General features: G+C 35.5%; 3 protein-coding genes across 4 annotated transcripts in view; 1 reads left to right on the top strand and 2 right to left on the bottom strand.

Moving 5' to 3' along the window:
• LOC117321708 (cell surface hyaluronidase-like) overlaps positions 1-20,661 on the bottom strand; it is a 20,889-nt gene extending 228 nt beyond the window's left edge. Inside the window, exons 1-23 of the mRNA XM_033876217.1 lie at positions 20,558-20,661; positions 13,870-13,953; positions 13,483-13,702; positions 13,090-13,253; positions 11,933-12,095; positions 11,039-11,212; positions 10,472-10,696; positions 10,272-10,376; positions 9,728-9,900; positions 9,076-9,148; positions 8,752-8,891; positions 8,280-8,410; positions 7,963-8,032; positions 7,118-7,252; positions 6,058-6,187; positions 5,682-5,745; positions 5,043-5,219; positions 4,534-4,717; positions 4,072-4,288; positions 1,563-1,768; positions 966-1,136; positions 500-659; positions 123-185 (exon numbers count right to left, since the gene is read on the bottom strand). Of these exons, the coding sequence (XP_033732108.1) occupies positions 4,082-4,288; positions 4,534-4,717; positions 5,043-5,219; positions 5,682-5,745; positions 6,058-6,187; positions 7,118-7,252; positions 7,963-8,032; positions 8,280-8,410; positions 8,752-8,891; positions 9,076-9,148; positions 9,728-9,900; positions 10,272-10,376; positions 10,472-10,696; positions 11,039-11,212; positions 11,933-12,095; positions 13,090-13,253; positions 13,483-13,702; positions 13,870-13,953; positions 20,558-20,602 (2,664 nt within the window). The 5' untranslated portion in view covers positions 20,603-20,661 and the 3' untranslated portion in view covers positions 123-185; positions 500-659; positions 966-1,136; positions 1,563-1,768; positions 4,072-4,081. The remainder of the gene's footprint in view (positions 1-122; positions 186-499; positions 660-965; positions 1,137-1,562; positions 1,769-4,071; positions 4,289-4,533; positions 4,718-5,042; positions 5,220-5,681; positions 5,746-6,057; positions 6,188-7,117; positions 7,253-7,962; positions 8,033-8,279; positions 8,411-8,751; positions 8,892-9,075; positions 9,149-9,727; positions 9,901-10,271; positions 10,377-10,471; positions 10,697-11,038; positions 11,213-11,932; positions 12,096-13,089; positions 13,254-13,482; positions 13,703-13,869; positions 13,954-20,557) is intronic.
• A 5,889-nt stretch (positions 20,662-26,550) lies between these two features.
• LOC117321709 (ankyrin repeat domain-containing protein 45-like) lies at positions 26,551-36,096 on the top strand. 2 transcript variants are annotated; one of them, XM_033876218.1, is made up of 6 exons: positions 26,551-26,921; positions 28,171-28,338; positions 29,035-29,129; positions 29,462-29,600; positions 29,978-29,985; positions 35,207-36,096. In XM_033876218.1, exons 1-6 carry the CDS (start codon positions 26,618-26,620, stop codon positions 35,234-35,236), a joined length of 744 nt encoding a protein of 247 aa, XP_033732109.1. In that variant the 5' UTR covers positions 26,551-26,617; the 3' UTR covers positions 35,237-36,096. The 2 variants fall into 2 exon arrangements, with proteins under 2 accessions (XP_033732109.1, XP_033732110.1); XM_033876219.1 differs by lacking the exon at positions 29,978-29,985.
• Positions 36,097-39,608: 3,512 nt separating this feature from the next.
• Positions 39,609-59,079, bottom strand: LOC117321710 (FAD-dependent oxidoreductase domain-containing protein 1-like). Its single transcript, XM_033876220.1, is given in 11 exon segments — positions 39,609-40,346; positions 43,491-43,595; positions 44,415-44,550; positions 48,947-49,092; positions 49,952-50,091; positions 51,495-51,589; positions 52,611-52,710; positions 55,216-55,317; positions 55,320-55,344; positions 56,008-56,397; positions 58,976-59,079. Coding segments are annotated over 10 exon segments (1,485 nt in total). The 5' UTR covers positions 58,976-59,079; the 3' UTR covers positions 39,609-40,100.
• Positions 59,080-60,948: the final 1,869 nt, after the last annotated feature.

The following is a 60,948-nucleotide window of genomic DNA, read 5'->3' on the forward strand; positions in this document are numbered from 1 at the left end:
TTATTCAGAGAGGAACATAGGTATTGCTCAGGTCAACAAATAACAATAATTAATTTTAATTTTACGGGATCATAAGCACTTTATCAAAAAGAACGGACGTTCAGCATACTTCTAGAACTTACTATCGGTGGCTTCAACTGTTTTCCTTCCAGAATCTTTTCGAATGTACCTTTCTGTTTTTCTGTCTATTAGAAAAGATTCAGATAGCATAAAGACAAACATTATATGTATGATGAATTTACAGTTGCTACTCGTCTAGTAGGAAGACGATAAGATTTAAGAAGCAAAAAATGTTGATTGGGGGATCTTTTTCCATATGCATTATGGTATAAACCACACATTAAATGATAAAGTTGTACACGTCTTACAAGATAACAGCAGACATGTCATCGATTGCGTTGGACTTTTCCATTGTTTCCGATCAAAATTGAACTACAAGAACCATACTCATTTATATTTTGTTTACGAGAACGTGTTATTCCATCATTATACATTTTACCATTATTTTACGATATTTTGGGTAGGCCCTCGTTCTGCAATCGGAATCGGTGAGGTCGCCTGACTTGATTGTAATCTGTATAACCGGACACAACCCGCTGCAGTCTTTCACTACGGTCTCCGTGCGCTTACTGGTACTTTGTAACTGTATGAACAGCAATCTGCAAATGCATAAGGAAATGAGCGAAGCCAGACGAGACAATGATAAGCCGTTTGCATATATTCTTGTAACTCTCAGTAAGCTCAAATTTGTTTGTATGTATTCGTTTAGATATAAATATCACGAAACTTAAGTCTGTGGCACACATTAATCCGTAGGGGACAAAAACGCCAAAAAATACCAACATTAAATCAAATTTGTAACTGTAACTCGAAATCATTAAGACGAAATACAAAAAAAACCTAATATTTGTATGTGAGCGTTAAATGGATTGTGAAACATCACGTTGAAACCTCGAGCTTCCTACCCGACATCTGTATCCCAGTAATATTGGCCGCCGTCTGTTTCATTTGATAAGACACTGGAACTATTAACCTGTGTCCAGTGTGATAAATCCGCTCGCCACACTGGTGACCACGATTTCAGGTCAAACGTCGCATCCCTGGGTAAACATACCGCGATTCGGAGAGGATAATCCCTATAACATTGTATATATTACAGATATGATTAACACATTGAAATGTGCAAACCTATTGTTACATCATCAATAACAACGTCTCATAATCAGGTAGAGGCCTCATCGAATGCTATACTGGCATTGTACACAAAGTGTAATGCAATGTATATAATTGTGTATATGAAATGGAATAGAGTATCGTGGACATAAGGTGTAATATTATATTGTCGATACCACGTGTAATGTATTAGGATGGTATTTATCACGTGTCAAGCATCAGGGTGCATATTTTGTGTAAGATATCATTTATTGTATCGGATATAATACAGCATCATGGATATCACTTGTAGTACATTATTGAATAGTATTTATCATGTGATAATATTCTTTCTGTAATTTTATCCATTATTTTACATTACATATAAAATAAAATCCTACATAATTTACTTTTCTACTCCTAGTCCCTCCAACACAAACTTGCGTGGTACCCTTGAACTCCAATGTAGGGTGTAGCTATAATTTTCTCCAAGAACCACTAGATACTGGGGATGGTATGCATATTCGCTAATCGTCTCACTCACATCTGGCAAGTCGTCACGAACCATGATGGGATGGATGTCCTTGTCATCAGCATGCGAAACGTGAATCATGAGCTGTGGTAGTATATATATATAACTATTTTGAAATGTCTGCAGTTTATTATCATTATGAAAATAATGTAACATTGATTATTAATTACAAAATACCTATAAATATACAACAGGCAAATGCTATCCAAAATAAGGGTCCCCTGTGCGACGTTATACAGATATCTTTCCATAAGGTATAGACAGGAGTGCTTCGGTCAAAATATATTTATTGAAATCAGAGAAAGGGGTATAACTTCAAAAGCATCGAAATCATGTGATCACGTATTAGACTTCATAGTACACACAGATACTGTTTCGTTGGTGACCCAGGAAAATATACTTTACTCTTTCGGGGAAATTGTGTGAATCATTATATTTATTGAAAGTTTTGAAAGTTAGGACCTTAGCATCAATAGCAAGTCTAAAAAATTATCTTTTATTTTTATTTATTTATTCTTTTTTTTTTTCTTTTTTTTTTTTTGAAAGTTGCTAATACAGCGTGTCTTCTGTACAATCCTGAACAAGATCCCGTGGTCATGCAGACAGCGAGATGGAGGGACAGATGGACAATCATACAACTGGTTAAAGTATACCACCTCCCATTTCTAACTTTTAGCGGCACCCAATGCGATATGTTTCTTACTTGGAGTTGCGTCATCTATTCAAGCTGACATTTCAACCACCAATAATCTATAAATATTCATGATAAACAGAAAATCGAGAAATTCCTACATTGAGACACACCTTAGTCAGAAGTTATCAATCATTCCCTGGCATATAGGAAGTCGACAGTTTCCTACACCCAAACATCCCTTGCCAGATAGGAAGTCGATAGTACCTATGCCAAGACATTACATTCACTAAGTGACATTATACTGAAAGCGTGTTAACTAGTCATTATAACCAATTAAACCTAAATAGAGAAGAGCTGATTGTCTTGGCCATGGTTCATAATAGCGAGGCACAAAATTTATTGCCAAAAAAGTCACAAGAAAACGACACGACAAGAAGCGAAGGTTCGCAAAAGTTGCTGAATATAGTTAATGCGTCACTGATTAATGAGATCGCAGAAAATACTTATTCGGGTCATCTTTGAAAGCTATTATAACATATCTTATTGTCTACCGATTTGTTGTGACAATAATACACGATATCGTTTATTTAATACAATAGAATAGCATGGGACGCTATAGCTGCCACATATGGCAAACAAATACTAAAAGGATTTATATTTAGTTGATGATTCCATCAAGATATATAAAGGATCTGTCATAAGTTTTCCTTCATGAACAAAGTTTTAAATTTTTCATTTTTGCTAGCCTTTGGTGAGCTTTTTGAGAGCAAATATCATTAAGTAATATTTTAATGATATTATGTTTTAATCATCTACTTCGGAATCATCATTTCATTACACGCTGCTGTTGTAATATGTTTTGGTTTTACTGTACGTTTTATTGTTCAGATTTAACATTATTTCATTTCGCCATTATAGGATTTACACCATTACAATATTCGATCAGATATCTTTATAGCATTCCGCCATCGTGTTATTAACAAACGTCATGATATAGTTGCACAACTTAATCATATGATGAAAATTATTCTGACGGGCGTCCCTGCGGATCCGAAGTAGACGTAACTTTTTCACATGAGCATTTTATCAGTAAATAGATGTCGAAAATGACGTTATCCAAACATATCGTGACGTGTGTGAGCAATATGATGACGTGAAATGATCGAATAATTTCACGATTGTGCTAAATATAGCTTAATGAGAAAAGCATATAATAAAATGTGGACGCTAGATAGTATAACAATAGAATAAGATATAATATGATGATCACATATAATAAAGTGATAAAATCAAATTACAAAAAGGTGAAGTCAAGACACGGAAGGATGATATTTCATGATATAATGCATACCCCAAGCATAATCATGTAATATAATGAAAATGTCAATTCATATGATGTTTTTGTATCATATGTGAAAGCTTTGATGTTCAATGTACATGTAAAAACAAAGATATGCCGATGAAAATAAAATCCTAGGATTGCGTGTTGGCTTCCTACCGTCTTTAGCCATTTAGTATGTATACCGTATATGTATGACGGTCGTCTATCACCCTGACAGGTACGGTATTAAGGCGATTTGCGTACCTGTTGACAGGATAGCAATGATTTCGATGTAAATATACACATACACTGTTTATTATGTCGTGTTATGTGTAGAATAAATTATACTAAAGCTTATTGCTAACACATACTGCCATCTTCTCCTTCACCCTGCTTACTCGGTCATATAGACGCTTTACTTCGGACATTTACCTTACCATACCTATGGGGACAAATTGCCATATTCCAGTTGCCACGGTAAAGGCAGGACGCGGTTGTATAAAATGGGATCTGGCTTCACCACCTGTGAGCCTGGTATGGAGGTTAGAGACCCGTCCGTGTCTCTACAAGTCGCCCCCTGGTCGCCGGCAAACTTAGCATAACCTGCTTTCTGGGCATTACCGTCATATATACGTTTACCCACCAGAACCTGTAACAATTATATAAAATAGATATGGTGTGGATGTTGTTCGGTAAATAATATCAATCTAGAATTGTTTGCAGACAAACATCAGTAAATAAAGCATTTTTATTTATTGATTTGAAATTGTTTTGTTTGCTTTGATTGAAACATTTGCACATGCTTATTTTATCTAACCCATTTTTACAGTTATACATTTTAACGTCAACTTCTAAAGGAATTATAATAGACCAAATTTACGGTATCATTGCTACCTCATCGTCGAAGCCGAACATTAGCCGGGAGACTGACGTAACAGGGGAGCTTGGAAACTTGTTTTGGAGCTGGAAACCTATAGCGCTCAGAGTGTAATTAGGATTGATCCCAAAGCCACCGAACCATATGTTGTTAAGATGAATAGGGCCGTCATAGACAGTGAATCCCATGACAGGGTGATGTCTAAATAAACACAAGTAGAACATCAAAAGTTGCATGACTCAGCACTCAAGAACAGATATAGTGTACAATGCTTGAATTACATTTCAGTATGATCAGGAAGTGTCGGTTGCTATTCGTGACGCTATTTCCTTATATTCAGCCATTTCATTTCAGCATATATAATTTGTTGTAAAAAGCTTTTCTGTATATTTGAGGAAACCAAGATATTTCGTACAGAATACTTACTGTTGGAACACAATTTTTACTTATGTATTACATAACGCAGGTCGTTCGAGATAAAACATGCTTTATAGACAATGTATTTATTTCTCATTAAAAAACTTACATATCCCAAGGTATAGACATTGACCGTGGAACAGAGAACCACTGCTTGCTTGACATGTTGTACAACTTCGTATCATCACCGACATTAGCACTCTCTCCAATGATTACCGAGTCAGTTAGAAATTGAACTTGTTCCCCATTCCGTGCGAATGTTAACGCCTTAGCGCTATCTGCAAACCTTGAAATTGTTTCAATAATTACCGCAACGCCTTACGAATAAGATCATACGTCGAAGTGCAGCAGAGTATATTATTATATTGTTTAGCTGGTAATACTCGCAGAGGATTTAATTTCGCTATATACTACAGAATATTTACAAGGCGCGGTTGAGGGAAATTTAATACCTGCATATCAGTCCCAAATGAGAAACACGCTTTAAATTAGACCCGTTAAATATAACCACTACACAATACTAACAATAACGGGGGGAAATTCTTCATATTTTTGTTTAAGTCTTCTTTTTAATGATTAACTGCCCGATAAGATTTAGACTTTTCAAATACAAATCATTGATTGGTTATTCCTTGGTATTTCTTTTTAAAGATAATTGGACTGATATTAATGCTTATTTATATGAATTCAATCAGAATGTTTAAACTTAGAGATTTCGAGGGATATTGATATCTATGTTTTTACTTACGATGATCGTGTTATGTGTATTTGACCTCCACGTATCCAGGCATTGTGCATGTTGTTCTTGAAACCTGAAAGAAATTATGAAACAACTATGTAAAAAGAAGAGCGCCGTATAAGATTTCCCTAGTGTATTTAAGAAATACAAATACGATGGATTTCATTAAAAAAAATACCACATACATTTAATACTAAGGGGCATTCTAATGTAAGTTCCCTATCACGGAGTGATGTTTTGTTCAGTTAATTATCAATGATATAATTATTTTTGCAAAATTTAATGCATCATTTTTCAACTTGCTATCAATGAAATTGCTTCATGTAGAAATTACAAACATAGTCTTTATATTAATGAAATTATATTTCCGTCGTTACCAGCTTACATGTAAGTCTGTCTATTAATACTTCTTTATCCGGTGACATCTCATTCAGCGGATCCTCTTTTGGCTCGTAAGCATTGGTGGAACCGATAGAAAAATTAGCAAGCAACTTTTGGTCAATGTTTACCCCGTGCTGTTGCGATAAAATGAAAATATGTAACAAAATGTTAATAGCTGGGTTATTTGTTATATCTACTGGGTAATCTATTAAAGGTACTGGGTTATCTCTTATATCTACTGGGTTATTGTTATATCTTCTGGGTTACCTTATATCTACTGGATTATTGTTACATCTACTGGGTTATTTGTTATATCTACTGGGTTATTTGTTATATCTACTGGGCTATTTGTTATATCTACTGGGTTATTTGTTATATCTACTGGGCTATTTGTTATATTTATGGGCTATGTGTTACATCTACCGGGCTATTTGTTATATTTATGGGCTATTTGTTATATCTACTGGGTTATTTGTTATATCTACTGGGCTAGTTGTTATATCTACTGGGTTATTTGTTATATCTACTGGGCTATTTGTTATATCTTCTGGGCTATTTGTTATATTTACTGGGTTATTTGTTATATCTACTGGGCTATATAGTATATCTAAGTATTCGTTATGTCTGTTGGGTTGATATATCTGGAGTGTTGTATATATTTATTTTTTTATTTTTAATTGTATCTATAGGACTTGTTCTATACATCTAATATTCGCGCTTCTAGTGATATTTTAATGTAAACATATTTGAGTCTAGTTTAATCATTGTTAATTAATGAATAATCGTATCATAGTCAAATGAAATGCCATAAGATATATGACTATACAACTGAAAACTGTTTATAGTTGGTGACTATTTTAGGACAGGTGCTTTTTTGTGACCTGAAGTAGTTTAATGACACACCGTAAAAGTACTGATTTTAGCACACTCAAATTATAGCATATAACCGACTTCCACAGGTTAGCGTATAGTGCAATAAAGAGGAACTGTGATTAGCGTAGAGCGAGTAGCCACTAAAGTTAATTAGCGGCATGTTAAAGGTGATCATAACACAAGGAACCTACCACGTAGTTAGAGTGAGCCACATTATTACTAAACTCTGATATAGCCGTCCTCCTTGCCTCGTCTTTCGCCATGAAACCAAGGCCCTTTGAGAGTCCAATCGGCGAGTCAGGGAAAACAAACCAAAATCCGGTGTTCTGTAAAACGATATCGACTTGATTGTAACCTCACATAACGTATTGACATGCTTAAATTATTCAAAGCGCAGTAAAACACTGCTATTTTCTAACACCTAGCATCTATCTTAATGAACTTTACTTTTTATGTAACTTACATTTCGTTGGAGTTATAGATAACTTACTTTAAAATTTCTAATATTCTGGTAACCTATTTACCTGTCGTGTACATTGTTCAATACTTACTCTGTTATTTGATTAAATATACACATTAAACTTCAACTTATATCCTCATCAATTAACTTTTAGTTATAAACTTCTCATAGTGATTTACTTAGATTCTGCATGTATGTAACTGATTTGATACAATGTACGTTTCTGCTGGAGTTAATTGCAAATACGTGTTAGCATGCATTTCTTCTGTTTATTACATGTCGGATGTGGTCTTCTTACTTGTCTCTCATAACTTGATTATATTTTTGTCAATTAATCATTTGACCATCTCTCGTGTAACTTTCATTGCCAGCTTTATATGACACGTCTGTCATTCAAATGAACATTTTTTTTATAAACGATAATATATACATTAGAAGACATATATTTCCATGTGAACCAATTTGATATAAATACTAGTACATAGATATTGTAAATACTCGTTAATTATTCAAGAACACCGTAAAAGCAGTGAACGTGTTAGTAGTTGGAAGTATGCTGTATAATATTATACTCACTTCACTTCCGGCGGCAACATTGTTACGCACGAAAGTCAGAGGGTTAGTGATCCAGAAGGTCGACGGAGTTCTAACAAAGAAAAATAAGAGGATTAGTGTTGAAGAATGTCGACGGAGTTCTAATAAAGAAAAATAAGAGAGTTAGTGATCCGGAATGTCAACGCGGTTCTAACAGAGATAAGTCAGACAGATTGGGATTCAAAATGTCGATGAGGTTCTAACAAAGAAAAGTCAGATGGATTAGTGATCAAGAATGTCGACGGAGTTCTGACAAAGCTTGACTTGAAGGTTGAAGTTTGCATTATCTTTAGACTTACGTGTCTGCGGGGATTAGCGATCCTTTCCTTGTGCTGGCTCCAAGGTTACCATCTAAAACCGTTCTCTTCTCTCCTCCGTCCTCGATATAAAACGCATGCCCAAGACAATCATAGCATACATTATCTTTTACCTGTATTGAATAAATATTTTCAACGCATTCATTTATGTCATATCGTTGGCGTAATATAACTCAACTTTCATTGTGAAGTCAGTATTGGAAAATGTGTTGTAGTCAACACGTCAAAGCTGAAATTATAATCATTGTAAGTAAATTGTTTCTAAAAATATTTGAATATAACGTGTTTCCATATCCTATGTTATCCATGAAACAAATTTGTATTATATATGTTTTCGCTTTTCTGCATTTTCATTTTGATTTAAAACAAATATGTTTTCAGTCAATCGTCGAACCTTTAATATAACAGTTTAATAAATATGTCTCTTTTTAAATATTGCTGAACCCATTGTTACCTGTAATCCGTGTGTAGCGTGGACGACCAAACACCTGGCGAAGGTGTGGTGTATAGAGTTGTTGACCACGTAAGGCGGGTTTGGATATCTCACTTGATCATCCACGTCTCCGGACATGTGGAAATGGATAGGATATCTTCCTTACAGAGAAATAGTCATAGAATTATTTTAAAACATTTTGAGGACTGTTTAATTATCAGCCGAGCTTATGTTTATAAAGTTGGCATTAAAAGCATGAAATACAATCATCATTTGAAATACATGTACATATATATGAAGGAAATATTGAATTTCACATACAAGCAATGTTAGTAATCTACTTACTCAATTCCGTTTGCGATCCAAAATGTTTTATTTCCACACCTTGTACATGGACACTCCAGAAATTAGGCTGAATCTTAAACAGAATAGACGAACAAAATGAAGTGTGGTTATACCGTAATACATACCTCTTTATAAGTCTAACAAATTACAGAACAACTTATTTCTATATAACATTCTGTATATTTGTCAATTTTATTTGACCTGACCTATCAAACCTATTGTATTTTTCCCAAGAACAACATACAAACTGTTGGTGAAGCATTATCAGATTAGTTAGCATTGTAAAGATAGATATGTCGTGTAAATAATGCCGAACTCTTGACTACATGTGTTGTGTTACCCGTGTTTTGTTAACACCATGAAGGTAGATATTCATCATCGCTTAATGCAATATTTTGGTTACATGTATTTTGATGTCTATATTGTAAAATATAATATGTAACTTACTCATTAAATGTATATATGTATGTCGATATGGATATATCCATTAATTTTCCTTAAAATCCTGATAAATAAAGATAAATAATGCAAACTATGTAATAACGTACCAGTTAACCTAATCTCATGTTTTTATTCGTGGATTTTTATTACCTTTTTACACTGACTTTCAAATTTGACTCCAAGTCATACTAATTCGTTATATATAGCTTACCCTCATATGTGCCCCAAACGTATCGTAGGGGTAGGCGTCACAGTTCCCGTTCTCTGGGGGACATGCATCCTCTACCTGTCCCTGTAGGACTATATTTCGAGATAACATTGCCACTTCCCCACGACAGTCTACATTGTTTATCATTTCTCCCCAGTGGGTGTACTTCGTCTCTACTACAAAGACAATGGAATATCACCTTTAATGTCGCTATACTCACGGTCAACAATTATACAAATACATTAAAGCATTTCTGCAGAATATATACAAGACGTGGCTGCGCGAAATTTAATATCCGCGAAATAGTTCAGACTGGGACGACCAGGAAATATTAGCAGCATAGAATTCAAATACTATGCAGTAATACAATATACAATGGTAGCAGATATAATATATTTCACCTGATACTAAATACTGTTGGAACAAAATACTCTGTTCATTCATGAATGAAATTCCTCTTTTAAAACATGCATTTCATTATTTATCAATATTTATTCTATACAGTTACAAGTGCAGAACTGTACTGAAATATTTGTCAATAACATACAGTCAATTCTCAGCTGGTGAGATTTACACTCCAAACACGGTACCACCGTCGCCTCTTCTGCTTGTTCCCATTTAAAATCAGTCGAAGTCAACACCACTGAATCTCCTGTCAAAGATACAGTATTTAGTATTAGGATAATGACGTTAAAGAAATTCATCGCTACTAAATTTCATCAACTTTGCAGCATGATTTCTACTTACCAACATCCCATGATGTGACGTCATCAATAACGTCGAGTTTGGGGTAAGCGTAATCAGTATCCAGGATACGAAGGTCAATATGCGACTTCCATTTCTCCAACTTGTCGATGTAACTCTCAACAATGTACTTCCGTCTCTTGTTCCAATTGGTACACTTCGCTGATATTGAAGATATTTTGCTCAATGAACCGTTGTGTTTACGTTCAATAGTAAACGATGGATCCCCTGAAATAGCAACTAAGTGTCAGACACGGGCGGCTTTTGTATTTTTAGTACTAGAAGGTCAGTACCACATTTGTACATGTATTTTGGGAAATAAAACTTCGGCTTGTTATATTTAACTAAATAGTCCCTATGAAATACAAGCAATATTGCAAGCAAGATTGCAATGTTCATTTTGTTCTAAGTATCGAATCCGTTTCACTGATTCATGACTTACAATTTAATTTTCTACGAAATGTTTTCGCTAACGGAAAAAGATAGATTTTGTATTGCAATAAAATAATTTATTATGATAAAATGTTATCTTACCTTTCATTCTAATTATCCTTTGTAATAGCATCTTACCTGCCTTCGCTATCATGACGTAGGCGTCACCATCCTGTACCTTTCGGAATAACCCTTGTCCGGAAACAGAACCAAACGCAAACGCCTCTAGCTCGTCGAATACCCAAGATAGATCTGACGAGTTTACGAGGGAGTGTTGTACCGAAAGGAACAGGAGTTTTCCAGGAAGAATAGCTAACAGGAGAAATATATACAAATAATGTTTTCCTCTTCGTGATAACAAGTACTACATCCCAGACTAACTACAATCGACTTAGAACGGGAAGTTGTATATCTTAATAAATTACCCATCGTCGGTGCCGACAGTTGACTTCACTTCACTGCGCTACACTTAGCGTATAGCGTAGTGTAAGCAACTGTGGGTATCCGACGATGTACGTCGCTGTTGCATCTCGAAACGAATCTACTTTACTCCACCTTTTCATTTGGTATGTCATTTCGATCTTATTGGCGACCATCATTTAGGACGCTGCTATAACTTCGCCATCTGCTTATGTTTCAATAAAATTATTTATGTTTCTATACCGTGGGTACCATCTAATGCGTTTTTGTGACGGGCAGCGTGTACGCTGTTGATGCTGTAGTATTTTGTGACGGTTAGTGTACGCTGTTGATGCTGTAGTATTTTGTGAGAGGGAGTGTGTTCGCTGTTAATGATGTAGTATTTTGTGACGGGGAGTGTATACGCTGTTGGTGCTGTAGCATTTTTTGTGACATGTAGAGTATAAGTTGTTGGTGTTGTAGCATTTTGTGACGGGTAGTGTGTACGCTGTTGGTGCTATAGCACTTTTTGTGACACGTAGAGTATAAGTTGTTGGTGCTGTAGCATTTTTTCACATGTATGTCTCGTTTAGTATATTCACCAATACTCATCGAAACATGAGCAAAATATACCTTTCAAGAATGGTCGTACATCTCGAATGTGATATTTCGTCATCTGTTCATTCCTGCCACTCAGATAGAACATCCGAAATGTTTCTACCTCATCCGTCATTGGATCGATCACATAGGCTCCGACGCCTTCCATCCAATCATCCTTCTTCCACAAATGACTTTCCTAGAAACGTAAAAAAAAATATATTATTATAAAATCCTTCATCAATGTTGGCACTCGAATGCAATGTTGCCCTCTCCTCCTGTTGAATCGGATATATATAGTTCTGTAAATCATTTGATTTTTTGAATTTTCATCATATTATATTTTTGGGTTTGAAATACTCAAATTGTCATAAAGACGGTATCTACAGATGATGTGCTATCACAGTGCATCAAATTAAAATGCAATATATGGACACGGTAGGATGGCAGTCAACGCTTTAACGTTCTCGGCCCTCGTCGGCTGCCAGGCTAAGTATGGGGAATAACTCTGATACATCAGCATTAAAAAACCAGACTTCAAATTGTCGCTTTCAGGGGAGAGAACCCTTGGAAGCACGCTCAGCACTAATTAAGGCCGGCAAAAACAGGGTATTATCAATTTAGGCATTAGCAAAGAAAAATGTAGACAGTTAAGAAAAATGCTTCATTAGCAAACTTTAAAAAACGTGTAGAAAATAAATGGACACATGTCGCGAAATAAACAGTGAAAATAAACGAATGCACCATAACGTCTTGACAGCCTAGAGAGTTATATTGCGCGCCACTAATTATGTTGGTTTTTTTTTTTTTTTTGTCTTCACAGGTAATGTATTGTAATCTCTTTTTTTATTTTAAATCTATGGTCACATTATTTAAGTCTGATATAATATGTCGGAAATACAATATCTTATTCACCTTAAGTGATTTAAAAATCAGTGATTGGGGATCAAAATCGATTCATCTAGAACTTATATTTTGTGTTTCCAACAAAAACAGCTACATAAGGCAATCCCTGCTACATAAGGCAATCCCTTGATAATATCTTTCTTCGAAATTTAAGTACAGTGCGTACACTATTATCACAGGAGTTGTACAATTGTCTGTCTTCCAGTTATCTATTTTTATTGTAGTTGTCTGTCTCCTAGTTATCTATTATCAATTCAATTGCAGTCCTGACCTTCAGCAATAGTTACCTTATGGCTGTACACATATCCATGCCCCTGAGTTAGTTTGGGCACAGTCCTGTTTAGCTTTGTCCATGACACCTTTTCTCGTCCGTGAAGCTCAAGTATACCTCCACTGTCCACGCCGATAAACTTCTCTCCAAAGCCAATTACATCATATTCACCACGTTTACCTGTTAATGTGTCATTTTCATTAATCTACTTCTATTTATCTTTTTTCTTTCCTGCGTAATCAAACATTGGGTATATATCTACAATCCATTGTTCAGGTTTTATATGTCATATAATTTTAGTATCTAGTATTAGTGTGTGTGAATATACCGGAAAGTGTAATTCACAATATACTAAATTATTTCTTTGATAACAGTTTCAGAAATTAGAAATGTATCAATGGCAAAATACCTGTAAAAGTGATAATGGTCCTTCCTCCATACTTGCAGTCATCCGACCCAATATCCATCCGTCCTTGTATGAGAAGAAACCCCACTGTCAGGTTGACTCTCCCTGTGGGTTTCCATACCAGCCGGCCACCATGCGATATTGTCAAGCTTTTTAATGCTGGCGGGGTGATGTCCAATAAAATAGCAGTATGAATCTTCACCTCTTCCATGAAGCCTGGAATCTATATAAAGATGTGTTTCTGATGTGTAACTTAAACAATAGTGTGGATACTATCTACCTGGAGTATTGTGTTATAAGCAATAATTGGCGGCAGAAAGGAAAACTGAAACAGAACAACAACATACCAAATACTAAGTGCCTTGACTTGAAAAGACGTGAATTGCTTACCATTCCGCTCGGCCAGCTGCCAGGGTTCGACCATGGCCGGAGTGCTGGATCTTCGTGTGGACAGGAAGCATGCACAACGCCGATCTGTGGTAGATACGATTTATATATGACACGTATTATATAATAACAATACAATCCATATCACGAGGTGTACTCCAGTCCTTAACTTATTAATATTTACTCCTTGATTGAATAAATAACTACATGAGTGATTTACGTCAGCTATATCCAAAATCATGCAAATTACATTATTTGAATAAAAAATAAATAAGTCAAATATTCCAATTGTATTTGTCAAGCGTATGATGGAGTTTTGTCAGGAATACAGACATAGTTATACTGCTAATAAATGCATATATTGTATGCGGGTCATGGTATAGTAAGGTTTTGTGTGGCTGTCGTGAGGACGCAAACATCCAAACAAAAATTTATATGTATCGATTAGTCTGGTAGATAAACAGCAAACGAAAAAAGACACGTTCGTCAAACAATAAAATCACACGTGAATGTACAAAGATGCATCTGATACTGACGCCTTACAATACAGAATAATAGTTAGATACAGGAGAGCCAAAACATTATTCAAACTGCACCATAAATATGTTTCCTCCTTCTAGGACTCATTAGTGATGCTGTCTTAAATTGTCGATACCTACGAAGCGACGACAGATCGAAATCAATGTCAAATTCTGGATGGGAGATCAAATAAGCCCATAATTTAACAAGAGGCCCATAGGCCTAAATTGTCTTCTGACAAACACTTAAAGCAGGGACACTTCCCTTCATCCTAAGGAGACAAACCAGTCTCACTTACATAAATTATGACTACCCTCCTCCAATGATGTTTCAGACTAAATTTAGATGTAATCCGTTAAGGCATTAAGGAGGAGTCACGTTTTAAAGCAAAATTTCAGCTAAGTTCCCCTTTTGGGGCCCCACCCTCTTTGTCTCTAGGGGTTAAACCAGCCTCATTCACATAGATTATGATTGCCCTCTCACAATGATGTATCTGACCAAATCCACTTTGGCGTTAGGGAGAAGATGTGATTTGAAAGTAAAAACATACGCACATAGGACGACGACAGACGAAACACGATGTATATAGGTTATCCTGACCCTTCATATCAAATGACATATTAAAATAGGATTTCAAAGTAATTTCAATCGCATATCCTGAACCTATTCAACTGAATTATACGTGGCTACCAACTACAAAAGAAATCTTTGATACGTTTTTTATGAGATATGTAGATTAGACATTATCAAAATGCGTATGCCAATTGCCTATCAGGTCATAGCATTACTATCAATGTTACGTTCAACCTTATCATTTTTCCTTTCTTTATGTGATACATCCCCAAAATTGTGCCCTACCTTATATGTATTTGTACCACCTTACCTCATACATGTGTTAGTGTACAGATTGTAAAGTCATTTAAGTAAAGGGTGGTCAGTACTTCATGATAAAACAGATCTTCCAATCCAGAAATATTTTTCAATTTCTATTTCTTAGACATTGATTTTACCTTAAAACCTTTGTGGGTTTCAAAGACAGGGTGTGTCTCACACATATCGCAATCGATCAAAGAGGTCGATATGTTGCAATTTTCAAACCTACTGCATTATGCAAGTTCAATCGCGGATCTCATCCAAAAAATCTTGTATCCCCTGCAGCCTCTTGTCGAGTTCTTAATATGTAAATATCTAAATTAGCATGTCTATAAACATGTATGGATGTCGCTCACAGGACTTCAAGCTGTCGACCCTTGGGCAAAATGCATGTAAAAGTAACATGTGAATATGCATGTGCATGTCGAAAAACAAATCAATGCTTCCAAGCCATGTATTTCCAAAAGCACACACCAAATGGAAATCTTGTATCCCCTGCAGCCTCTTGTCGAGTTCTTAATATGTAAATATCTAAATTAGCATGTCTATAAACATGTATGGATGTCGCTCACAGGACTTCAAGCTGTCGACCCTTGGGCGAAATGCATGTAAAAGTAACATGTGAATATGTATGACTGGGCATGTCGAAAAACAAATCAATGCTTCCAAGCCATGTATTTCCAAAAGCACACACCAAATGGATAGTGTTTCAGTCATTAATATTTGTACTGAGACATTTAAAAATAAAAGCATTGTTTACTGCAAGTGTATATTACGTTTTCGACTTTCCAAACTCGTGGCCGTAACTTGAATTAAAACACTTAAATCATTCTATTCCAGTTATATAACAAGATCCTAAATGTCCAAAGGCGGCAGTTTCATCTTGTACCTAATATGCATTTTATAATCGATGGAATGAATGTGACCTTTATAGTCGGATATGATTGATGATGATGCCAATATGTGATATATTTAATACCAAGTGTTACAATAAATCAAATCTATTTCAAAGTCCGTTACCTGTCTGCACATATTGTAATAGCTGACATGGTTTATTCGAGGCTTACTTGCTCCTCTAGTTATGGTAATGGCGGTGTCATTGTGTTCACGGTATCGACAAATATCTTTGCCAGTGATGCACTTTTAGTTTCAAGCCTAAACACCCACGGTCAACTCGACCCATACCAGTATAGGGAATTATTGTGTTTTTTAGTATCATTTTATATTTTTGTTTTACTGTACCTGTTAGGTGTTACCAGAGAGGATATAATAGCAGAATGATCAAAATCAAATTCACACCAATGTTTATGTAACGTCATTGATTTTGTAACTCTTTATGAAAACCTACAGATCTAACAAACATCTGTTTGTTCGGATCCAGTGTTCATATTGGACCAAACTGTGTAACCGCTATAAATTATACTCACATATTCTGCTATTTGATATCATATCCCGTATTCCTAATGTCGGGATTTAATTGCAAGATAAGTAGAGATACGTTGATGCTACGCTATTACATATTCAATGCTAATACTATTACCCTAAGTCCCAAATATATACAACATTTTAAGTAATCTTACATTAGTGGAAATGGAAGACAGGAGAAAATTAACTTGCAATATAAAATGCTGCAAAGAGCAGCAGAAATATATAAATCAAACATGTTTAAAGGATTGTGATTGGGTAAAACAAAGCTCTCACACATACTCCTGCTACAACGGGCGGGATGTTATGGCACGACAAATTCCATATTACTGTGATCATTATAAGGATCACGCCTCTAAAACACATTTCTGACCCAAATATACATTTGCATAATCTCACGTCAATGTTATATAAATCATGTTTAGGTCTGATTTATTTGTACATATATGTAGAGTTCATACATGTACGTATGTCAGGAGAAAAGGGAAAATCGCTAATTATAATTACATATATGAGACTTTTCTTTGATAAATGAGACGCTCTCGGATGCATGAATTTTATTAACATGACCCCTTTTGGCGACGCACGCACGAAATGAAATATCGTGTGATAAACAAAGCAAACGGAAGCTTCTGTGTAAATGAAATCGTATTTCAAACTTAACAAACAATCTCTTTAAGGTTGAAAAAATAGATAAAGCGTTGATGATACCAACAGCTTATAAGAGAGAAATCAGCCGTCATCATGGACACTGACATTTAAGATATCAAAAGCTGATAAGAGAAATCAAACGGCCTCATGGACACTGGCGATTTAGTGGATAAAATCGTAGCCAAGGTTCAAGAAACCTTCTTAACAGCTTTCAACCAACCAAAATCAAAAGGTTGATAGCCACCCAATCCCCACCATGTACTAATCAAACCGAGAAAATACGATACTGAACCAAATATCGATACAACGAAGTAAGAACGTCTTTAGATCACACAGTACCTCCGATATCCGAGATCTACAGACCGGTTGAGACCTTTATTAGAACATACAATGGTTGGCTTGGTTAGAGTGACCCCAAGTCTCTAACCAGGAGACAATGACATCTCTACACGTCTTAATGAAAATACTTCTATAGTCCAAACTCAAAATTATTAGGGTAATTTTTCATACAATATGGCGTCGTCGAATTAAAACAACGCCAAGACGTCATAGATTTCAGGGAATGTATGTTTATAATTGTATATTTTGTTTCGTAGTTACCATCTAACAGCAACGCTTTGACAGCTCCTCTCCAATACTGGTCAATTTATTAATGAGTCTTATAGCCACTGCACCCTCACAAAGCAACACTGTCTTGTGGTAGGTATATACATATATATATATCATCATAATTATGTACATATATAGAGAATAAATTATCAGTGTCTTAAAATATAAGCTGTATTTAGGCGAGGGTAAAGAAAGACAAAAGTGGCGAGCCTTGGCGAGCCACTTTTGTCTTTCTGTCCCGAGCCAAAAATACAGCTTATATTTTAAGACACTGACCATGTATTCTTTTTATCCTGCAACAATAAAAAAATAATCATCAAATATAATCATTTTGAAGTGAAACGGTGTCAAAAATGACAGAAATATGTTCGCCTTTTAAAAGTTGTTTCACTTTTAAGTAGGTCAGTCGAATTGACGCACGTGCTAAGATTCCAAAATACAGCTGTTTTCCGTCACTGCCGTATACAGTAAAAATATATACGGTGGGTGTATTCCGACAATGCGGTGGCAGTTGCAGGATAAATAATTATATGTGCTATATGTTACAGAATGGTTACCGAAGGATTTTAATTAAAACATAGCAACATCGCAGATACCATTCAAATGTCCATGCAAAGCCAAAAAAAATCATTAGACCCTTCATCGATAATCTTGATGTAAAAACAAGAAGTGAAGGTATTGGTCTTTTATTCAATTTAGGATCAATTGCATTATCTTTCTAATTGAAGAGTAAATCGTTACTACCGTATAGAGTAGAACGAAAACGAAAATGTTATCTTCACAATCTACGTGTATAAACAACTATATATAACTTTTTATTACATTTTTACCAGTGAAATATCAAAAATTATTCATTTTATAAAAGTGATATTTTTCACTAGTGATATTTTTCACTAGTGAAAAATATCACTTTTGCTGATTCGACCAATCAAATTAATGATTAGAAAATACCAAAATAATTGACCAATCAGAAAGCCCGACATATATGTCAGCACCTAGACAGGGGGAACTACATTTTTTGTATGCAAACTTTCGCTGTAGGCCTAGTTAGCACACGGGGTAGGTTTTTGTTGATAAAAAATGTAATAAACAGAATATCTAACAGTGTCTTCAGTAATACCAAATATATTTCACTCGTGTGGCTAATATTTTGATATTTTAAAAATATCAAAATATTAGCCCCACTCGTGAAATATACATGTATTTGGTATTACTGAAGGCACTGTTAGATATCCTCTATATATTTTATAAGGTTAACAAACATGTCTTAGATATGGTCTACGTTAACATAGGAATACTGCTTATTCTAAGATATAGATACCAATGATGGTGTAGGTACCTGAAGATCAATAGTATTGTTATAAGATATTGTCTTCAGAAAGAAATTATTCTAGAGATGCAGGTTGATTTCGATTTTTTATGTCGTTTGATACTAAAGATGTGAAAATTACCTGAGTTTATGTCATCCAGATGATATTTTATTTTTAAACATTTCCTCATTTTATCGTTTGGGAAATCCAAGCATTTATGGACATCCTGCTATTGTAACGATACATATTATAGGACAAACCCACGCACACTTTTAATGTATGAATAACGAGGCAAATGACCGGTAGTCACGCAGGTCGTTACGGAATCGTAATAATTATTAATTAATTAAATTTGGTTTATGATTTTTATGGATCGTGTCTTAAATGACTAATTCCACGTACATGATTGTGTCACTCGAACATTTGTTCAGCTGATTGTAAGAATAGTTTACATGTGATTTACGTCGACGCTCGGACTTGTCTGCTACAAAAATACAGTTAACATCTGTTTTATACATCGCTATTGTTGGGTTAAACTGTAAATCAAATATTAGGAATGGATAAAAGGCACACAAGGCTTGTATACAGAAGAGAGGGATTGGCATAAGCTCCTATTCTATTTGTAAAACGTATATAATGTTAATGATGGAAACTAAAAACAAACATTTCCGTCGGAGTTGTTAAAAGACGTAGCGTTGATGAAGTTAAAGTCTCTAGTCATTTGCATTCCCTTCATAATAACTAGTAACTTGACACGCTGTCTTAATGTGACATGTCATCACGTCCGATTGTGATTGTTCTCTGACGATTAAAGTCACCCTCGTGTAACTCCAATTGTTTTGTTTATATATAGGTATCCAGGTTTACAACGGTACACATTAAGGTCAAAACGGGGTCAAATCGTTAGATATTGTAAAGGTTGACTAGCGTCTATCATTCTGTTGAGAATAATTGCTCATTGTCTATTGTTTTAATTTACTTGTAGTTTGTACTTGAACACTTCATGTGTACATTACATCAGTATTAAGATGTATGTACGAATGTATATGAACTACATTATTATAACGGTTATCATTTTTACTCGTTGTCTTTTTCAAACATTTGACTCAAATAGTTGGCTACAAAGAGAATCTTATAATTCTGTTAACAGCGAACTGCGTAAGGACAATTTACCACCTTTTAGTGAGACAGTGCATGCAAAGTTTACTGTGTATAGTGTTAGTAACAAAAGAGATGTGATGGCGGTATCTTCGTAACGTGTATTACCTGGAATGTATTTCACAGGTGTACAATAGCAAACTTACCGTCAGTAGGAACACCTTTATCCACTTCATAACGGTAACATTCATCCGTTCGTGTTATTATCAACCTATATAGCTACACATGTTACTGGCCGAGTGATGCTGTAAAGGGGGCGGAGTTTACAGAAGCTAGGCTGTCATCATGTATTGTTGTGTCCCAACATTACGGGCTTGAATACAAATGAACCAGAGCTAACCACAGTCAATCAAAATCGAATATACAATAATGTTTTTGCAGTCATGCAAAACAAGGACGCTATGACCTGATGTAAAATTACGTCATCGTACAAGATTTCACAGATGAGTGTTGAATTGATTGACACCTATAGCCTGTGTACAACTGTGTAAATGCGAACTGTGTAGTACGGTGTGTAACGTTTTGGTGATTACCTTTCACGACAATTAATTTTGTAATTTACTCAAGTAACGACCGTATTTCTCACTTGAATATATGGTCATTTATCTTTGCTAACTTTGTTGGGCGTCATCCCAGACCCTACCACCTCAACGTCTTAGTTCAAGGTCTTTCAGTTAATCAGGGAAAAAAACATTAATTTGTGACCTTCAATAGGAATGAAGATCATTTCTTCTTGCAAACTTTATTGGGCGTAACCCCGTATGCCCACCAGACAAATATTTTGATTCAAGGTCTTTCAGATAATCAGAAGACGTGCCTTTAGTGTTTTGATAAATTTGGCCTCTGTCAAGGTCATTTCTTTTCATAAAATCACCATTCAAGGGACCTGCCAGCCTACCGTCTTGATTCTAGGCCTATCAATTAATCAGAAGAAACCATACCCGTGTTTTAACAATGACGACCTCTGTAATGTTAAAATAGATCAAGGACATTTATTTTCGCAAAATTTGTTGGATGCTACCCAAGAAACCATCCAGAATGTTCAAGGAACCTACAAATATACCTGCTAAATATCTTGATTCTAGTCCTTTTATTTAATCAAAGACATTTGGTTTTCATTAATTTGGACTCCTATGACATTGAACATGGGTCAAAGTTTACGGAAAGAAATGATCTTTACAGAGGCCAAATTTATCAAAACACTCAAGGGACGTCTTCTGATTATCTGAAAGACATAAATTCAAGATTTCTTTGCAAACATTGTCGCATGTCTTCCAAGGAACCTAACAGCAAAACATCATCAAGGCCTCGGGGGATTATTACATAAGCCGTCGTGTGTTACTTAATACATCAAACACTGTATGTATTCCTCTCGGAAGAGTATTTAATTTCTTTACGAACATTGTGTTTACCCTAATACATGGGAACTTATCGATAGTTATCATCATATATGTAGACTTGAAGAGAGAAAAATATATGTGTAGTATTTTTATGATATTTCCAAAGCTTTTCGTTTTGGATTTGGCATGGTGTTGATAAAAAAAGTCACAATTGAAAAACAAAACATCCAATATCAGATAACATACGTGATTAAAATTAATCTTATTTCAGTGCGAAAAGAAAGGAAGAATTCAAGGAGTTCCAAGACTTTACCGACCCTGATTCAATGAAGATTGTCTGGCATTGTGGAACAAGACGGCTTAGCCTGGGAAAATGTGTTGGGAGAATGTTGCAACAGTGGCCTGCCTTCACAGTTACTTTGAAAGTAACACATAGCCGGACTCTCCTGGCAGGATTTAGAAATGTGCCGATGCACTGCAGTCACACACAGTATATATTCACTGCCTATTTCTGGATTAATTTCTGTCATTGCTGAATGAATCCAATACACTTTTCCATGTCTGCTTTAAAACCACATTCTATATAGTCTTTTCATAACAGTTGATTTAATCAAATTAAAGGTAATGTCAAAATGTTTAACTAAATTGAAGGTAATGTAGAAATACCAACAAAATGATGAGTTAAACATTTTTATTCTTTTAGGCTAGTGTATCCCTGGTAAGCCACCTCTATACCCAGATACAAGAGACTGCTGAGAAGGCTCCTGGGTAAGCTTGTACATCTCAAGGAAATCACAGCCCACACAGACTTAGAAATGTGTAGTGCCTTGATCAGGAAAAACAGCCAGCCAACAACTTCCTTGCAATTAGATTTGAAACCAGAACATTCCTTTCCAATCACTCAGATGACCTCCTACCTAAAGATGTTGAAACAGTATTTAGGTTTGTTATTCATTCATTCAGTTTGTTTAAAGAATCAATTGTTTGATTTTAACTTCATTGAACTACACTGTACACACAATCAAATGTATATACCTATATCATAAACACCGTTATTAGTTGGATTTTTTTTCTATCTTGCAGCTCTATCAGGACTATTTATGAAAGGGTGAAATAAAAGATGAAGAAATTTGCATTTGATGACGAAGCTCTGCAGCAGATGAGATTTTTTAACCTTGCAGGGAGGAAATATATTACACAGAGCGAAGGTAGGTGTCCAATACATTCACCCTACAGTGTTATTTTCAGTACCAGCTACACCATATCATGGGCTAGCTATCAACGTATCAGAATTAAAGCTTTACAATCCAATAGTAATTTTCCTTTATAGTTGGAGACCTTGCAGAGAGGTTTTTACCCAATATTCCTCGACAACTCATTAATAATGAGGTGCTAGACTTCATATTGTCACCATTATCATCATTGCCTTCCAATGACCCTCAGAATCCTAAACGTTCCTGGGTAGAAATGGACCACCAAAAAGACCTAGCTGGAAAGCCGTTCTATGAGAATCTTGCTCAGCTTGTCCTTGCCTTATGTAGCATGGCCCACTAAAATGCTGCATCTGAGAGGAGTTTTTTCAATTCTTAAAAAAATCACACTGACTGAATATGAAACTTGTCAAACAAGACAATACATTCGTTGATGTCTGTGAAATTTAACATACAGTCAGACTGTTTCCGTTATACTCCAACAGATGTTGTACTTCAGAAAACTAAGAAAGCATGTGCCATGTGAAAAGTGATACAAAATGAAGCAACAGTGTTAATGAACATGAAATTATGTGTTCCCTTACAATCCATAGGAAAATATGGCATGTATGGGTTTGTTGGTTAAATTAAAGTCGTGTCGTATTTCGGGTATATTGGTATTCTTGGCTAGAAATTATAGACGACAAAGGGTATTTTTAAATGGCTCTTATTCTACTGTAAGTCAAATCGAAGCAGGTGTTCCTCAAGGCTCAATTATTGACCCACTTGTGTTTTATATTTATATTTGTCAAATTGCTGACATCTGCCTCTCGCCTATTTGCAAATGATATTTCACTGTAAATGTCGTCATCTCATTGCCTGTTTGGATAAACTTTGAATAGTGATCTAGATATGTTAAATGCATAAGGCTAAAACAATAGCTATGCTCTGCGAAACAAAAATTACTATAGAATTCCTCAATTGTTATACCTTCTAAGATGAATATTTTGCACACAAGGCTTAGACACGAGTGTACACGTAGTTCCCTTAATCATGATGTCTTTAGAGCACGCATTGCAAATAATGCAGCATGTACTTGTGGAAGAAATAAAAATGAAATATCTGTAGATATGTGCAACCGTTTATCAAATTCAGCACGCATTGCATTATTGCAGAAATATGCATGTTTTCATTGCATTACTAGTCTTCTGTTGATGTTTATTGGGAGAAGACGTAGATCTAATTGTTAATAACTTGTGCATATTCCTTTGTCATAAGATTAACAATAAATACGTTTAAATCAGATTCCTCGACAAAACAAATATGGTCAAGAGTCATTAATGATGTCAGTAGAGACACGTCGGAGTCAATATGGCTTGACAATCTTGATAGTCTATACGTGTTTAAATTGGACCTACATTTTACCTTAGAGTGTGCATCTTTTCAACATGTTGGGGCTAGATCAAAATTCGGTCAAATAATATATCTCGGTCTTTTTATACTGGTACCGTGGGTCTAAATACAGAATGTACATATAAAATCATAAATTGTATCCACAGGCGTCTGCTTCTGGTTATTATCAATATGAAAAAATATTTGACCCTAAGCATACTATATCGGCAGTAAGAATAGGGATAATACACCAACCCCAACCCCTTATTAATACTAACCAGTCCCCCTTTTCCCAGTTTTAGACCCATGCAGAGAGGTTTTTACCCAATATTCTTCGACAACTCATTGAGGATGAGGTGGAAGACTTCATCTTGTCACCATCATCATTCATTGCCTTCCAATGACCCTCAGTAGCCTGAAAGTTTCTGGGTAGAAATTGGCCACCGAAAGGACCACTCTGGAAATTCATTCTATGAGAATCTTACTTACTTGTCCTTGCCTTATGTAACATGGCCCACTCAAATGCTGCATCTGAGAGGAGTTAGAAAATTAGAAAAATTCAAACTGATTTGAGAGGAAACTTGTCAAACAAGACAATCCATTCGTTGATGTCTGTGAAATTTAACACTTCAGACTGTTTCAGTTATACTCCAACAGATATTGTACTTCATAAAACTAAGAAAGCATGTACCATGTGAAAAATAATACAAAATGAAGCAATAGTATTAGTGAACATGAAATTATGTGTTCGTTTTTTATTTTGTATAACATTATGTCACAAAATGTGCCTATATTTGTGCTGCGCGTATACCTCCTTTATTTCAGACCAAAATCCCTTTAAATGGTTGTCAATCTCCCTTACCATCCCTAGGAAAATATGGCATGTAAAAGGTTTGTTGGTTAAATCAAAGTTGTGTCTTATTTCGGGTGAATGGTATTCTTGGCTAGAAATTATAGACGCAAAGGGTATTTCTAAATGGCTCTTATTCTACTGTAAGTCTAATGGGAAGCAGGTATTCCTCAAGGCTCAATTATTGAACCACTTTTGATTGTAATTTATATTTGCCTCTCGCCTATTTGAAAATGATATTTCGCTATGAATGCCATCTCCTTGCCTTGATTCGACAAACTTTGAATAGTGATCTAGATAGGGCTAAAACATGATTGGTTACTCTAATCCCGATGTACAGACGTATTATCACTAATTCTGTGTCCATTGATGAAGATTTAAATTCAATATTAGATTGGAAAACCCTGAACTGTACTGGTCATCTTAAACATTTAGGTGTAGCTTTTAATTATGATGCAAAATGGGGAGATTGTGTTTATGAAATGTGTACCTCTGTTATGTGGAAAATTAATGTCTTAGGAAAACTAAGCACATTCTTATCTCTACATTCATTTCACCATTCCAGTAATCGCTTGCGAATTATGGGATGGGTGTGCTCGATTCGAATCGGGAAAAGTTATAGAAAGCGCAAAGATAATGTGTCCGTATTTTTAAGGGCCTTTCATCGTATGCCCATATTGATGATTTGTATTTTGAAATAGACTTGGAAACTTACCTTAAAAAAAACAAAAACAAAAAACAATCATAATCATCTGTCGTAAGTTTACAATGTATACGCTTAAACAAATTCCTCGACAAAACAAATATGGTCAAGAGTCATTAATGATGTCAGTAGAGACACGTCGGAGTCAATATGGCTTGACAATCTTGATAGTCTATACGTGTTTAAATTGGACCTACATTTTACCTTAGAGTGTGCATACATGTATTTTCAACATGTTGGGGCAAGATCAATATTTGGTTAAATAATATATCTCATTTTGTCATTTTATACTGGTACCGTAGGTCCAAATACATATAAAATCATAAATTGTAACCAACAAACCCTCAAGTCGCTGTGATATGATTAGATCAAAATTACATGAAACAGATCCCTGGTATCCAATCGGTTTACTGTAGTTGGTATATCCGCTGAACCCATAAACCCAAATCAATTGTTGTGTACACAATGTCCTAATTAAATGATATGTAGGAAAAAATACTATTTCATACAAAACACTATTTTATACAACGCCGTGCAATATTCTAATTGGAATCCGGAACGTTGAACCCGTTAAAAAATCTTGAAGTTTAAATTTAGTAGATCTCGTAAGTTTTCATCTAGACGCTTTGATCTCAGATCGCGTCTTGCTTTCTTTTCAAACGCCACAGAGACCATGATATAAACGTCATTTGTTTGGATGGAAACAAGCACAGAGTGATTTTTTTAAGAAAATGACGAACGAAACGCCGACAACTGAGGGTCAACCAGGAGAAGAAGAACCTGTAGAAGAAGTAGAGGTTTTGCTTCCGAATACTACTATTGTAACCCACTGTGTATTGAAAAACGATGTTGAGAGACTTGTGAAATGTTTTGAAAGCGATGAGGACCCATATAAAGAGACAGTAGCCGAACTAATAAACCAGCGTGATGAGGATGGGAAGACACCTCTCGACGTAGCAGCCACATTAGGTCGTGTAGATATTGCTAAGGAACTTATTACAAGAGGAGCCGATGTGAATTCTGTAACAACAAAGGGTATGGCAATTGTAAACACTTTTCATAAGATATATACATTGTATGTACTACTCCAACAATGTTAGGGGTTTTACACGGCGAGATACTTTTGACAGGCGCCGTGTAACGTCGCAGTCGGCAAAATAATATCCGATAGAAAAAAAGCCGACCAGCGGCCTCTTATGTTATAGGAGTATGTATGTACATGCAGTACATATACCATGTAAGCTTACATGTACATTGTACATATAATATATTCTGTACAGTACGTGTACACATAAGATGAACATGTATACATTACACATGCGGCAAATTTTGATTGACTTATACATTGTATATTGCATATAGTGATACAGACCTGGTGTCAGGGTCAGAGAAAACTTACATTCCTGATAAATTTGGTGCCATATTCATTGACCAATCCAAGTTCAAGCTATAGAATATTCCGAGTCCTTGTTTGAGTTAGAACCTAGATTGTACGATCACATTTGAAATTGGGAGTGTATTTAGTGTACATAGTGATGCAGTCATCTTAGCGTAAGAGACTTCTTTTTAGCTTGCAAATTGATTGGTAGAGTTTCAGACTGGAAAGCCGAGGGTCACAGTCGCACAGATTTGATCCCTAGTGGCAGCACACTTACCTGCTTTCTTGTAATACATCAGGACATACAGTCCTGATATGAAAATGCAAATCTTTATAGTGGGACTGGACTGAACACCAGTAGCCAGATAACTCAAATGGTTAGAGTATGTCCTGGTCTCAGACCGTGTGGTCGTTGTATTTTTTCTCTCCTGTTACACCTTTCTCACATGTGCAGAATTGTTATTATTGGAGACAAAAAGTTGTATAAGAGAACTGATATATAGGCCTACACTGTAACTTCACTAACTTGGTGTTTAAAATTTACTATCTTGGAACAAAATTTGTTGATGGTGAACTAATAACTGATGATCAATAAGAATACCCAGTCCAGATCTACATGTAGTACAATTAACATAGATATTAGAATGAGATAAACAAGTGGTTATGGTAAACATCTTTACTTTTCATATTGATCCAGCAATACACCCATGTGCCTGGTAACAAGCCGTTCATATAGTATGTTTGTTGTTCAGTAGAATTGCTTACAACTATGTGATTTTGTTGTGATAAGCCACACCCATGTGAATCCAAGATTGCCAAAGATTGTGTTTGTCCCCCACCCCTTTGTCTTATTGCAGAAAAAAATATGGTAATAGTATCAATGAAACTGCTTTTTATTGACTACAGGATATTGTTCCCTTCATCATGCCAGTGCCTGGGGACGTATTGGTGTACTTAAAGTTCTCATTGAAGCTCAGGCTGGACTACAACAGAGAAACACAAATAATGAACGACCAAGAGAGACAGCACTTCGATACAACCAAACAGAATGTGTAGATTACTTAGATTGGGCAGGTAATTATACATTTTTCATTTAACATTACCTTTGAAGGTCCCACTAACAATTTGAGATAATTTACTTGATGTAAGACATCACTTCTTTCCTAATAAGTAAAGTCTTTATTTTGAGATTGTGTTTAAGTTAGGTATGATTTTTCAGTTGTCAAAATCAGTGCTGGATGCTACTTTAAAAACTGAACAGGTAAAATATTACATGTATATAATAGACTATACTCACAGATCTAAAAGGATAAACAGAGATAACACCTGATTTTTAAATCTTTTTCCCTATGAAATATGAATACCAGGTACATGTAAGATTCAAAGTTTACAAACCAAATATGGAGTAATGCTAAACATCCTTGTGATAGTATTAGACTTTTCAAATGTACAATATGTAGTATTAAAAAAGTGATTAATTTTTTTTTTATTTTAGGTCCCTAAAAAAATGTTTTGCTTATTTTGATAGACATTTGTTATTAGTGCAATCACAGGGGAATCCACTGTATTGAACCAGCCTTTAAGTAAGTGCCCTGCATATATTTTGTGTGAAAACATTTCCATTGAGTTGGCAAATCAAAGGATGAAATGTTGGATTAGCAAAAGAATAGAGGGATGTTCTAAGTTATGTGGTATATAATTATATAACCATTCATATTTTATTACAAACACTGTCCTGTTTAACTACATTGATTATGCTATATGTTTTAGAAGCTAGAGTGGCTCTACAGGATGCTATCCGCAATGCCCAGGAGACAATCGCAGATCCAGAGAAGGTCCAAGGCAGACTCACTAAAGATGACAAGGTAAAATGAGGACGTACTTGTAGCATGGTGAATAAAAAAATAAACATTAATTCCCACAAATTAAGGCAGAGAAAATACTATCAGTTAATCAATGTTTTCCCTGTGGGAACTTATTTCATGGTATATAAATATTCTTCACTAGTAAACATTTAACATCTACCAAACCGATAGTCAGTCTGTTTTATGTGTAAGTTATGTCTGTCAGATCAGTCACTGTAAAGTTATTAATGCCAATGGTTCCAGGTTTCAGTTTGTATACAAACAAAAAATAAACAACCAAATAAAATCCCTTAAAAACACCCATCTCTACAGTAATGTTGTTGATGTTGTAGAACCTGACCCTGAACACGTGTAAGGAGAAGACAGAATGGATTGACAGTACTACAGATGCTACCACACAGGACTTCCTCATACAGAAACAGGCTTTTGATGAAATCCTTGCCCCTATCTACCAGAAACTTTCAGAACCAGGCAAGTTAAATCACCTACACTTGATACCATTGATTGCAATTTGGTATCATATAAACAGAAATTAGATTATTCTATCGGGAGGGGGGAGAATGGTTCACATTCAAGGAAAATCTACTTTAAATCGTATTGCATAAATAATTTCCAGATATTTATGTTAAAAAGAGTATATTTGTTTTAATGTTTTATCATTATTTTTTAACGTCTTTGTATTTTAACGACTTCCAACACCTTTATTACCGATAGTTTAAAAAATCAAAACAGAAAAATTTGTTACATACATACTTATGCATATACATGTATATTCATCTAATATTTGAATGACAAAATAAGATATAAAACATTAACAGAACTTTAATATAACATTTCTTTCCCAACAGTGGAAACAGTAAGTAGCTGCTGAATGTGCTCATTTGTGACATGTAATGTACATCTAGTGTGGCTCATAAACTCTGTGTCTTGTTTGGTGTCTGCAACCACAACACAGCGTAACATGTATTGTTTTTATTGTGTGTCCGTATAGTCATAACCAAATGTGTCTATAGTTTTCTATAAAACATCATATAATGATCTACATGTACAATGTATATGTTTGATTGATAACAAGTCAGTTTTAAAAATTTATCAATAAGTAAATAATTAATCACTATAATGTCAAAATCATAAAAAAAAATTGTTATCTAATGTTAAATGAAAAAGACAGATTTTTAAAACCCAACTTGACTTTAAACATTTTAAAAGATGAATTGCCAAAAATCTGGATCTAACAGGACATTTGAAAGGATATGGAAATGAATTTCAGGGTTTTGAAGTATAGTTCAAAGATGTAATGGGGCATTATGAATGTTTAAAATTCTGAACATTACTTATATATTTGTTCTGCAAGATTGTAATGATGCTTATATGTTGAAGCTGGTTCACAGATTTTTTTATAACTATAACTATTTTTTTATTTGATACAGGCTGACAAAGAATGATTATTAATAAACGTGTTTCATAATTGTTGTAATAGAAGAAAGTTTAATATCTATTTTTACCTGGTCCATTACCTGTATAAAACATATTTGGAGTGATTGAGTGTTGTACTAGGCTTGCCTTGCAGCATGCATGCATCGGCTGATAATGGGTGATTTGGTTTTGAATGCCTACAACAAGCACAAATAGTGTTCCTAAAAACCTTAATGACTTTATCTGTGTTATTGTGATGATAAAACCATGGGTGAAAGTGTCAGATTCTTGAAATACTGAAATATCTGTAGTATTTGCCATAATTTAACATCCATATCAATCATATCAGGGAAAATATTTCTAGAATATAAATACTGAACTTACCAAGGGTAGTATTAATACTGAACACTTTCGCACATGTAAAAGCTTTAGATCTAATTTGAACAGAGTCAAAGAAGATTAACCAAGTACATATTTATCCAATTCTGAGTTTTAGATCTAGTCTGAAGAAAGAATCATTTAGACTATATATAAAATCATACTAAAATCAATTGTTTTATATTACAGCAAACCTATTAGATCTACAAAAGACATAATTGTTATTCTTTTATTGTAAATATGTTTTGATTAACCATATAGATGCCTAACTCAGTGTGTCCAATCACAAAATAATTTAAAACTACCAAAAATGTTAGAATTTCTACTATCCGAAAGTCTCTACAAAAAGTTGGAATTTCTACGATCAGAAAGTCTCTAGAATAATGAACCACCAATTAAGTGACATGGTCAAATGGCAGAGTGATCAATTTTATCTTGCACAGTTACTGTAAACATAAATTTGAAGGTTTCAAAAGCAAGTGAAGAGAAATGCACAGGTGTTATAAGAATTAATGTAGGAGAGTAATGTAACCACACAAATATATCGGATCAGTCTGTCACAATCAATGTCCATATTTTTGTGAGGATTTTGTCAACAAGATATCACTTTTAAAGTTTTATAGCAATATCAAGGCTAGTATGACAAGTCTATCATTGAGGACTGCTTAGTGCTAGATAAACCATAACTCGTTTGTTTACATGATCTTTAGAAGTAATGAGATGTTCAATGTTTCTGTTCGCTATATTAGTGTTTTGGACAGATCAGTCGTAATCAGTAAATGACACATACTCGTTTCATGAGTGACACACAGGTTGTGATGGTGTTGCATGCATCCCTTTATATATATGTGCCACATCTTCCCCACTTCCCTCGACCTGTGGTGATTATCTATCTGTGCCTGCAATCTTCCACTCTACTCACTCTATACTGTCACCATACTGTCAAATAAGGTCTTTGTCTTGGTTCGCGTTTATCAACCAAACTTTTACCTTTTTGCATATGGATATTAATTATTATCAAACAATTGCTATTCTTAGTGCAATCATGATGAATATTTATATCAAACAACAAATTGTTGGATGCACACAATACAGCTATGAGATCAATACTGCATTTTGATTTAGCACATTTAGAATTTATTTTTTTACTGCTGCTGCAAGTTGAAGATCATAAGCATATGCTATGTTTATCAATACTGGATAGTATATTTTAAAATAAGCAAATATATGGACTAGATTACTTTTCCATTCAATTAAAAGGTAAAAGCCCTAAATCAGATATCTAAATATTTGTCGGTTAATGCATGTATGTAATGCGCTGTATATGGGCCGGCATACAATAATTGTGTGATGCTCTTTAAAAAAAAATTTCTAGCATCCTCATGACCCAACGGAATCGGGTAATATTTTCATAACCTTCCTTCTTTTGTGTTTAAACAGTCAGCTTTTTGACTGCAAAAAACTGTATCCAAATTTGCTGAATTGATCTACTTTGTAGCTTCCCAGGGGTGAGTGGGAAAATGCAAGAACAGGAAGAATATTATGTACAGGATGTGATTAGACTTAGAATATTTGCTTTAATTTCTAAGGTGACCAACAAAGCCCATAGACTTCTTGTTTTCTGCCCCTGGCCATCAGATAGTTGGTTGCAGAAATATTGTCCTTCATCTGTCATCCTTCCATCCTTAAAAAATCTTATCTCCATTTCTTGAGAAGTACTGAAGGATCTTTCTCAAACTATGTATATGTTAGTTTCCCTTGGACCCCAAATGTTCAGGTTTGATTTTGAGACTGATTAGAAAAACAAAATGGCCAACATAATGTCATTATTGAGTTTGATATTAAAAGTTTGGTTGGTGTCACTATGTGCGTTTCTGTGACAATATGGCCATCTTGAATTTTGATATTTACAATTTGTTATTCAAATATACATACAATTATTAATAATTTGATTTTCAAGCCATTTTGTGAGAAAGACAACTAAAATCAAAATACAAATAATGGTCACATTGGTAGATCTGTTTGCAGATTTTTATAAGTAGGTTACTTTTGGTGAATATGTAACTACATGACTTATCCATGCAATAGGCAGTACTGTCATATGATACAATAAATAAGAAAACAAAAACAAGATAAATTATCATATTACATAGAAACAATATTGATCATATAACAGTGATCTCCCAGACCCTGTGCATGTCGTATTACGGTGATCTCCCAGACCCTCTAGGATGTCGTATTACGGTGAACTCCCAGACCCTCTAGGATGTCGTATTATGGTGATCTCCCAGACCCTCTGGGATGTCCTATTACGGTGATCTCCCAGACACTCTAGGTTGTATTACTGTGATCTCCCAGACCCTCTGGGACGTCGTATTACAGTGATCTCCCAGACCCTCTGGGACGTCGTATTACGATGATCTCCCAGACCCTCTGGGATGTCATAGTACGGTGATCTCCCAGACCCTCTGGGACGTCGTATTACGATGATCTCCCAGACCCTCTAGGATGTCGTATTACAGTGATCTCCCAGACCCCTCTGGGATGTCATATTACGGTGATCTCCCACACCCTCTAGGATGTCCTATTACGGTGATCTCCCAGACCCTCTGGGATGTCGTATTACTGTGATCTCCCAGACCCTCTAGGATGTCATATTACGTTGATCTCCCAGGTGACTGTGGGATGTCCTATTACGTTGATCTCCCAGACCCTCTGGGACGTCCTATTACGGTGATCTCCCAGACCCTCTAGGATGTCATATTACGGTGATCTCCCAGACCCTCTGGGATGTCGTATTACAGTGATCTCCCAGACCCTCTGGGATGTCATATTACGGTGAACTCCCAGACCCTGTGGGATGTCATATTACTGTGATCTCCCAGACCCTCTAGGATGTCGTATTACGGTGATCTCCCAGACCCTCTGGGATGTAGTATTACGGTGATCTCCCAGACCCTCTGGGACGTCGTATTACGATGATCTGCCAGACCCTCTGGGATGACGTATTATGGTGATCTCCCAGACCCTCTGGGACGTCGTATTACGATAATCTGCCAGACCCTCTGGGATGACGTATTATGGTGATCTCCCAGACCCTCTGGGACGTCGTATTACGATGATCTGCCAGACCCTCTAGGATGTCGTATTATGGTGATCTCCCAGACACTCTAGGATGTCGTATTACTGTGATCTCCCAGACCCTCTGGGACGTCCTATTACGGTGATTTCCCAGACCCTCTAAGATGTCCTATTACGGTGATCTCCCAGACCCTCTGGGATGTCGTATTATGGTGATCTCCCAGACCCTCTGGGATGACGTATTATGGTGATCTCCCAGACCCTCTGGGATGACGTATTATGGTGATCTCCCAGACCCTCTGGGATGTCATATTACTGTGATCTCCCAGACCCTCTGGGATGTCGTATTATGGTGATCTCCCAGACCCTCTGGGATGTCGTATTACAGTGATCTCCCAGACCCTTCTGGGATGTTGTATTACGGTGATCTCCCAAACGCTCTGGGGATGTCATATTACGGTCATTATTACGGTGATCTCCAGACCCTGTGGGACGTCGTATTATGGTGATCTCCCAGACCCTGTGGGAGGTCGTATTATGGTGATCTCCCAGACCCTCTAGGAGGTCATATTACGGTGATCTACCAGACCCTGTGGGATGTCATATTAGGGTGATCTCCGAGACCCTCTGGGATGTCATATTACTGTGATCTCCCAGACCCTCTGGGATGTCCTATTACGGTGATCTCCCAGACACTCTAGGATGTCGTATTACTGTGATCTCCCAGACCCTCTGGGACGTCGTATTATGGTGATCTCCCAGACCCTCTGGGATGTCCTATTACGGTGATCTCCCAGACACTCTAGGGATGTCGTATTACTGTGATCTCCCAGACCCTCTGGGATGGGGTCCGCTGGGATGTCCTATTACAGTGATTTCCCAGACCCTCTGGGATGTCATATTACAGTGATCTCCCAGACCCTCTTGGATCACCACTTTTAGTTCTTGTTGGGATGCCCTAATGCAAGCAAGATAATCAATTCCAGTTCATTTTTTAATCAATTCCATCTTATATTCCAATTCCAGATCATTTTGTTTATATTTGTGTACACTTGAGTTGTTCAAATCATTGATATTGGTCTTCATTTTTAATGATGATAAAATGACTGTAGCTATCATATAATGAACAAAATGAATCACTACAAATTCTAAGTAAATATTTAAAGATATATATTGAAATGTTTATTTTCTTTATTCTTTAGCCACAGAGAGGCCAGAAAAAAAGTAGATAAGACTTGTATGTTGGACATGGAAGTTGGCATCCAGTGATTTGTCATGCTACAATAGAAGAGCTACATTGACACAAACATACAGTCCAGATGTCGGCATGCTTGGAAAAGACACACAATAACAATTACACTGTGAAAGTGAATATGATATATAACCTGATAGACTGAAGTCTGAACAAACTATACCGTCCATTTTTTATTTATTTTCAGTTCTTCATGTTTTAAAACAATGTAACTCAATTTGTCACATATTCTACAAAATGTTTTATCTTTATCAAATAAAATGTCTTTAAGAAATGAAATATCTTTGGTATCAAGCATTTTATCTTCCTACTAATGCAAGTTATCAGTGAAATAATCTTCCTTCTTCTATTTTTTTTTGTGACATAGAGGATATACACATATGTACTGAATCAATGAGGATGACTCGATCACAAGCACAAGTTACAATGTATCAATGGTCTTATTGGAAGGACAAACATGTGATATAATATAATCAAGTAAAGCCTCTACCATGTGTAAAAGTTTTAGTATTAAAGTCTCTGGAAGGCTTATTTGTGTAACTATTTAGCTTTTTTATAATTAATGAAGGTGGCTTCTTTGAAGGCGGGGGTTTACTTGCGGATAAATACCCAGTTTCTCTCTATATACACTTAATGGTTACCCTTCTCACATATACTCAATAAGACCATAGATACATTGTACCGTGTGTCTGTGTCTCACTGATTGACAGTCTATATATACAGCTGAGATGGCATAGACTAAATATGCACATATAATTAATAATATATGTACAATTATTAATAATTTGTTTTTCAAGCGATTGTGTGAGAAAGACAACTAAAATACAAATACAGTTTACATATTGAGGATTATGTTGTTTATATAACCGGTATACTGATATTGACTGGGCTGGACTGAAAAATAGCTTCACATCCAGGAAAGAATGTGGACAATTCCAGAATTCTAGAGTATTGATAGCAAATATGGTCTGGAATATACCACAACAAACACTGAAATGTAATAACAAGTTCAATGTTTTCTATTTACATCACAATCATCAACATTGTATTAACTGATTAAAATATGTGACTATTTACTGCCATGCAAAAATATAAAATAATATATAAAAAGTAAACAATACCCATATCAATGTACCAACATACAAAAAGTATCAATATAAAAAAAAAAACAATAATGTATGTACATTTGTATATACCAAACTGGCATGTTTTCAAGATCTAGGCAAAGGTGTGAATTCAGCCCATTGTAAATGCATAATTATTTGGATGGATATATAATGTTTCTTAAAAATGTTACACAAACTATTGTGGTAAAACAGTACAATGTATATTCATTTTAAACCCATTATTAGTTAATGAAATTTTTACATGTATGTATATAAACTGCAATTCACACAACCTAAAAATATCAAACTACATACACAGATTCACTCCAAATTTGGACTATATTTCTTTGCCCATTTAAAACAAGGCGATTACTGTATCGACTGGTGCTTTTAAAAGCAATATCCAACACCTGTATCAGTAATAATCACTAATTTTGACATCTCAAATTAACATTGCAGTGTTCACTGACATTACTAATATAGACTAGAAAAAAATTATTTACAATATATTTTGACATTTGATCATATTGGAAATATAGGATAACACAATCCATCTGTAGGAATGAGGTTTAGATATAGTCCTTTAAAACAAAAGGTTGTAATAACAAAGAAAGTATCAAGTGAATCTCAGATTTTTCATCTCTCCAGGACCCAGTTGTTCAAATGGTGATTAGCTTAATCGCTTGATTAGTGAAAATCTCATTTCTCCTTTACTTCAAATCTGATGTGTTCATATTCTTCAAAATAAGCAGGTAGGAAGAGACTGACAAAGTGTTATAGTTTCATGAATTTGGTCAAGTGTGTTTTACCAGAAATGATTTTATCATGATTGTAATGTTGTTAAACTGTAATTAGCCTAATCACCTTTTGAACAACTGGGCCCAGTACGATTATCTAAACCTCAACCAAGCAAAGACAAATTGGTAACAAACAGTCATTTACGTAAATATTGACTACTTTAATGTACTCGTATTCAAAATATAAACAATATTTAAGTATAGACTTAAAATAGTCAATAAATCTTACAAGCTAATAAAACTTTAATCTCCATAAATAGACAAACACCAACAACTTGATATTAATGACTGCTTAATTTCAATTGAGATCCATAAAAAAGTAAAACACTCCTGAGGCCCGGGTTAAAAATCATAAGCAGACTGCAACACCCCAGGCCACTGCTTCAATATAATCAAATATTAACTCTGGAGTATAAAGGATTACAGACTGTAATACACACGGAAACTAGTCTGTTACAAATTCTGCTGAGTATGTTGAAAAGCTTATGTCACTTCAAAACTTACAAGTTGTTGCTAAATAAATGGAAATCTGCCAAACAACCAAAGTAAATTTCCATCTGGAATCCTTTTAAAAATAACCTACATGTACGATAAAGTAATGACTTTCAAAAGGTTTAAATTTTTAATAGCTGACTTGCGGTTCCTCCCCAACACATTAAGATTTAAAAATTCAAATCATGTCGTTCCGTCATACTGGTTGTTACTTCACCTTGCCATGATACTAATATTTTCAAACTTCTCAGAAAATCTCACCCATATCATGATAGCAATTCCTTGGAAAACTATGTCAATTTTCACAGTGGAGGGAAGCATTGCCCAACGATCAAAAGAAATTACATGTATTGTGATTTTTCCAGACAGCGATATAGGAATGATAAAAGTACCAGTAATTCAACCTTTGCTAATTCCATTCTGAGAGCATTTAATTTTTCCCTCACAACTATCTGGTAAGTAAAACATGTAACCATCAAACATGTTTAAAAAATCATTTTTGAAGAAAAATATAAGATTCATGTTTTAAAAAGCAATTAAAAAATAAACATTTGTATATCTGGTACACTCATAGTTTTATCTAACGAGATCCCCAGTCATATAAATATACACACATAATGTAAGTCACGAATGTTGACATCATACCATTAGTCTGAGAATACTATTGAACTGTCCCTTAAAAGAAAAATTGTTTTCCTTAATTAATTGGTACTGAAGCTCATTGTTTTCTTGATTTAAAAAAATTAACGTTTGAATCAATAGAAATGTAGAATTTTGAATCTAGGATATTGACCTTTAACCTATATCCTATGGCCTCAAAATGTAGTTATGTAGATTATTTTTGTTTACTACATGTATTAAGATTGGCACCTTTAAATACCCCAACAGACAACGTAGTAAGAATCCTTCATAGAGTTTGTTTGTTTGTTTTTATTTAACGTCCTATTAACAGCCAGGGTCATTTAAGGACATGCCAGGTTTTGGAGGTGGAGGAAAGCCGGAGTACCCGGAGAAAAACCACCGGCCTACGGTCAGTACCTGGCAACTGCCCCACGTAGGATTCGAACTCGCAACCCAGTGGTGGAGGGCTAGTGTTAAAGTGTCGGTACACCTTAACCACTCGGCCACCGCGGCCCCTCCTTCATAGAGACATTCATACATACCATTGTAATCTTCACCAATGGTCTTTATCTTGCATAAATTTTAAGTAACACCTGATTCATATGTAAATGTCTGCAATACTGATTTAAAGATTTTGTTACAGAACAAACTATATTTTTACCACATGGCCTTCAATAACATCAAAGAGAATACACTGTCAATACCAGTTTAATCTTTCTTCAACAATATTTTTCCAGTACACCCATTTTACAGCTATGTACATTGTATATGCATTTCCATTGTTTCCTGCTAGCTACAGCCACATCATTTTTATAAGGTATGTTGATTAAATGTCTATTTACATCAAATTCAATGACTACTATACTGCCTAGATAATAATGCCGATGTGATATAATATTTTTCGAGAAATAGACAAACATTCATTTAAGCATTGGACGGCTTTCATAAAGCCGTTCAATGCTTATATTTACCATCTGCGATTTTTCATTTGTTGTGCGATTTTTTTTTGAAATTTTCAAATTCAAATTTCAGTTGGCAGTTCATAAGCTGGTGAACTCGCATCTGAATTGGTAGGGTTATATAGTGGCAGTGCCATACAATGGTAAATATTTAAGCATTGAACGGCTTTCAGTTGGCATTCATAGTCAATATGAATGCCAACTGGACAGAGGCAAATTCAACATGAAGCGCACTAGCGCTTCATGTTGAATTTGCCTCTGTCCAGTTGGCATTCATATTGACTATGAATGCCAACTGAAAGCCGTCCAATGCTTATATTTACCATCTGCGATTTTTTATTTGTCGTGCGATTTTTTTTGAAATTTTCAAATTCAAATTTCAGTTGGCAGTTCATAAGCTGGTGAACTCGCAACTGAATTGGTAGGGTTATATAGTGGCAGTGCCATACAATGGTAAATATAAAGATATAAATACGGTTTGTATACGGGGCCTTGTAAACAGTCATACATTATAAGACTGGAACATATAAATCCATATCCCAATCTCAAAAAAGTTTATATCTGGCATTGTTGGACTTTATTCATGATATTGAACACACATTCATGATATTGAACACACATGTACAACTACATGTAACTGCATGACGGAGTATTTTTAATCATATATCTTCCATGTAAATTGATAAAATATTTATGTTTGTTAGGGTTGATAAGAGTGGTATTTTTAAAAACTATACTAGTCTCTGATATTAGTTCCTCTTCACACAATTTACTTAGCAAATGCCCCCTAAACTCTATACATGTATATAAAATATCATGCAGCAAATTCCAGTACAATAGCTAAGTTCAACTTAGATCTCTGCAACCTCTCACACTATTCCCAATTCTAGCAGTGGTTCAGGCCTATCAAACCTGAACAGGTCTAAGTTAATAGCATGGAATTTGTCGTACAAAATGAGCTCCATCAAGGCATGCCCTATACATAATGCCTGCTGTACCCCATGTCCACTCATCCCATTGGCAAAGAAAAAGTTCTTGTGAAAAGGATGGGGGCCTATAATCAGATTCTGGTCAAAGGTGTTGTAGTCGTAGTAACCGGCCCATGCACTTTTCACCTGAAACAAATGATAATAAAGACATGCGAGTATATTATTATATGTGTACATATTTAACAAATATTGCATGGCACTGAGAGCAATATGGGAGTTTATGGACTGGTCAGTCACCGAAAAATATGTATATGGACCGAAGCAAAACTAAGGTCCATATACATATATTTGGATGACAGACCAGCTAGTACATAAACTCCCATTCTGACCTGAAGAAACATGCAATATTTGACATTATACCGAATCTACCCAACATAAGGTTGGTTTCATCCATGGACACAAATCTTTCAGACAACTACGAACTGAATGAAGGGTATACAAAGGAAGATTACATCGTCTGGTATTATGACATCATAATATAAAATTATAGTGCCAGACTGTTGTCCTTGACTCCAGGCCTACAGACAAAAATACAGATCCAGGCAACAATAAGCATCGTATAGACACCAAAATGAATGAGGTATCTTATATACAAATATTGTAATCGAAAATTTTAGATGGACGGACAGAAGGGTTAATGTGCTAATTTCTTAAAATCAATAATGAACAGGGTTTGGGGAGTTTGAGTTATCAAATAACCTTTGAAACTGTTCAGCAGTTAGATTACATAAAAGTACAAATAGGACGTTTATGAAGACTTTTTAAAGGGCAAATACACCTATATACACTGCTGTGGTATCCAGAGACTCTCTAGTTGCAGTATCAGTTTTTACCTATAAATGACTTTCCAATAACCTGGAGGCCAAAAGTCTTGTGATATGAGGTTAGTAGCATATTGGAATGAAGAACCATAAAGTTTGTTCAAATGAATAATCTTGACACATTTTCAAAGTCACAAGGGTCAAATGTGTTATAATCTTCTTCTCAATAAACAGTAAGGGCGATGAGAAATTAATTGTAATGTACGTGTCAACTGAGGAGTTCTTAAATCTTTTAAAATGAAGGACCTTGACCAATTTTCAAAGTAACAGGCAAAATCTGGAAAAATTTTAACTAGAACTGTTGCCAGGATGGCTGACTAATACCCCCGCAATCTGCACGAGACATTTGTGAATTGGAACTGTTGATTAGAGGCTAACTAAGATAACCCAGTAATATAGTGACCAGTTGCCATAGCAAACATAATTTTGAGGAAAAGAAAGTGGCATGCACATCTACACATGGTCCTCTATATTTGTGTGAAGTTTCATTGAAATCGGCCCTTCAGTTTAGGAGGAGTTGTCCAGACAAACTTAAAGTTATGGTTCTTATCAGAAAACCTGTTTATAATGACCAGTTGCCATATCAACCATGATTTTGAGAAAAAGAAAGTGAGATGCACATCTACACATGGTCCTCTATATTTGTGTGAAGTTTCATTGAAATCGGTCCTTCGGTTTAAGAGGAATTGTCTGGACAAACTTAAAATGGTTCTGATCGGAAAACCTGTTTATAGTGACCAGTTGCCATAGCAACCATAATTTTAAGGAAAAGAAAGTGAGATGCCCATCTACACATGTTCCTCTATATATTTGTGTGAAGTTTCATTGAAATCGGCTCTTCGGTTTAGGAGAATTTGTCCGGACAATCTTAAAGTTATGGTTTTTATTGGAAAACCTGTTTAAAGTGACCAGTTGCCATAGAAACCATAATTTTGAGGAAAAGAAATTCAGATGCACATCTACACATGGTCCTCTATATTTGTGTGAGGTTTCATTGAAATCTGCTCTTCGGTTTAGGAGAATTTGTCCGGACAAACTTAAAGTTATTGTTCTTATCGGAAAACCTGTTTAAAGTGACCAGTTGCCATAGCAACCTTAATTTTGAGAAAAAGAAGTGGCATGCACATGATCATTAATATTTGTGTGAAGTTTCATCGAATCGGCCCATCGGTTTAGGAGGAGTTGTCCGGACAAAAGGTGTCTACAGACAGACGGGCTGACGGACGGACGGACGGACGAAGAAACACAGGCGGAGGGACGGTCGGACAACCTGATTCCAGTATACCCCCCTAACTTCGTTGCGGGGGTATATTCCCCCCTAACTTCGTTGCGGGGGTATAAATACAATGTACCTTGATAAGTGAAAGGTCCGAGATAATATCTGACCAGAACAATGATGAAATGCTATGATGAAGCTTGTGAAAATGAGAAATGCTATGATGAAGCTTGTGAAAATGAGTGAACTTAACCTAACTTTAAGGTCACAGCAGTGAAATCTGCTAAATTATTCAACAATTTCTGATTTTCCAAGAATCCAAGCACCATTTGGTCAGATATATAATGGAATGAAGGTACAAAAAGTATTGGATTCTAAAGAATGATCCATGAAATAAAATAGCTTAAAACTTTCATAAAGTGTATAATTATGAATTATTTATAAGAAAGACTCTCTTTTACCTTACCCACATTGAAAGTTGCAAGTCGCAGAGTCTGATAAAGATTTCAGCAATTCAGGCCCATTGGGCCTCTTGCTTATTACATGTGATGGCAAATACACATAGCATAATTATATCACACAGTGTAATTACAAGTAATGGCAAAATTATGAGACTATATCAATATGGATTTTATTGGTTCAGTCCGAGTCAATGATAGACAAAATATTCTTGGTACAGTAAGCAGTATTAAAGTGAATGCAAGCATATGGCACATTTTTCTTTTCTCTTTTTTTATTTCATGAAGTGAAAAGATATACATGCGTAGTTGCAATATTGAAATCCCTTTTACACCACACTGATACACTAATTACATAATGAAATACCTGAATAAGATGATTGACCTTAGAGCTCACTCCACTGATCATTTCTTTTAATTGCAGTATCTTGTGATGTAAAGTGTTATCACAGTACAAACAACATTAGATAGTACATGTATATCAAGGGAGATAATCAATACAGCAGAATACCACATAAAAGGGTATCATTAATTAGTTCAGTTTTACAGATGTTTGAATATGTGATTTCAAAACAACAGATAACATCGGGAACATAACAGAAGACTGAATGATTGGGATACAGAATCAGTAAGTGATCAGTGAAACTTTTCACAAAAGCTTCCATGAGCAGTTGTGAAATGCTGCATAGGCTAGCTTCTGCATAACTAACAAAGTGCAGTACATGAAAAGTATGTTATTACATCTAAATCTATATGATTATTTTATACTACATACCTTAAGCTTTTCAAAGGAAGGCACTCTATGAGCTAAGTTTGGCCACACCTCCTCATCAAAGAAACTGTAGTCCACTTCTAAGTTACTAACATCAGGTTCCTGATCCTGGAAATCAAAGAAAAGTTTTTTTTTAGTAAAAATTAGTTTTCGACATCACAAAATATTCCCTATATATCTCCTCTACATCTTAGCCTAGAGCTATAAGCAGTGTTGATACACACACCTTCATAACAAGAGATCCCAGAGGGATCATCAAACCACCATTGGATGATGTTTATTTGTTCTTTGTTCTCTCTACTTTTCACTTCTTTCTTCTTTTCCTCTTAATTATTTGATGACAAGGACAAGTGGAACCTACATGCGAAGTTTAAGAAACATCCTTCCAGTACTTTTCAAGAAATAGTGATAACAATATTCAATTCTCAAAAAACAAGATGGCCACTTGTCAACCTCTTTGTTTTTCTGACCAAAAATCTAAATTGAAATGGCACAATTAAGATTCAAGGGGAACATACTCATAACATTTGAGAAATATCCCTCTAGTTCCTTCACTGAAATAGCGATAACAAACTTCAAAATCCAAGATGGCCGACTGTTGGTCATTTTCTTTTCCAGACAAAAAATGTAAGTTAAATTGGCACAACTAGGTACCAAAGGGAACGTAAACAAGAAGTTTGAGGAATATTCCTGCATTATTTTTCAAGATGTACGACTGGCAGTTGACAATCAGACATTAGACAGACAACAGAAAGACGATGTACAACAGACGCTGGGCAATTTGAATAGCAAAGACTCGAAGAAGATTATCATTTGACACACTGCAATCTGCCATATGGAAATCAGCTGAGGACTCGCCTCTGTGCTTAAACTAGACTAATGATAAGAAAACATGCACTCAATAGTTGATATTAAGAGTAGGCAAACCTCATATGGACTACCTCCTAGAAGGTAGTGTCCTCCTAAACCTTCTGGTCGAAAGTACATTCCTGTGGTATCCACTACCATTGGGCATTCTAGTCCTGGACCCTCTGGACAATGGGTAACATACACAAACCTCTTCCTGTCAAAAACATATCACTAAACAATAAGATCAGTCTGGGGCAGTAATAGCCTATCAGTAGATACCAAAAGATCAGGGATCAATGATCTCCAGATTGATCACTTATTTAACAAACATGGTAAGGCGTGAAACAAATGCGTGTAGAGCATGTAAAAGTTAACCAACATTCCTTTTTTTGCAAAATACATAAATACGTACATAACTAGAATTATGTTGAAGCATCATAAATGCTGCTGTTCCCTGCTTTATTTGACCCCCACAAATCACCTAAAAAAACGTGCTAAAAAAATTAACCCATATTTTGTATCAGCAGATTGACAGATGGACAGATGGAATCAAAAGTAATGCCCCCATTCACGTTGTTTGGAGGGCATAAAATATATTTTTTAAGAAAGTAAAGTAAAACAATCATCATGATAATAAAGTCTGCCCTTCTTTGATACCGATTCGCTGTTCTGAACCATTTTCTTTCTATGTGTATGATAATGGGTAATTCGTACATGTGTCACAGAATAGCGATCGGTATCTTTTATTCAAAGGTCTACGGTAAATGCATGAGGAAGTATTTCGTGTGTATATCTTTTAGTCTAAAGATGCTTATATGGTTGCTAGACCGAAGTCGTTTTTATATTTCATGGTTAATTAATCAATTAAATGTGCTTATTTCTTCATGCTTTCAAAATGTTGAATTTTCAGTAGTTTTACTACTACTTTTATTACAAGATATGGATATAGAGTCCAATCCCGGCCCGAGGCCCGACGAGCTTTCAATATTTCACCTCAATGTACGAAGTGTTAGGAATAAATTAGATTGTGTAAAAGACATAGCCGATGAATATGATATTATTTGTTTAACAGAAACTCATCTAGATGATCAAGTATCTACAGATGAATTACTTATTGATGGTTTTCATGAACCTTTTCGTCTTGACAGAAATTTTGCTGGTGGAGGTATATTAGTTTACACTAACAGTCTTTTAAAAGTAAACCGATTAACGGAACTTGAATTTCCCGGCCATGAAGTAATTTGGATTAATGTCCAGTTAACGAATTCTTCTTTCATTATTGGCACTGCTTATAGACCTGAATATTCTGGTTTACCTTTCTGGGAAAATTTTCGTACATCTATTAATAGTGCCTTAGACATTTCACCAAATATTATAATAACTGGTGATTTGAATGTCGATTTTTTAACTGTATCTACTAATCATATTATTTTTGATATAATGAGATCTTTTAGTATTACTAATGTCATAAATGAACCAACTCGTATTGGGCCGACTAGATCCAGTCTACTTGATCCTATTCTCTTATCCCAGTCTCTTTCCTGTATCGATTCGTCTGTAATACCTGTTGATAAGTCTATCAGTGACCATGATAGTTGCACTGCTAGTATTAATATTCCTTGTACTTTTAGACCCACTTTTAATCGTAAAGTTTGGCTTTATAAGAGAGCCGACTTTGAAAAGTTTAATAATCTTATTACTAATTATAACTGGAACGCTCTTTTCTCAAATTGTAATTCGGTTGATATTGCTTGTGATCGTTTTACTGATATATTTTTAAATTTTGCAAATTTGTGTATTCCATCTAAATTAGTCACTTTTAGGCCTAATGATAAACCTTGGATGACCTCAGAATTAAGAACTAATTTGAGAACTCGTGATAGATTACACAAAATTGCTAGGTCAACCAAGCTTCTTTCGGACGTTAATAAATTTAAGCAACAACGTAATAAGGTAAACAACATGAAAAAAATATGCACGATTATTTTTTTATGAAAACGTAAACGGCATTATTGATGCATTTTCAACCACTGATCCAAAATCTTATTGGAGACTTATTAAACGATTACTAAAATCAACCGGATCTTCACAATCTATACCTACTCTGGTAGATTCTCTTAACAATTCTATTGTCACCAATGATGAAGATAAGGCTAATCTATTAAACAATTACTTTTGTAATATTACAACAGTTGACGATACTAACACTGCTATTCCTTTGGTAGAACAAAGAACTGATAAAACTTTTAGCTCTATAAGAGTGAACATTAACGAAATTAAAGATATCTTACAAATATTGAAACTCGGAAAGGCCTCTGGTGAAGATGGAATTAGCCATCATATGTTACGAAATACTTCACATACTGTATGTATTCCTCTTGAAATTATTTTTAATATGTCTTTATCGACCAGTAATTTTCCATCTAGTTGGAAAATTGCCAAAGTTATGCCACTATTTAAAAAGGGTGATCGACATTCTCCTTCTAATTATAGGCCAATTTCTCTTTTATCTACCGTTGGTAAAGTATTTGAACGTGTAATTTTTAAACATATATATAACTACTTCATGGAAAACTCTTTGTTTTATAAATATCAATCGGGTTTTATGCGTGGTCATTCTACTGTGTATCAACTTCTTGAAATTTATCACAATATCTGTATCTCACTTGAAGAAAAGAAACATGTATGTATGGTATTCTGTGATATTTCAAAGGCGTTTGATAGGGTGTGGCATAAGGGTCTTCTGGTCAAACTTCAATCATACGGAATTTGTGGAGAGTTACATTCTTGGTTACAAAATTATCTATGTCACAGACGACAAAAAGTCTTTTTAAACAATTCATATTCTCAATTGGGTTTAAATTTAGCAGGGGTTCCCCAAGGTTCAATCCTAGGTCCACTTTTGTTTTTAATATATATAAATGATATTGCCAATGTTCTTGAGTCAGCTGCTCGTCTTTTTGCAGATGATACCTCTATGCTAATGTCTGCGTCATCCTGTCTTGAAATTGAAACTGTTTTAAATAGGGATCTAAATTCTTTAAATCTTTGGTCTAAAACTTGGCTAGTTACATTTAATCCAGACAAAACTGATGTAATATTTATTTCTAATTCTAATGACTTAGACGAAGACCTAGAATTGAACTTTGATGGGAAAAATTTGATTTTTACTGACAACCATAAACATCTCGGAGTATATTTTAATTCGAATGCCAAATGGGGAGATCACATTAACGCAATATACAGTTCTGTTATGAAGAAAATTAACGTTTTAAGAAAATTGAAGTTTTTACTAAGCCGTGAATGTCTTTTAAGAATTTACAAATCATTCATCTTACCAGTTTTAGAATATGCATGTGAGGTATGGGATGGTTGCACCAAAGCCGAATCAGAATTGTTGGAGAAAGCCCAAAGGGAGGCCATTCGTATCATAACAGGCCTTCCGTCTTATGCAAATATCGAATATTTATATTTTGAATCAGGTTTAGATACTCTATCAAATCGTAGAAATCGAAGAAAACTCCAACTTTTATATAAAATGCAAAATAACTTAACACCAATTTATTTGAATGATCTCCTACCATCTACAGTAGCAGAAAATAACCGATATCCTCTTAGAAATAATAATAATTACAGAGTTCCTCCATTTCGGCTTTCTCTTACAAATAGTTCTTTTATACCATCTACTATTCGTAGTTGGAATTCATTAGATTTATCCGGACGATCATTACCTTCTTTACCTTTATTTGTAAATTCTTTGGCTTTAAACGTGCAACCATCCCCACCTATCTATTTCGGTTTGGGTGAAAGAAAATTCAATATTATGCACACCAGACTAAGACACCAGTGTAGTCCACTTAAGTACGATTTGTATCGTGTAAATCTTGTTGATGATCCAGCTTGCTCATGTGGATATCCATGTGAGAATGCCTTTCACTTTTTATTTGAATGTCGCCTTTATGCTCAGGAAAGACGTATTATGCTACAACATATAAATGCCTTTGGAACAGAACCTAGTTTAAAACTTCTATTGTATGGTAATACTCAATTTTCCGTAGATCTAAATTGTCGTATTTTTAGACTTGTGCATTTATTCATAAAATCCAGCAACAGATTTTAAAATATTTATAAAGTTCTTGTGAACTATTGTGTTTGTATTAAATTTTCATAGTCATTCAAACTTTATGCCTATTTCTATATGTAATATACATGTGTTTATATGTGTAATGGGAGAAGGCCTTAGTAAGTTGCAATAACTTGTGCCTAATCCCTTTTCCTTAATTGAAATAAAATATGTTTAAAGTAATAAAGTCTGCCAAGTGTTGATGAGATTGGTACAAATACGTGAGGAGATCCAGGACAAAAATCTTAGTACTGCAAAATAAATAAATGACTGACATCAGAACAGGTAAATTACCTGTTTTTACCTTTCACCCTTTACAATAATTATACAGTGATTCTAATGAGTTAGTTGAGACTATAAGCATTTTATGCTACAAACTTTATTCCCATATAAATGACATTCATATATTTACACCTGTAGTTTCTAAATACATAGACTATACATGTAAATATAAGTGACCTGGCTATGCCTTTCTTTAGTGACATACCGTGGTTCTACAGGTAGGCCAAGAGATAGGGGTCCATCACCTGTCCCTATACCTGCCAGTCTGGCCACATCCGCGGCCCAAGCACCAGCACAGTTGATACATGTCAAAAATTCCATGCAATCTGACGTTCCATCAGCACATTTTAGCTGAAAAAAAGCAAATCATAAATAAAAGTAATCATAAATGCAAATAAGAGATCATATAGACAAGTCTATCACAATTCAGCAGCTAGGTTTTAAGGTCAAAGAGAGGTTTAACAAGGCAACTGCAAGAGGTTTTAATTGTTAATCTCCAACATGACTGCACTGCAGCCGCTATCAAACTTAATTTTTAGATTATAGTTCAAAACATTGAATATTACAATGAATATAATTTATAAATCATGACTGAACTAATTTGATTTGATTTGGTTTCTATGGCAATTATTGTTGGTGTGCTTATTCATGAGATTAGTTAACCTAAGGGTACTATGTAAGCAACTCCTTACAATGGTTAGTGATATACCTGGAGTCCAGTTAACCTAAGGGTACTATGTAAGTAACTCCTTACAATGGTTAGTGATATACCTGGAGTCCAGTTAACCTAAGGGTACTATGTAAGTAACTCCTTACAATGGTTAGTGATATACCTGGAGTCCAGTTAACCTAAGGGTACTATGTAAGTAACTCCTTACACATGGTTAGCGATATACCTGGAGTCCAGTTAACCTAAGGGTACTAGTTAAGTAACTCATCACACATGGTTATTGATATACCTTGAGTCCAGTTAACCTAAGGGTACTATGTAAGTAACACCTCACACATGGTTAGTGATATACCTGGAGTCCAGTTAACGTAAGGGTACTATGTAAGTAACTCATCACACATGGTTATTGATATACCTGGAGTCCAGTTAACCTAAGGGTACTATGTAAGTAACTCCTTACAATGGTTAGTGATATACCTGGAGTCCAGTTAACGTAAGGGTACTATGTAAGTAACTCATCACACATGGTTATTGATATACCTGGAGTCCAGTTAACCTGTCCTCACTCAGGAAAAACCCGTCCACTTCTGCGTTCACATAATTCACACCCATACTGATGTTTTTGTTTTTCAGTGCAGAAAGGAGCAACCAGGGGTCAAACCAACCCTCTCCCTGAATTCCTGTCCAACAAAAAGTACAACAAGAATAATGTAGAGCAGAATAACTTAAGCCCATCCCCTGTCAATGAGAAATTATTGTATCTAAATGAATATGATCTAAGTGATGAGACATTAACTGTCTAATCAAAATGTCAGTGGTAAAGTACAATTTCATATCATAGCAAACTAAATAGAGTTTGAAGGAAATCGGTTAAAGACTGAAGGAGAGGATCTACAAAAAAATAATATTCAAATACATGTACTGAAATAAACAAAAGGCAATAACTTTTGCAAAAACAGTTGATACAAAATGCTCTTAGGTAAACTTATTTACATATCATGAATATAAAGCAACATAATGTAGGAAAAGTTCAAATGAGATCAGAATATTGAGGTTGGAGATTTCTGGACAAACAAACATTGAAGCCAGTCAGACGTACATACAAAAGGAATGCTATATCACCTCGAGCTCCACAACTTTGTCGGGAAGGGATACTGACTGTGTTTTAACAATAGTGAGTATAGTTCACTTTATCCGAGAATGATCCTAGTTAAATTTACATCTTCCATAAAGAAGAAAGAGATACACCCTCCAATTACACAATGCCGAATCCCCTTCATTAAACAATGTCCCATGCCTTCTTTGGTCAAAATCCATTCTGCTGATGTTGAGAATAGTCTAATCAAATTATAATTTCATTCCACTTTGGTATCATATGTTGCATGTAACAAAATACTGTAACAGAAAGTGGACTGAAAGATTTGATTTCACTAAAGTCAGTACTAGTTAGAACTGTCATCAGGATGGCCGACTAATCTAATTACCGTATTCAACCTTGTAAGGTGCACAGTGTGCTTAATAAAGCTAGGTACTGAAGAGTTTCTACACGGAATCTGGGTGGAAAAATAACAACCTTTCTTCTTTATGTAGCAAAAACAATCCAGAGTTGTTAGACTGAATATTATAAGGCAAGAGTAAGGAAGATTTTAAATGTTTCAATTATGTGCACACATCTTCTTTTCCTGAAAAAAAAAGATGGGGGTGCACTTGGTTCCCTCCCCCATTCTTTCGTTAATGCTGAGTCTTTTTTCTCCTTCCAGTACATTGTTAAATATGTGATGGAATAGAAAGCACAGAATCAAACTCTTACTAACTAGACATTAGTGAGCATATTACAAGGAGCCACGTTTTGGTTGGATACAAAAATATTTGCTAAATTGCAACGAAGGGACATAACTTTTGGAAAAAGCGTCAACATTGAAAACCATGTCAAAGGGCACAACTTCATAAGGTCATGGTATAACTAACAGGGTTTGAAGAATATTGGCTGAAAATAACTGAATGCATAGCATGACTCTTGTCAAGAATTTCAACAAATTATCAGACTGAAAAAAGATTTAATTTTGCAAAAATAACATCTTACCCTGTGACCCACATTCAACGCCGTCTAAGTTGAGCCAAGGATATTTCTGAGCAAGGCGGCTTTTAGAGAACAATTCGATGTTGGCACCTAGTTCTCTGTTCGGTTATAAAGAAGAAAAATGATGTTACATACATATAAAACATTCCATTTTAATGAATTATATATAATTATTCTAAATATAACAGTACATGTACAAATCCATGTTTTGTTCACTTTCAGGTAAAAAAAATGTACTTGATTTGCTTGTAGGATACATCAGTAATGAGATCAGTGTATACCAAACAACAATTAAATTATCTTTATACTTTTGTAATATGTATTTTTATATAGCAGCAGTAATAGATAATTGAATTTACTTCAATAAATCGCTAATCTGAGTTGGTAGGGGTGACATATAAATTGATAAAGTGATGACAAGGATACTGTACTCTAATGACACTATGAGAGTATCTATACTATAATTAAGATTATATAAAAGGGAATCTCAGTAAGATAGCCAACATACGTAACTTAATAAGCTGACTGGTTTCTGGGAACACAGTCACCTGATTTCTCATTTTCTGTACTCTTCTCTGCATCGATCATAATCATAATGTAAAATGCAGCATTTCTAGATGTGCACTGTGTTTACCAAAAGGATATTCATCAGCACACATAATGTTTGATATTGTAGATATACAATTAATGAGTTCTATTCTTTACATACTTTGCTCACAAACTGCTGATGCAGCAGTGTATGTCTAAAGAATATGAAGTTGACTCGTAAAAAATATCAGAATATTCTGTCACTAGAATGTGAAATATGTAAAATGAAATGATTCAACATTCACTATGAATAATTGAATTTGGACAGAAATCAATCTGACAAGTGACACATATATGTTATGCCAAATTTAATGTGCAAATGTCATTTTGATGTACATGTCTAAAAAACATTCCTGACTTAAGCATGTATGAACATCACACTGGAGATACGGAAATGTCAGATGGCAAGAGTCACGAGACTTCTCCGTATAATGGACAGTTGCAAATAAAAAATAAAAATTTCTATAAAATTCAAGTTAACAGAGAAATAAAAACAGCTCCATATGGAGATCGTGAGATATGACTGCTAACCTCTGCATTTTGACACTCTGACTAAGGGCCTCTGCACTCTGTTCAGAGGCCAGGAAAAGGTATCCTTGAGGGTGGAACTGTACATCAGGAGGTTCTTGGCCTACAACATAAGAATTTAAATACATGTATAATGCTGATACATATATATTCCAACTTCCGACCATCCTCATATGAACCTGACTGTTGTGAAGATGTTAACAAGAGTTGTCACAAGATAACATGACTCTGAGAATGGGTTGTAGTACCAATGGAAAGGTCTTGTGACAAGGAATATACATGTCAAATATGAATGCTTTATCTCATACAGTTAATAAACTGTGGCCAAGGTTAAAGTTTTTAAAAAGTAGGTCAAAGTTAGAGTCAAGGTCAGCAGACCTGCGATGTAGTAATGGGAAAGTCTTGTCATAAGGAACACACATGAAATATCAACATTACTGACACACTTCAAACTAAAGACTATAGATGTCTACAGATGCCGACACCAAGGGTATATCAATTAGCTCCACTGGACTTCTGCCCAGTGAGCTAATGAACCTAGATCACTTGACCTGAGAAACCTGAAACATGATCTCATCTGAGGTATTCAAAAACTTAACTAAACCATAAAGAGTGTTCAAATTCATCAAAAGAAATCAAGTCATTAAAGTTAAATATGAATTAAGGGAAACAATGGACATACATGGGTATTTGATATTCGTTTCGCCCTCCTCACTCACAATATGGCGAGGGTATAAAAATATGTATTGATTTTTGCTCATTATATTGTAACATACAATATTGTCTTCAATATATTGTTTACTCTGAACAAGAAAGAAAAAAAATTATATATGAAACAAGAGGCCCAGAGGGCCTGTATCGCTCACCTGGATTTCATGAGATATGAAACAAGAATGATGATTAAGTATACTTGTCACTGGTATTGCTATGTCAATATATCATAGGCATTTTATATGGGTATGTGAGGTTTTTATGCCAAAAAATGCATTAATCCATGAAATAAAATTGACTTTTGGCACAACCCCATAAGGATATGCTACCACACAAATGTGAGTGATATCCATTGCTTAGTTTCAGAAAAGAGGTTGTTTAAACCAATTGACCCCTTTTGACCCTGCCCTCTGCACCCCAGGGGGGAGTGGGGGTCAGTTCCTTCCTTTATAAAATTTTGAATCCCTACCCAAAAGGATGCTACCAGGCAAATATGAGTGATATTTATTGCTTAGTTTCAGAGAAGAAGTTGTTCATATCAATTCAGCCAAATTGACCCCTCTTGGCCCCGCCCCTCAGGCCCCTGGGGGGTCAGCCTCACCATTTGTACAATTTTGAATCCCCACCCAATAGTGATGCTACCAGACAAATATGAGCAATATCCATTGCTCGGTTTCAGAGAAGAAGTCTTTTATATCAATATAGCCCAATTGACCACATTTGGCCCCGCCCCACAGGCCCCAGGGAGGTGGGCCCCACCATTTGTACAATTTTTAATCCCAACCCCAAAGGGATGCTCACAGTCAAATATGAGCAATATTTATTGCTTGGTTTCAGTGGAGAAGTTGTTCATATCAATTTAGCCAAATTGACCCCTCTTGGCCCCGCCCCTCAGGCCCCCTGGGGGTCAGCCTCACCATTTGTACAATTTTGAATCCCCACCCAATAGTGATGCTACCAGGCAAATATGAGCAATATCCATTGCTTGGTTTCAGAGAAGAAGTCGCTAATATCAATATAGCCCAATTGACCACATTTGGCCCCGCCCCTCAGGCCCCTGGGGGGTCAGCTCCATCATTTGTACAATTTTTAATCCCCACCCCATAGTGATGCTACCAGGCAAATATGAGCAATATCCATTGCTTGGTTTCAGAGAAGAAGTCGCTAATATCAATATAGCCCAATTGACCCCTTTTGGCCCTGCCCCTCAGACCCCTTGGGGGTCAGCCCCACCATTTGTACAATTTTGAGTCCCCACCCCATAGGGATGCTTCTGACCAAATTTGGTCAAATTCTGATGTGTGGTTATGAAGAAGAAGTCAATTGTTGACGGACGGACGGACGACAGACGGACTTACGACGGACGCAACGGTAGGGCATAAGCTCACCTTGGTCCTTTGGACCAGGTGAGCTAAAAATGTGTTGTTGATGTGTATATATACATGTAATGATGTATATTGTACTGAACACGATTGGCTGTCATGCTGAAACCAGTTTTATAGTCATCTCCCAGCTATCCCAGTTACATAGATAAATGATTGTGTAATAGAGGACTTCAGGCTCTAGCTGTGACTTATCAATTTCCTAGAATACCAAGATGCTGGTGTATATTATGATGAAGTCTGATGTATCCACAATGCTGAATTATCATTAGTTAGTTGATTACTGGTTTATTGCCATCATGCCTATTGCTAGTTTCATCTTACCAACTATACTCATTGTTCTGTCAGCCTAAGGAAGTGGCTCTGTTTTGATCAGAGGTTCATAGACGGAAACGTTAACAGGTCTGTTATGTTATAACAGAACCTGGGAGTGGGTGAAGTTGGGCAACTCCAGTGAATGGTTAGGAAATGTGAGGTTAAAAATATATTTCTAATTAAATCTAGCTATAACATACCTAGAATGCCGAGATGCTGGTGTATATTTCTGATGAAATCTGAGGTAAACATGGACATTTGGACATTCTCAGGAATACTGAATTGGTGCCTCACACCACCACAGACAACATGCTTGAGGCTTGAGCGTACTGCAAAAGTATAGTATGTGTGCTATGTCATTGGAAGCTAGAGATAGAAAATTAGAAATAATTACACTTATAGTAATATCTCAATTTATTATTATACAAAGACCATGTAATAATGCTATTCAATAAACAAAGACAAGTACCAAACTTTGACGAAGAATTCTTTCCTATACTCTTTTCTGCCTGATAAACTTGCCCTTTAAGCATATATCCCAACCTTTTTTCAGAGTGCACTTATTAGCTTGAATACAGTATCATATTGTCAGCACAGTTCACTTATTAGGTCTAATACAGTATCATATTGTCAGCACACAGTTCACTTATTATGTCTAATACAGTATCATATTGTCAGCACACAGTTCACTTATTAGGTCTAATACAGTATCATATCATCAGCACACAGTGCCCTTATTAGGTCTAATACAGTATCATATTGTCAGCACAGTGCCCTTATTAGGTCTAATACAGTATCATATTGTCAGCACAGTGCCCTTATTAGGTCTAATACAGTATCATATTGTCAGCACAGTGTACTTATTAGCTCGAATACAGTATATGTATCATATTATCAATGTGGAATTAACTACAGACATCTTAGAACAATTAAGTGACAATTTTCTGGAGATATACTTAGTAACTACAGGAAGTTAAAAAATTGCTACTTACATTGGAGTCTCTCTCTATAACCGTCACACTTATTGCTTTTCGGCTTTGCTTCCTGATCCAAAATGCGGCAGCTGAACCCACGAGTCCCCCTCCAATAATAGCTATATCCGTTTGCCCAGGAACAAAATTATAATCCGATTCGCTGCCTTTACTCATTGTTAACAGAGATTTTCTTACACGTCTACCATGTGCGGGATGAAGTTCAGACTCATTTTCGTTTTTTGGAGATTGACTTTGTTTTGAGTTCCTTTTTGCTGTGGTATCTGTTTCAGTATCTTCTTTATTACTACCCATATAACGTGACATCTGTGACCAGAACTGTGAGCAACATACCCTCTGTCTTCTTATCACACCGTCAGTGACTTTCTTGAAGATTATGGTCGACATCATCTTGAGGAAAATGAAACACAATTGTCAAATCAACATTGAATTCACTTATATCAAATCTTTTCTTCGACTAAAATTTACTATATATATTTTTTTTGACATGAAGTTAGTCATCATTAACTTAACTGAGTCTCTGATTTTATAACTTAAACTGATTTATAAGAAGCCTGTCACCACAAAGTGTGGTACAGTTACTGTAGGTATGAAAATCCAAACCTATATAGATATATATATACATGTACAATGTATATATATATATTGATCTAATAGTAAGACTTTACTTTTTCTGTTGTAGATCCTCTGTGTCTTTGAGTTTGGTATTGTTCGTGGATACATGTATGCAACCCTCTACTCCAGCAATGTTAGAGGTTCAACACAGTGAAAACTTCTGACAGGAGACAACAAAAAAACGTCAGATAATAATCAGCTGACCAGTGGCCTATTATGTTATAGGAACAGCAACCCTCCTACATGGGGCTTGTATGCATCATGATCATACATGTTTATTATATGTAGCCTGCATAAGTTTCCTCTGACCCTAACACCATACTTAGACATTCTGGACAAACATGTCTTGAGTAGGGCTCCTACATCTATATAGCTATATTTGTATCTGCCAGGATCGGGACAGAGAAAATTCAAGACCTGCCCCAGGATTTTTTTTTTATTTCATTTAATAGTAGCTACCTGCATTTACATGAATAAAAAAGTATAGGTCAGAGATACTGTCATGATCATCGATGAAGTGCATTGCGATTTATTCAAGGTGTGTACATTTTACCTTTTAATTTGTTTAATTTATATTTCACACAGTACAGTAGGCCTACAATAACCTGAACGTACAATAAAATGTACACCCTGTTGCTTAGCTGCCATAACATAGTTCTGGGCGACGGACTGACAATTTCTGAATGATATATTCGTTCTACCTGCTGCCCGAGTTTCCTCTAACCCTGATACCATGTCTGATGTCGTGGTCAGACGAAACTCGAGCTAACTGGTCTGCTACCCCTATATTTATTATCTGACGTTATTGTATCGACTGTCAATCATTTGCTGGAGTCTAAGGCTTAACCAGATACTGTACGTATTGGAAGAACTTTGCTCAGAAGCGAGCTAATTTCCATTATTTAAATACAGTGGCGTAGGAAGCGGGGGGGGGGGGGGGGGGGGGGGGGGGGGGGGGGGGGGGGGGGGGGGGGGGGGCAATTGCCCCCCCACTTTTTTCAGTGGGGGGGCAAACATATCTTTTTGCCCCCCCACTTTTTGACATCCAAAATCTAAAAAAGGGGAAAAAACACGAATTTATATATTCATTTCGATAAATATCTGTATATTTTCGAACCGATAATGTTTTCTTGAAGGCAACGATAAAAACTATCTTGTACATCCGGAACATTCCGACTTTTATACTAGTATATCAATCCTCAGACCTGTGTGTCGGTCGTCTGCAATAGCCTGGTAAGTCAATATTTATATCTTAATACGAAATTTTGCTTAACTTCATCACATAGATTCAATAAGTTGATGATAATTTGTGAAGTTAATTGAGTTCATAATGAGAACAAGACAGAAACACAACATGAATAAGAATGCGCAGTTTTAACGTGAATAGAGTGATACTAATTACAGACAGGTACGAGGAAATACAAAAAAAAATTCGGCTCGCGCCTACGGCACTCGCTTTATCACTAACTTACTGCCCCCCCCCCCCTTTCGATTGCAGATCCACAGGGGGCTTCGCCACCCTGGGACCCGCTGGACGGCCCCCAGACCTCTCGCAAAAAGGGAAAAAAATTGGCTCGCGCCTTAGACGCTCGCATGATCACTTAATTACTGGACCCCCCTTTCGAAAACTCCTTGATCTGCGCCCGATCCCAAATTATTGGAAATGTGCTATATTCATTTTCCACGGAGGGCTTAGACCCCCTTGAACCCCCTATCAGGGCGCTGCCCTGGACCCGCTGGGCGGCCCCTCAGACCCTTCGTTAAAAAAAATAAATAAATAAATCGGCTCGCGCCTACGCCGCTCGCATTATTACTAAATTACTGGACCATCCGCCCTTTCGAAATTCCTGGCCGGGCATGGTGATTCATGTTTTGCCATAAATAATATATCCTGATTTGCGTAAATAACTTATTTTGTACTACATAAATTATCAAAATTATCATGGGATGTTGAAATGATAATTATTGCCTAATTTTGCGGAGATGGCATACGATTTGTTTAGTGCGTAAAATTTAAGGTTAAAAAAAATTTGCCCCCCCCCACTTTTTGACGACTTCCTACGCCACTGAAATAGATACAGAAAAAGTATTTACCGACCACAAGGGCATGCCCTAGCTGCGATAACGTAGCCTTGAACGACGGACGGACAATTTCTGACAGATGGTCGTCGTCAGAGAAGCAGTGCACGTAGGCAGGGTATGAATATTCGTTCTAGTTTGTGACTGTGTTCAAGTGTGTGTACGTTACCCTTCAGTTATAATAACTGATAATGATCAAATGAGATAAGCGTGCTAGCACTGCAGTGACAACGCAATTAGATTGTAGCATTGTTCTCAGTTAATTTTTAAATACCTATTTTATGTTTAATTCTGATCACCAATTGATGTTGACAGTTAATCCCTCTCGTCTGTGGCTTCTTCAGCTGTTCTTAGGTGAAGGCGGCCATTACAGTAAGGGACGTTACTCTGTTTTACTTCTCAGCGCCCAGCTCTTATTTCATTTGCAGTACTGTTTATTTTTTCATCATTTATAGATTAAACACTAAACTTTGAGCCAAAAAATCAATACCCATAATAATGTACAACATGCATTGTATGTTAAAGAGTTTTGGTCATTTTACTTTTCACGAAGAGAAGAACTCAAATGTAGACCTATGGGAATATTTTATAATACAAAAAAAACCTACTAAAATTCCAGTTGGCTAGTCTACAGTCTGTACACTGTAGCTATAAGGCCTTAAATTATCGACGGTTTCCGTATATTGTTCACAGAAACCACTTTTGTTATAAAGGTCGAAAACACATGAAAAATAGACTTGGTTACCATCGTAGCCGATGCAAAGTTTTTAACAAGGAGCACACAAAATATAGATTGTTCGTGTTTTTTATGCCTTAAGCAATCTGCCACATCCACTAAAATCTCTGGGGGGTTTCTGTTAAAAAACAACAAAATAACAAAAGAAATAACAAAAGACAAACCAGTCCCTGAACAAACATATCCACATAAATTGATAGCACAATCGGCATTTTAAAAATCTGATATGGGCCGACCATTACACTTTAATAAGCTGAAAATCTTCGTGATGTATCGTAAAACAAATAACAAACGCAAACCAGTCACTCAAAGTTTACTGAAATATGATATGTTTACTCAATAAATCATCCTCCCTAAGAAGAGAGAAGAAAACACAGCGACATATTAATTACAGATCTTTTGCCAATTTGACAGTAAACTATAGTTGTTATTAAGTCAGTTGGAGAAACGAATAATGAATATCTTACATGTGCGTACATTTTTTTTTAAATCTAAGACCGTTTTAACACCTAAATGCAGCAAACCAGATTTGGTTGAAGTTACACTGAAACTTTTCGAGAGAATTATTGCCAATCCCACAGGATAACAGAGGAAATGGGATTAAATGTTATTTAAAACGGTTTGCCATATGCACATGATTTTTTGCATCAATTGAGATTAAAATGGATGTGCATGATGATATATATGGCAAGCCAAGTTGTCATTTATCCTAGCCCGAGTTTCCTCTGGCCCTGACACCAGATGGTGGAGGAAACTCGGGCTACATTTATCCATGCCGAGCAATGTTGATCCAGTATTAAACACAATTATATAAGATATTTTACAAAGTGTGTAAAATATCTTAGATGTTTAAAAGATATGTTATTTAAAGTTAATGAGATATCTGATATCTTTTATTTTATAATTAACTCATAAACTTTTCTTTACATCTTATCATGTAAGATATCTTATACATGTATATCAGATATCTTATAAACTTTATAAAATATATAATATATCTTATATCATATATCTAATATGCTAGATATCTTATATAAAGAAAGTATGTAAGATATCCTATAAAGTATATACGATATCTCATTTATTATAAAAGATATATTATATATTTTAATAATATCTTATAAAGTGTATCTCATAAAGTATATAAAACATCTCATATAATTTGGTTAATGACTGGATCAGCATTGCTTATGAATGATGATAACTTGGCTTGTCATATGGATCTTCCAAAGGACAGCATGCGACGAAGTTATTTTCTGTTATGGTGGACGTCGTGTTTCGTTTGTTGGACAGAGCTGTGTAGATGAGGACGGTGCCTGTGATTCTGACGAAGATAGACCGTATTTTGTTGTTCTGTTGATGATTTGTTAAATTGGGTTTAAGTTGATTGTTGTTGCTCTTCAGAGGGCGTCTATCTCCTTCAGAATTTCGGACACAATCACTATCATTGCTGGTATGTTTTGTTTTTCGATAACGAGGACATTGCACTACTTCCGCACCCACGGCCACAG

The sequence above is a fragment of the Pecten maximus genome, chromosome 2 (genome assembly GCF_902652985.1).
Source record: "Pecten maximus chromosome 2, xPecMax1.1, whole genome shotgun sequence".
NCBI lineage: Eukaryota > Metazoa > Mollusca > Bivalvia > Pectinida > Pectinidae > Pecten > Pecten maximus.

What these genes read in the sequence shown, in the direction of transcription:
- LOC117321709 (XM_033876218.1), top strand. Translation starts at nt 26,618, where the DNA reads ATGACGAACGAAACGCCGACAACTGAGGGTCAACCAGGAGAAGAAGAA. An exon ending in GAATTCTGTAACAACAAAGG is followed by an intron (nt 26,922 to 28,170) that starts GTATGGCAATTG and finishes TATTGACTACAG; the next exon opens with GATATTGTTCCCTTCATCAT. An exon ending in GACTCACTAAAGATGACAAG is followed by an intron (nt 29,130 to 29,461) that starts GTAAAATGAGGA and finishes TTGATGTTGTAG; the next exon opens with AACCTGACCCTGAACACGTG.